At 38.5% G+C, this 59,560-nt stretch overlaps 2 protein-coding genes across 2 annotated transcripts; both read left to right on the forward strand.

Annotated features, from left to right (window-relative positions):
- The first annotated feature begins 49 nt into the window (after positions 1–49).
- LOC309491676 (pleckstrin homology domain-containing family G member 4B-like) lies at positions 50–36,545 on the forward strand. Its single transcript, XM_082190722.1, has 22 exons — positions 50–282; positions 456–682; positions 2,072–2,221; positions 2,291–2,405; positions 2,654–2,747; positions 2,846–2,932; positions 3,554–3,670; positions 4,367–4,465; positions 4,621–4,772; positions 4,926–5,064; positions 7,149–7,268; positions 7,425–7,616; positions 11,142–11,639; positions 12,770–13,134; positions 16,457–16,706; positions 19,372–19,461; positions 20,253–20,456; positions 27,062–27,241; positions 30,806–30,986; positions 35,317–35,427; positions 36,285–36,394; positions 36,488–36,545. Exons 1-22 carry the CDS (start codon positions 188–190, stop codon positions 36,512–36,514), a joined length of 3,603 nt encoding a protein of 1,200 aa, XP_082046848.1. The 5' UTR covers positions 50–187; the 3' UTR covers positions 36,515–36,545.
- An 8,285-nt stretch (positions 36,546–44,830) lies between these two features.
- Positions 44,831–55,062, forward strand: LOC309491677 (zinc finger protein 219-like). The gene is made up of 5 exons (XM_082190723.1): positions 44,831–45,259; positions 50,184–50,274; positions 50,386–52,408; positions 52,646–52,789; positions 53,462–55,062. Exons 3-5 carry the CDS (start codon positions 50,389–50,391, stop codon positions 54,577–54,579), a joined length of 3,282 nt encoding a protein of 1,093 aa, XP_082046849.1. The 5' UTR covers positions 44,831–45,259; positions 50,184–50,274; positions 50,386–50,388; the 3' UTR covers positions 54,580–55,062.
- The last annotated feature ends 4,498 nt before the right edge of the window (positions 55,063–59,560 follow it).

Raw genomic sequence — 59,560 nt, forward strand, 5'->3', positions numbered from 1 at the left:
GGCTGTTTATGAGGAAACAGAAGGCATAAACAAGCAATCTGGACAATCTAGGACAAGTACAACATCCCTCCGAGATTCTTTCCTGAACAATGCATCGGATTTATCAGGTTGTGCGCAAAGCAGAACCAGACATTCAGACAATACCAGTGATGAGAAAACAGATAAAATTCTGCCACCATCAGGTACTATGAGTACCATGGGAGAAAAGCGTGCTGGAAAGTCAGATAACTTTGTTTGTCCCAGAGGAAAAGAAGTAAAAACGGGTGGATTCAGAGCACCCAGGTATGGTCATGTAGACATTTATAGTCCCAAATATGAAATTCCAGTAATGCTTCAAATATTTGTGTTTGCACCATTTTGCTGTGCTCAGCACTACCTGTACAAGCGATACCATACCACTATAACCATACAGAATCTGTTGAATCACTAAAACACATACATTTGCTTTCCTACAGGAGGAAAAGGAAAGCCAAAGGAGGCAAAGGGAAGGCCAAATCCAATGGCCGTGTCCAACATAAAGGCAAGGGTGACCAAGTCATCTCAAAGACCCAGAGCAAAACCATTCACCCAATCAGCCATTCTAGCCAATCAGAGGATGCTCCTCAGCTATCCAAAGATTGCAAAGTCTGTGTACCAGCCACTGATGCAGAAACAGATGCAAAGTCAAAGGCCAAAGATAGAGGTATGTTCTGATCAGCACAGGTAATGCTTATCAGTGGCCTCACACTGAGCAAGTAAATCATTGCTTACTCCAGTGATTTCCAGACTGGGGGGCACAACCCCTAGGGGTTATTAAAATGGGGCTTGGCAAGGCTAAGGGAAAGTGTACAGTCAGCATATTGTTATGCAAAAGAAACCTCTTCAGGGTGATACAAGACCCCACTGCATAATTATCCAACTTATTATGGAGCTACTTGCCACATAAGTAAATAATTAAACACAAAATATTAATTTGACAGTTTAAACAGTGTTATCGTTGTATAACGTACAGTAACAGACCACTAGATGGCACGATTGAAGAATCAGAATTGAGTATTGCAGGGAGCCATGTAAAAATATGATAAATGATGCTTGGTTATAATTATGCACTAAGCATGGACAAGTTTGTGAAAGGACTGCTAGCGTCAGATAAATGTAAATCAGATGATGAATTTACTTCATATTCACAAATACCAAACAATGTGTCTAGAACCCATTATAATCAGTGATGCTGTCTACTGGATGCGACTGACACGACACAACAAATCCCAGACAGTGAACTGATGTCCCGTTCTATTTCTGACGTAATCCATCGCTCCTACACAAAAGACAAATGGAACTATGAGAAAATATGATGGGGCATATCTCGCCCTCGGATTCACTAGTACAATGGTGGGTAATGAAGAGATACCACTGTGTTGCGTGCCTCAAAATATTATCTTCTGACAATATGAAGTTGTACAAGTTAAGACACCACTTAGAGACTACACATCACGGACACAAAGAGAAACCCGTTGATGTTGAGAAGCTGTAGTACTGTTTTAATTATGTTTTAAATAAATCCTTTAGAATTTTGCAATCAAGGTTATGTCTGAGAGTGTCTTTATGTGGGTGCATCTATATTCATCAAATAATCCTGAAAAAAGTTTCCTCAAAAACATGAAGCAGCACAACTGTTTTCAACATTGATAATAATCAGAAATGTTTCTAAAAGCAGATAATCAGCATATTAGAATGATTTCTGAAGGATCATGTGACACCGAAGACTGGAGTAATGATGCTGAAAGTCCAGCTTTGCCACCACATGAATAAATTATATGTGAAAACATATTATATATATATATATATATATATATATATATATACATTATAATATTTCACAATATTAAGTTTAATGTATTTTTAATATATAAAAGCAGCCTTGGTGAGCATAAGAGACTTTCAAAAACAACACATTTTACATCATGAACACAAAGGGGGTGGTGGGGGCTTGAAAATGTTTTTCTCTACAAAAAGGGGGCGTGGCAGAAAAAGTTTGGGAACCACTGGCTTACTCCATACTCAATCTGTTTAAATTCAACATGTATTGCAGAAAGCCAGTCTGGCACATCCTTTCCTGACCATTCCCAAAAAGAGATGGGATTATCTGAATCTGCTGCTCACTTGGAGTCCAAATCTCCCCCTCCTCATCTTAGAGACTTAGATTTCAATCTTCTGCAGTCAGGAAAGCTAAAATTAACAGGTAAATGTTCTTGCTTAGTGGTTACAAAATATTTGCTTTTCCCTTAACATTAAGTGATTTCTTATGTAGGTACTATGGATCGACTGGGACGAGCATTGGTTTTCACAGAAAGTCACCTCCCAGAGGATGGCTGGAACACAGATGAAATTATCAAAGTGTTGTCCTGCTATTACACCATCACCAGGTCTGTTATTTAACCCATTTGACAGAGACCATCACAACTGTCATGACACCTACACACATATTACATGCATTGGTTTCTTTTGAAAAACATTCATATTGAGTGAGCTAAAGTTAGAGTTAGAGTTGGCCAGGGTTTTGGTAAATCCCCAGTGCTTCACTGAATTTTAGACTGGAGGGCACTATCTCATGACCTTTTACTGTGCTTGGCTAATGTGCGTACTATGCTGTGCTTTTTTTTTTAAATAACAGACCTATGGCCAAAGAGAAGGGTCTTACCGTGATAGTGGACAGCAGAAAGTCTGCCCCGTCTGAACTCTGTCTCTCTGCACTGAAGCTCTTCAAGGTGAGTCAGTGCACTGACTGTTTGTGATCCAGCTGGCACTTTATATTGATCCTAAATCTGTTTTTTTCTGAGTGTTTGTGTCGGCTTGTGTTTAACAGGAACAGACAGCAACAGGCCTTGACTCGATTCTTATCCTAACAGAGGAACAAGAAGAATTGACCCAACTGGGTCTGGATGGAATAGAGGTTCATGTTTATACACTGAGTTAAATTTGTATCAATCAATTTGGGCTAACACAAAATAGGGAATGGTAGGGAAGGATATTTCTAATCACTTTTTGTGATCAACAACTATGTGACAAACATAAGACAGATTGAGGAGCAAGTATGAGCAGCTATTGGTAGCTAAAACCCCCTACAAGGAAGAAAATGAAGAAGGGCTAGTTATAAAAAAGTAATTTGTGATGTGGAACTGATATTAACAGTCTCTCTTAGTTACTGTTGCAAATTCTGCTTAACTTTCCTATTAGTGCTTGTTTGGATTGTATCTGGATTATCAGTGCATTTTTATCTGGCAAAAATATCTATTTGCTAAAATGCTGTGTCATGGAAGGCTACATCCAAAATGTGAAATCCATCAGCACCTCAAACATAAGATTATATTATATTTGTGTCACAGAGACCATCTCAGACATAGAAAGCAAAGATTTTGTAGTTACAACAGTTGGCAGCACTTTTCTTTTCTTCTTTCAGCTCCTCCACATCCCCAGGGAGTTTGTTCAGTTCCTGTGGGAAAAATTTATGTTCAGTCTAGCGCTCAAGCATTTGACTAGATAATAAAACTCATTATCTATTTTACTCTCTCAGGTGCATTCAGTACGAGGTACGGGCATCCTTCAGCAGTTTGTGGACAAGCAGCAGTTGCCCAGAGAAATGGGTGGAGACTTTAACCACTCACATGATGACTGGCTCACTTTCAGACTGGTAAGAAATTACTTGGCAAGTCAGTTACCTGACAAACTTTGACAAATCCAGTGTTAGTTCTTCTCAAAAGTGCTTACTGTATCAACCTGGTGTCTTGTAAATACTACTTTGTTTCTAATGTTTATAAATACTAGTACGGACTGCTACACATGACTGATGGAAATTGCATAGAACGCCTTATAACCCTTTCAAGACCATCAGATCTGAAGTCATAGTTTATATAATGAATGTGATATACTTCATTTAAAAAAATACTACTGCACTACTAACCATAATCCTGCGGCAAGATTCACCACCGGAAAAGTTACATGGAAATAGGAATCACATAAATCTTTTAGCGACTTTTTCAAGCTAGGAGAAACTAGCTAGGTAACATTAGAGTTTAGAGTTTGTGGTCCAACACACAAAGAAATGAATGGTAAAAATTATCCCAGAGCAAATATGCAGAAAAAATAGAGACCGTAACTAATGCAATTTTATGTAACCAGTCCATTACATTTTTTTTTTTTTTTTAAATGGATATCTTTGTGTGTGTGTGTAAACTTAGCACTTCGGATAAATATATTTTGAATCTTTAAGTTAAGTTATACTCTTAAAAAGCACCAATAAACGTAAATCTAAATGTTTTAATAATTACCACAAGTCTGACCCAGCATCTGCAGTAGATTAACATGCTCTTCCTAATGCTCTACACAGAGTTTGGAGCAGTTGACTGAGTGCTGTGAGTGCGCCCTCACCCTGCTGGGAGACGCACTGCAGTCTATGGACACAGAACCACTACCTGACAGTATTAAGGTTAAGCAGCATTTGATGGCAATATTATTTGCTGTCTACTTAAAGTGTATTTCAATACTTAATTGTTTGTGTAATATTTGTTATGCAGCAATTATGCAGACACGGACAGATTAGTTATTAGACTGTTTCTAATAACTAATTCTATTCACCTTTAGAATGTTCCCTGCAGCGCCGACAAACACAAACAGTTAATGACAAGTATTCTCACTGACCAGCGGCTGACAGAGCTGCAGCAGAGGGGTGGGGCTTGGCTGGCAGGTCTGGCCAATTGGACGTCAGGGTTGGCACATAAATCACCAGACTGCAAGTATGTATAGAATAGAGAAAGAATAAATAATAATACTGTAAAATTAGTTCACATTTAACTTAGTTTCACTTAAATTTAATCTGTAGTGGACATTTAAAGTTGTTTGTTTAAAACCTGGGATGTTGCTGACGTAAGTCTGCTCTTTGCTTTTAGGGCTGCTTTTGCAGTGACCTCTAACCTATATGACAGTGTGGATGATGCGCTTCACCGGCTGGTGCGTGTGTCCAATCAGAGGGGCCGTGACCTCGAAGCACTGGGGAGACTGGCTACACTTGTGGATAAACTGGACAAGGTACTGTATGTGTGAGGAAAAAGAGAAGATTTGTCAACTGAATATTAATCGGGTAGTAGTTAGGAATTATTTTAGATAGACCACCAGATAGAAAGACATATATTACACCTGTTTCTATTTTTCAAGTAATCCCGAAGACCTTTAATAGCTTGTTAAAATGATGAAGTGAGATCCAGGCAGATGAGCAATGATTTTGTCAGAGATCAAATTTGAATAAGGAATAACATATTTTATTAATTAAAATTAAAGTGATTTAAGTCAATATTAAACTTTTAATAGCTAATAAGTTTCAAGATAAGATAGAAAAATGTATCTAAGCATTAATATCCAAAGTATTGTCTCTAACAGATGAAGTTTGTGAAGATCAGAGAAAAGAAAAGCCCAAAATAAGTAAGATATTTGCAGAATGCAAGGAGAGGAAGAAGAAGGAAAAGAAGAAGCCCAGAGTCTTCTGAAACTAAACATTTTGTATGCTATGACTACATAACAGGAAGGGAAAGTACCTACTGAAGTTCTTTCTTTGTACTTATCTTGCAACCATTTAATGATGCAGGTCTTATTAGGTCCAGCATGGTCCTTGTAAGGCACAGGGAATAATGTAATAAGCAATTGTGGTTTTAACACCTTTAAGACCTTTAAGGGAATATTGCAGATCTTGCATTATCTCATGTCTGCAGAGATGGAAACAGACATATTTTGATACCAAGGTACATCACATAATCAATTTTGATGGAAAACATACCCCGGTCAACAGGATGAACCCCTCAATCTTACAGCACAGAAGAGACACAAAAGACTTACATTTGAGAATAATCAAACATCAGAGTACATGGTAGAATATATGTAAATGGTTACAGACATCAATAACATGTAAAAGAATAATCATATAACATAAGGAATATAATGATTAATGATGATTAGATGAATACATTGCTACCAATGGTTAGAATTCATGAAGAAAAGATAATTAATAAAACTTTTTTTATTTTTTATTAATAAATTCAAATATAAAAGATTTTGCATACACAATAAACTGTGTTTGAGTATTGTAACTCAACTCTCAAGGCCCAGAGTTGAATTATTATGCAGTGTAGACATTTGCTGATTATAATGGGAATGTTCGAGAGAGTCCAGAACAATGAACTAACGCTGATCTGTGGAAACAAACAGTCACGTGAAACTGTGGAAACTTGCAGCTTTGTTGATTATAATGGGAGCTTTCCAGTTTTGACACATCGTGTCACTCACTAGCTTTGAATAACTGTTTTGTTTTTTTAAGCTTTTAGTAGAACCAAGCTGACCATTTAGGTAGTGTGTTTTGAATGACTAATGCAATACCTTGTATAACAGCAGTGAAGTCATTCAGAAACGGCTTGTTTTGGATGTGTTCATAAAGAAAATTATAAGATTATAAGAAAAGAATAAATTATAGGAAGGAAAAGTTGACATGAAAATGAAAAGCACCATAAAAGTTTCATGCACTATATTTTTTATGCACAGTCTGAACATGGCGGTTGTTGTTTTTTTCACTGAAAACATCCTCTCACCCTCTTGAATGAGCTTTTATTTATACATTCAGTTATCATTTTTGCTTTAAAGTTTTTGTAATTTATATTTTTTTCATTTAGATACAATTCATTTTTTAGATGTATTAATTTTAGTACTTCTACTTCAACTTTTTTATTTCAGTTAGTTGCCAAGGCAATGCAAGTTTGCAGTTTTTCATGCAATATTTATATTAATTTTAATATTAATATGAATATTTCAGTTAACATTTAAAAAATTTTTTTTTATAGTTAACAATAACAACACTGCAACCAGTAAATTTCTCATTTTGTGTTTAATGGAACAGTGAAAGTAATGCAACAAGAGGGTATGAGGACATTAGGATAAATGATGACAAATAATTGTGAACTATTCCTTTCTTAATGGAAAAAACAACAATTACAAGTTTTCTCATAATTGTGCAGTCCTAATACATGTATTTCATTACAAATGATATTGACTCCTTGTTTCTTTCTCTCTCTCTCTCTCTCTCTCTCTGTGTGTGTGTGTGTGTGTGTGTGTGTGTGTGTTTCCTCCAGTGTGAGAGAGACATAGAGCACATACAGGAGCAGCTAGAGGACTATAAACACCCTCCTCTGTCTCTCAGCAGACTGTCACTCAAACAGCACAAGTTTAAGAGCTTCAGAGACACTGCTATGGTCAGTGTGTTTGACAACTACAACTGAAATAGACTTTCATATATGATCTGAGATGCTTCTCATTTTCACACATTTGTTATTTGATCTAGCCATAATCCGCTCATGTGCAGCTTAAAAAAAACGATCAGCTAGGTTTGCATTTGTGTGTGTTTATAGGAGCTTCACAGTGAGACTCTGGTGTTGCTGGCAGAGGTGGAGAGCTGGTCTGAGCTGGATTGGTCTGGTCTCAGAACCGTGCTGGACAAACTCCGTCCAATAAGGGAAAGAGTGCGAGACATGTCTCACCTTCTGTCAGACTGCTGGACACAGCTGGACAACACACAACGACTGCTGTCTACACTTACTGAGGTAAAGCACAAACTAATACACACACACAGGGATCTCATATTAATCTAAACAGGAAACAATATTAAACTATTAACTGTTGTAAACTTGGAGTTAATCCTTTTCCGCGTTATTATTTGATTCACGGAACCGGACACCAGTTATCTTGCTTTATTCGTCAGCATAGGAGAGAAACTTGAGAAGATGTTGTATTTGTGCCAGGTCTATGTGTTCCCGATGTTTCTCTGCCGTAGTACAGTAAGATTGAGCTTATATACACCACTGAGCAACCTTCAACTTCCTTGTAAGGTAGAAAAACACGTTGCTTATGTTTAAAAATGGAACTTATACCTCATGCTTACACACGGTACAATCCACTTTCCATATTAAAAAACTATCTCTCAGTGTATAATAGGGCTGTCAATCTTCCTCTATAATAATATTCGAATTCCATTCCTTATTTTATTTAATATTTGAATAATATTCGAATATTAAATGCTCAAATTCATCCTATTATTAATATTTACGACATTACACAGGATCGCCAATGCCAATGCGTAATGTTGATCGGTCTCATATCTTCACTGATAAACCGTGTCAGTTTGTCTGTTATCGCCTTTTGGCGGACAGCTGGTAAGCCCCGTGATGAAGAGAGAGGCAGAAAAGAAGTAATTCTTGCCTGTTTTAGCAGCGGTTCCTCAGACAGATCGCCTAGCTTGTCAGGGTGTAACGTTGTCATAAAAAATAACATATATTTTTCTCTCCGTTTTGGCCTTCCGTCCACACTGAGACGGCGTTTTTATTAATGAAAACGAAGCTTTTTTGAAAACGCACTCCAAAGTGGATACATTTGAAAACGCCGTTTTCACATTGTAATGTGGACTGTGAATCAAATTGTCAGGAGTGGCTCCCCTCCTTGTGTCCGTTTCCGTGGAGACATTGCTCTCCGCGATTTTTGTCGACAGTATTGTTATGATGCGTGGATAACGTGCACAATTGTGTTACGATTCAAAAACTTTATTGTTCATCAGACGAAACAAAAGCATTTTAATTTTCACATGCGTAAGCCAAGGCGGCGAGAAAGGCAAGATTGCATAATAAAAAAAAAAATATATATACATAAAAAAGCAATATTCGAATAGGAACTTCAGCATTTGAATAGTATTGATTTTTATAATATTCGAATTATATTCGAATTTCGGAATTCGTTCCAACAGCCCTAGTGTATACATTTGTGGTACATTTGCATCAGTTGAAAAAACATTCCTTTCCTTGTAAAGAACATGCCAATTGTACACATTTAATGTATCATCATCGTCATTGGAACATCTCTGCTCAGTGAACGTTGCATTGCACACATACCTCTTAGCAATATATTTAACTCTCCCAGCTCCCCTCCTTGTGTCTAAAATATGATCCTCAAACACGTGTCCATGCAATCTATAGTCTTAACTCATGCATTTTAAACTTCATAAGATAATACAACTGATTATGAATACTAATAAAGAATAATAATACAGATACATAATATTAAATAATGAAATTATATTAAAATATGAATTTTTAGTCTTCACTGTTTGCCAATGGGGTAAGGGAAATAAACTCACTGTTGGCAATGAAAATAAATAAATAAATGATTGCATGTTCCAGCTCTTCTTATATGCAATTCATCTACTCAACTTTAATCTTTAACCAAAATGTCATAACTGGCTCTTTTTTGCTATGCAATTCCACATAATTAGTTTCTTTAATTGCAGTTGAACCAATTAATTAAGTAATTTAGACGCTTGCAATTTCTGCTTCATGCTAACTTAAATTCAAGTCTTATAACAGTTATCTCACAGTAAATTATGTTAGTTAATCAGTAAAAATACTGATTAAAGGTGTGCGGTCACATTTATCATTGCTCTATGAATTTACGTGGGCAAAATCCAGGTATTTCAATTGGAATCTGCGCAATCAGCGTTTCGAGTGAGGGTGAAACATTATTCACAATGGACCTTTTTTGGCCGCAAAATATCACCTAAATTTCGTTAGTGTGACTGCACCTTAAAGGGACACTTCACCCGTGGGAACATTGATCTTCATTGAAAGTGGGTCATATATGTAGTTGAAATGTTTAGAAATTTTCTAAATTGGTGCCTTTTTGACCGAGTTATTACAGAAAGTAACTTTAAGGCTCATTTGTATGGTAAACCACAACTCCCACAATGCAACACATTTGCACAGCTCCACAAGCCACTCCCACTAATCCAGAACACCGCCTATGCGAAACCCGCCTATCAGAGAAAGCACTAGGCTAGCTAACGTTACCGCTTGAGTTTGAAATTCATTGGCGATCTCATTTTTGAAATATTCCTTGTTACTATTTATTTGGAAATGGTGAACTATTGCATGGTACCGGGATGTTCAGCCAAATCAAGGAAAGGGCAAAAAGTAAGTTTTCATGCCCTACCGAGAGATGTGGAGCGATGCAAACAGTGTACATTTCACGAAATGAATAATAAATAAAATTGAAACACTTACTTTACAGTTAGACGTCCATTTGTCCCTGCAGGCTTCGGCTGGCGTTTCCAGTTTATCTTCGGAATTCTGAAATATGTCTCCAGGACGCCTCTGTCCATATGCGGGGCGAAACTAGGATGGTTCACAACGCAAACATCCGTGTCCTTGTCTGCCTCAGACATTTCTTCGAGGAGAAATTGGCATCTTTGAAATTCTTGGCAGCAGACGGACTCTAGCTCTGTGTCCGTAGGCGCACAACGAGAGCACAGGCACCACCAGTCCGCAGCAGCTCGAGCACGCCCGGGCTCCTCGGACGCGACAGGCAGGTCTCCGGCCTCGGCTGCAGCCGCCGCCTCCTGTTCCTCCATCAGCCTCAGCTGCTCTGCGCTATATTGCGGCTCGTATAGATAGCCACGAACATCTGTTTCGAGCAACAGACTTTGAAAATCCTCTTCTTCCATATCATGAGTTGTTCCTCCAGCCATTCTCGTAAATCTGACTCCATAAGCGCTTGTTAGCTTAGCTACATAGCTTCCAAAAAAGATGGCGGATTTTCTTTTTCGTTTCTGTAAGTTTAGTCCCACCCACTGATCTATAATAGGCCTGTAGGGTGAGTGGGTCCCACCCCCTGGAATAATAATAAGCTAGTGTTTGTAGTCTATACACTTTTCAATGAATTTTGACTTCCTGCTTATTGTGACGCAAAATGACGATTTTTACGTCATAATAAGCAGGAAGTAAAACACTAAAATCCTTATTTCTCCCATCTCAGGCAAAAATAAAGGAAAAATCCATGATCATTATAATATATGACTGGGTTTCTAACAATACAAAGCTAAATGCTAATGGGTGAAGTGTCCCTTTAAGGAAATTATTGTTGTTTTTTGCAGTGTAGAAGCATTTACTTAGGTGCTCTCAATTGTTTGGATCCCACTGTATACCATTACTGCAATATATAATACATTTTTGGTTTCCTACATTCCGTTCCTACATACACACACTTTTGCCAGTAATCATGACTACATCTCCATTCCTCCCCTGCAGGCATCTCAGTGGTGTGATGTGGTGTCGTCCTCCTCTCCTTCCTCTTCCTCGTCCTCTCCTCTCTCCTCTCTTCCTCCTATCCCTCCATCACGTTTCCAGGACGCTCGTGCTCTTGCACTGGAATTGGGTGGAGGGGCTTTGTTGGACCTCTGGTCTCAGACTCTGGAGCGCTATCAAAAAACACTGGCTCAGTTTAAGAGCCGAATCCTGCAGGCGGAAAGAGGTTCGTCTTCAGCCCAGGGTCAGGAACAGGACTCCGGGGGACGAGGGAGGACTCCTGCCCCCAGCACCTCCAGCTTGGGGGATTTAGAGGGCGAAATCGAGCCGGACTGGTGCCCTGGAGGAGAGGGGGGCATTCAGTCCTGGGGTTCACTGGCGTCTCTCTTCCGCCCACAAAACTGCTCAACACTCAAGATTGGAGAGGAGAAGAAGAAAGATGGGGTGAATCCAGGAGGGGGAAAGTTTCTGCAAAATCTGCTGCACCCAGCCAAAAAAAATGTTAGTGTTTTAGAATGACAGAGTTGCAGTCATGTTCAACATCCAAAATAAACGTTTTTGCTACTCTTGTCAATGAAAGGTGAACTGAGAAAACCATCAAGAAAAACACCAAGCAACACCCTAACAGCTATCTAGAAACTCCCTAGCAACTACATAGCAACACCCTGGGAACCATCCATAATGCTCTAACAACCTCCAGCAACACTATATCAACCACCAGGACCCCTAACAACTGCATACCAACACCCTAGCAACTGGATACCAATGCCCTGGGATTCACCCAGAACACCCTAGCAACCATCAGAAATACCCTAGCCACTGCATAGAAACTCTCTGCAAACTGCACAGCAACGCTTTAGCAGCCGTATATAAACACCCTAGCAACTATCAAGCAGCTCCATAGTAACCACCAAGAATACACTAGAAACTGCCTAGCAACACCCTAGAAACTGCAAAGCAATGGCCTAGTACCTATTTAGCAACTCTGTGAAACCATCCAGAGCACCCTAACACCCACCTAGCAGCACCCTAGAAACCATCCAGAACACCCGAGCAATTGGGAACACCTTGCATAGGAACACCTTAACAATCACATACCAGTGGACTGGGAAAACACTCTAGAAACTGCTCAGAAACACAATAGAAGCTGCATAGCAATGTCCTAGCAACCTGATAGCAACACCCTAGGAATCAAGAACACCTTTACAAAAAAATAGCAACGACCTAGCCAGTACCCAAAACAAACTGCATACCAATACCTTGTTAGCAATAACTTTCCCTTGGAAACTCCCACAGCACCCTAGCAACCATCTAGAAACTGCTTAGCAACACCCTATAAACTGCATAGCTACTCCCTTGCAACTACATAACTAAACCTGGGAACCATCCAGAAAACCATAACAACCATATAGCACCACCCTAGCAACCACATAGAAACATTCTGGGAACCATTTAGAACACAGTAAAAATCATATACCAATACTCTTGCAAACACCTAGAACACCCTAACAACTTCATAGCAATACCCAAGCAACTGTACACCAATGCTCTGGGATTTTTTTGTGTGTTTTTTTTAGGTAAATTAGATTTGATGTTAAAACAAATAATTACATGCAATTGTCCTGCTGTAGCCCACAGATGGACCACTCCCTCCAAAACCCCCTCGCAAGCGCCATCCCAGTTTTGACCTTCAGGCTCTGCTGGCCCCGCGCCGTTCAGCCGCCATGTCTAAACCTGCTGAGTCCACATCGGGTCAGTCTTCTCCGCTATCCTGGCTGGGCCGTCGGGTTCTGACAGATCCCATCCTTACGGCGGGAGTGACAGCAGCGGTTCCAGGATGGAGGGATCCTACTGGAGGTGGAGGAGTGCTCATAAGAGGAGTGGAGGTCAGCAGTAAAGAAGTGGCGGATCATACTGGCTTCACACGCCAACATGTGCTTCTCAGCCGCACTGAAAGAGAGACAGGGGTGGAGAGAGCAGGAGCAACCGCACAAAGGTGTGTTCGTGGCAGGTTTCTCTTCAGAAATGTTTTCCCAAGCAACCACATAACAATGCCCTTGGATCTACACAGAGCAATCTAGCAGCTATTTAAAATTCCCAAGCAATCTCCCCTAGGAACCATCTAGAATTACCCTGGGGACCTCCCAGAGCACCCTAGCAGCCATCAAGTTCACCCTGCAAACTGCATAGTAATGCACTAGAAAATGCATGCCAGCACTCTAGTAACTCCCTAGCAACCACTAAGAACACTCTAGAACCTGCCTAGCTTCACACTGGCAACTGTATAGCAAGGCATTAGCAACCCCAAAAACAGTTGTGGTCCGAATTAATGGCACCCCTGGGTAAATATGATCAAAAATGGCTGTAAAAAATACTCTTTTGATCTTTCATTTAAAAAAATCGCAAAAATATAACCTTTCATTGAAGTAAAATAATTGAAAGTCAAGTCAAGTCAAGTTTATTTGTATAGCGCTTTTCACAATACAGATTGTATCAAAGCAGCTTCACAGTATTAAATTAAAATAATACAACAAAGTTTGTTTCAAGAGGAATTTATTGATTGATAAAATTAAATTAAATATCCCCAAAATATCCCCAACTGAGCAAGCCAAAGGCAACAGTGGGGGGTAAATCACATTATAAAATAAATCGTTTTCTCCAAAAGACGCTGGCCATAATTATTGGCTCCCTGTTATTAAATACTTTTTGCAACCTCCTTTTGCCAAGATAACAGATCTGAGTTTTCTTCTATAATGCCTGATGAGTTTGGAGAATAACTGACAAGAGATCAGAGACCATTCCTCCATACAGAATCTCTCCAGATCCTTCAGATTCCCAGATCCATGTTGGTGCTTCTTCTCTTCAGTTCACCCCACTCATTTTCTATAGGGTTCAGTTTAGGGGACGGTCATGGCAGAAGCTTCTTTTTGTGCTCAGTTACCCATTTTTGTGTTGATTTTGATCTTTGTTTTGGACCGTTGTCCTGATGGAAGATCCAACCATGGCCCATTATAAGATTTCTAGCAGAGGCAGTCAGGTTTTGATTTTTGATCTGTTGGTATTTGCTAGAATCCATGATACCATGTATCTGAACAAGATGTCCAGGACCTCCAGCAAAAAAATAGGCCCACAACATATAAGATCCAGCAGTATATTTAACCTTAGGCATGGGGTACTTTTTATCCCTGTTAGCACCAAACACATCTGGTGGGTTTGCTGCCAAAACGCCCTTTTTTTGTTTCATCTGACCTAAGAATCCGGTCCCTTTTGACGTGCCAGTCATGTCTGGCAACTGAATATGCTGGAGTTTATTTTTGGAGGAGCGAGGAGGATTTTTCTTGAAACCCTCCCAAACAACATGTGGTGATGTAGGGGTTGTTTGATACAATTTTAGGCTTTCTGACCCCCAAGACTCTCTGCAATTCTCCATCTGTGATCCTTGGAGTGTCTTTGGCCGTGCAAACTTTCCTCCTCACCGTGCATTAACACAATATAGACACACGTCCTCTTCCTGGCAGATTCGTAACTTCTTTAGTTGATTGGAACTTCTTAATTATTGCCCTGATGGTCAAAATGGGGATTTTCAATTCTTTAGCTATTTTCTTACAGCCACTTTCTATTTTGTGATGCTCAACAATCTTTTGCTGCACATCAGAACTATATTCTTTGGTTTTACTCATTGTGATGGATGTTTAAGGGAATTTGGCCTTTGTGTTTCCTCATATTTAAACTCCTGTGAAACAAGAAGTCATAGCTAGACAATTTAATTTTCCTAGTCACCCTGGTGTGCTAAATAAAGGTAAATATTAATGGGACTATACTTCAGAGATATTTTACTCGTAAAAAATTCTAGGGGTGGCAATAATTGTGGCCAACCTGTTTTGGAGAAAAACATTTATTTCATAATGTGATTTCCTCCCCACTTTCAATTCTTTTACTTCAATGAAAGGTTAGATTTGAATGAAAAATCAAAAGGATAAACAATGCAGATTTATTTTTTACAGCCATTTTTGATCATATTTACCAGGGGTGCCATTCATTCTGACCACCACTTTATGAGTTTCTCTTCAAAATTCACCTGACCAAACTACTTTGTCAGAATTTTCCTTAAGGAGCTAAATAACATCTTAATAATAATAATATTAATCTCAAATAGATAAAGAAACTGCAAATTTGTATTATTATTATTATTATTATAATAAATAACATATTAATTCCAAGGCTGTCAGTTTAATGCCGTCACTTTGTGTTATTATTTCATGTTATTGCCCCTAAGGCCACAGACCTCACCAGACATCATGGTAACGTCCTAAATAATGTACCCTCCTATTGCGTTTGATTTTTCAGGCTGTTTAAACTAGTTATTTCTTTTTGAATTTTTGGGACTTTGTCATTTAGGGTCATGAATGTGCATGCAAAGTCTTGACACATAGATGTGTTTTGGAAAGGCTATATAATATACATTTTGGTTACATGGAGTCAAAATAACCCCCAATAAACCAAAAAAAACTTTATTGTAACTCGTCAAACACTAAAATATGAAATACATGAGGACTTATGAATTTTAAGACTCAAAGTTTACTTGAAATTGTGACTTGTCTTCTGAATCATCCTTAGAAAATTTGCTGTTTCTTTATCTATTCAAGTTTCACAAAAAAAAAAAAAAAAAAAAAAAAAAAAAAAAAAGGAAAGGATACTTTTAGTGTGAGAAACCCATTTTACCCTCACAAAGGTTTGAGAACCAGGCATAAAAAGGCAGAGGCAAATTACACCAAGTACAATATAGAAATAGATGGAAATTATAAAGTTTCTGCATTTAATTTTTTCATCTCTGACAAGCTGCAATCAAGGTTTTTCTTTTTTACATTGATCTTTAGTGTAAATGTTAAGATATGAATATGAGTAGGGGTGGATTTGTATGCATAGATTGTATATGTACATATGGGAATATTATTGTTTTATATTTTTATGTATATTATGTTGTGTTGGTGTCCTTGTGTGTGGTGTATAGTGAAGCCAAAGACAAATTTCCACTTGTGGACAATAAAGAAACTAAACTAAACTAAACTAAAACTAAACATTTAATAGTGTAAATATTTGGCAAATTGCATGGAAACTAATTGTCAATTTGACTGCAACACAAAGGGAGTACCCATATTTTTAAAACAACAGGGGGATAAGATCAATGACAAATAAGGCATTCCAAGATCAGTTTTCATACTAGATTTTCAAGAAGAAATCTCTTTTAAACCATATTTGTGAGTAAGCTATTCTTTTAATGACATCTTTTCCTCACTTTTTATCTCTCTCTATCACAGCAAGCTCTATTTACAGTGGTGTCGGCTGGTCAGCACAGAGAGACAGTATGTCGCTGTTCTTAAAGGTGTGGAGGAAAACTACTTGCCTCTTCTAGAGTCTTCAGATGTCCCATCTACACTGAGAGGAAAGACAGAGTCAATCTTCAGTAACTGGAAGAGCCTCTCTGCCTTCCATTCGCAGTTACTCCTCCCAGCCATGGAGGGCGCTCTCTCCCAGACACTACAGCAGACCGATTGTTTTAGTAAATATGTGAGTAACAACTTATATTAGTGTGCACAGCGTCTGTATCCAAAATCGCATACTTTCCTTCTATACTGTATAGTTGGGGGAAAACAAAATAGTATGACAAGAGTAGTATGTACTAAATTAGTAAGTAGTATCAGAGAATGTCTAATATAAAGAGAATTGGCACTCTCTGCTTACTTCCGGATTCTGGACTGGTTGCAGTAACACGTCTCTATCCATGCGGGGGCGCTCGCGGGCGAGTGCAGAATGAATGGAGGTCTATGGCGAAATACCCCTCAAAACCCACTTTTCTCAGGATATAATTTTTTTTCTAGTAATTTAAATGTTGTATTCGAAAGGGGGGGCTAAGATGATACACTTAGCTGAAAATTGCATTTTTAAGTTCACTTATCTGCTCTAAAAAAGCGTTAAAAAATGTGATGACGTCACATATTTTCACACTGCCAGAGGGTCATTAGCAGAATGCTAGCTTGTTCCGGCCAACAACGGCCCAACCTGTAAGAAATCGAAAGGACATAAGTACTGGTTCATTCAACTTTCGACCTATAACCTATGTTGAACTTGCAAAACCTACAATAAAATCTGAGATTTCTCAACAGCAATCGGGTGAAAGAGACACATTTAGCCGTCTAGCCCCATTGACTCCCATTCAATCTGCACTCGCCCGCGATCACCCCCAGTGGAATTCTAATGGTACTGCAACCAAAATCAATACAATGGGGCTAAATAGGGAGTGCCAAAGCTCTCCGTAGACGGGCTCTGGTAGTATTAAATTACCCGGATGACTTACTACTTGCGGCAGGATTCTGAATTGTGCATACGATAGACACTTTACTATCCCATGAGGCCACGGGAGAGGATTTGTAATTGACAGAAAAGCGACGGAACTGCTGGTAGGTCACATATGATAGTGACAACAAGGTGAATGTAGTATGTCCGGATTACATACTACATCATACTACACACATTCATACTATATAGAACATATAGAAAGTTTTTTCCCAAATCAGTTAAGCGCAAACCCCACCCACAGCTGATTCTAAAGATTCCATTGGTCATGTTAATCAGTGTAAACTGTGTACTAATCACTAAACCACTATCCCTAGCCTACACCCTCACCTTAATCTTAATATAGCATTGGTAGCACATCCTGATACATAGCATTACATTATTTTAAGACTTGCATAATTTGGCAAAACAATAAAGTAATACAAAGACGACATGGAACAATGAACTGAGGAAACTGAGGAACTAAAGGCCCACTGCAGTGCCTTGGAACGCGCAGCTTTTTATGATGCGTTGACGTAATTTGAAGTTGACGTAAAATGAAGCTAAGGCGGGACATATTGAATGGCTCCTCCCCCTTTACAAATAGCCAATAGCATTTAGTTTACCTCACTGACTGCAAGTCGTACTTGACAGCACCATGGAAGCGAATCCTAGCGCTGATGAAAAGTTGGATTCAATAATAGAGGTGTGAATAAATTCTAGCCATTTCATTCTTAACCAACGTACAGTTGGAAAACGGAATAATACTTGAGCGTTTTTAGCAACCGGACACACATCTCCAACCCATATGGCTCCGTGACGTGTCAACGGTCGCTTTGGTCAGATGGTATTTATAGCATAGGGGGCGGGAGTCGGGACGCATTATATTCGGTGATGAGAAGCTGAAGTCCGCAATGATGTCATAAAAATCCGTGATCCATTTTAGCGGAAGTGAGAGACTGTACGTTTTGAATGCTTATATCTCCTAAATGGAATTTTGTCATTGTTTTGGAGCACACTAGCTTATTCATAAAAACTAAAAGCTAAAAAACTTACATTTTGATTTCAGGGGGCCTTTAAATACAGATGGAGTGTTAATGAACTGAACAGAAACAGGTGCGCAATTAATTCGGAACTATGGAAGGGAACACAGGCAGGCAAACAGGAAAACCAAAACACCATGACAATAAAACAGAACTACACAGGACATTACAAATAGGCAATGGGGTCCACATTTTTAAGTAAAAAACAACAACATAAAGGTAGTGTAAAAATAATACAATTAACCCCAGTGGTTTAATCCAAGTGTTCTGAGGCAAGATGGTCAGTTTTTCACAGTATTTATTTCCTTCACATGTCTGATTTTTCATCTCATCACTGACACTTTTTGTTTTATTAGTAACTAAATACACTATCTTTAGTTAACCTTATTAGTCACATTTGTTGTTGTAAATGACACAACTGAGGAACAGTCGTTATTTGTGCAATAATTGATATCATTTGTACATAAATGAATGCTAATGATGTATGATTATTATGAAATACTGGATTTTCATATTTTAAAATTATAACGGCTTAAAATATTAAGAAGGCTAAAGAAAATCAACCTGTACATAAAAAGGCATTTAAAAGGTAGCAAAAATAAATGAAGGAATGGGAAGTTATTTGAAAAACTAAAAAGCGAAGGGGGAAAAGCAAGTTTTAATGTGGCCTCCATATAACAAGAAGTTTAATTTAAAAAAGAAAAACAGACCCTGGGCAATAAAAGTTGAAGAAACACCCCAATACAAGGTTAACTGTCCTCTGAGATAGTCACAAGAATGTTATGAATAATGAAATGTTGGTATGTATTCATATGAAGACTTAGACTCTCATGCTGGACACTCTTTCTGCTCCACAGAAGGATCAGTTCTTTCTATATTCCCACTACATCCGTATGAGACCTGAGCCGGATGCTCTGCTCATCAGTCAGGCTGCTGACTTCTTCAGGGTGAGAAACCAACAACGATATAACATACTTTAATTGATTAATATGCCAAGACATGCAGCAGAGGTTTAGTTATGTCCAAATGGCACGTTCCACCAATATTATATAAAATAGGGCCTGAATGTTTTCTACAATACCTTCTTTTTGTGCTATGTTTTTTTTCCTACAAAAACATGATATTTGTGCCTCTAGTGCTTTAAAAAAGTAATGGGATGCCAGTTTATGCCCTGCCCTTGTGAAACAGAAGTACACTTTATCATACGTACTTATCTCTTCATCAAAAAGAGTACTTATGGGAAAACTTACTTTAAAAGAATATATACTTTAGTGTGAACAATGTAATGTTTTCAGGCACTTAAATGCATGTTAATTGCAATTATAATTCAATTTATATTAAATGCAGTTAGCTGAACTTTAGAGTGCTTTTTGACCCACTTAAGTAGGACTTAAGCACATGTAATTTCATAATTACTTCTATTATATTTTGAAATATTGTTAAAGCATACTGCTTAATGTACTGGGTGACTAGTCGAACATCATAAGTCTGACCTATCCATACTTGGCTCAACATACTGTAGAATAGTTCATGTTGCACTACTGTCTTTGCCCACAGAGTGGCAAAAGTGTTTTTGATGTCTGTGACATAAAAATAAAACATTGTTAAATTAATCAACCGGATCTCTCTCTCTCTCTCTCTCTCTCTCTCTCTCTCTCTCTCTCTCTCTCTCTCTCTCTCTCTCTCTCTCTCTCTCTCTCTCTCTCTCTCTCTCCTCTCTCTCTCTCTCTCTCTCCAGTCAAAGCTGTCTTCCTCTCTTGTTCCTGCTCCTCCATTTCCTCAGTGTCTCTCCACTCCCATTCAGAGACTGGAGCAGTACTGCCAGACACTGGAGGAACTGGGCGGTCTAAATCCCACTTCAGACTCCGCCCTCTCCATCCTAAAACACGCCCAGCGGCACGGAGCAGATCTGCGAGCCAGTGATCTCATCACGGGGTGTCTAGTAAGAGAATAAAACATTCATTCATGTCTGAGTCCACAGTATGTCTTTGTGAAGTCACAGTGAGCATTTCCACTGCAGTGCTGCCTCCTGGTGGTCAAAAGAGAGCAGCTTGATGCAGTTTAAAGCACAACAGATCACATCAACATAATATTATAACTTATACATGCTAACATATTAACATTTTAAAGTGCCCCTATTATGCTATTTTAAAGGTTCCTAATTTTGTTTTGGAGGTCTCCTACAACAGGTTTACATGCATCAAAGATCAAGAAACACTTACATTTTCTCATAATATACATTGCACATCACCACATTTTTCAGTGATTCTCAAACGACTCGTCGGATGAATCAGTCCCTCTAAAGTCTCTCCCCCTTTCTGAGAGCCTACTCTGCTCTGATTGGCCAGATGGCCCAGTCTGTTACGATTGGTTTACCAAGTCCTCAGCGATTGTACACACTGTAAAGACAGTAACGATGACATCGATTTTCACCCCGAACCTCCATTATGAGATGTTTCAGCTGTAATTCCTCACCATCAGCATCAGCATTAACAAGTGAATGTCCATCAACAAACTGATGTGTATATTTCTAATTTATTGCGGTGTACATGCTGGAACTTTATTAAAGGACAAGTTCGGTATTTTCGGTATTCGGTACACTTTAAAGCAGATCGTTTCTGATGAAATAGAACGGTTAAGATTAAAATTTGGACACATGCTACTGTCCCGAGAATTTTAGGTTTCTTTCGCTTTCCCCCCCACCTCCAGAATGGCTGCATATGTGCACTGGAACAATCCTTCCTAAAACGCATTAAACTTTTGTTTACAAATACGTGAAACTCACCGAGTGGTCAGGGGTGTTCACTAATATGCTCACACAAAAATCGCTGCAAAAGATGCTTTCCAAGATGCTATTTTTCCAAACTCCTTACACCCGTACATTCTTCCGTTGAGAGCTTGAATAATAGACACTCCAGCCCAGTTTCCGGCTGCGGAGTAATACCGTACCTCACAGCACATCCAATACAAGTCAATGGAGTTGTACAAAAACTACGATAAAACCTGTTGGAAAGCATCTTTTGCAGCGATTTTTGTGTGAGCATATCAGTGAATACCCCTTACCACTCGGTGAGTTTCACATCTTTGTAAACGAAAGTTTCATGCATTTTAGGAAGGATTGTTCCAGTGCACATATGCAGCCATTCTGGAGGTGGGGGTGGGGGGAAGCGAAAGAAACCTAAAATTCTCGGGACAGGAGCATGTGTCCAAAATTTTATCTTAACCGTTCTATTTCATCAGAAACGATCTGTAAACAGGGCTTTAAGTGTAAAATACCGAACTTGTCCTTTAACTATTAACCCTCTGAGGTCTGAGCTGTTTTCTGGCCCTGGAGGTGTTCTGACATGCTCTGACATTTGTGCTTATTTCTGTTACTTGTGACATTGTCATGGCTAAAGTCTTATTACACTGTATTTAGCACAAACTCTGCTACAATAATATATCAGCAGCATGTATGTAAAAGTTTGTAGTTTTGAGATAATGACATTTATGCGTGGTTTGTGATAATACCAAAAAAAATTGTCACTGAAATAAGGCCATGAAACCCATACTGATTATTTTTCACAAGACTTTTGAAAATTGTATCACGTAGCCTAGAATATTTGCTCCAAAACTATGTGAAAATCACCCTGACTGCTCATTCAGATAAGACAATATATTGATTTAAAATTCCTAAGACGTGTTTTGTGTGAGAAAGCCATATGCGAAGAGGCGTGATCATCTCATGAATATGTAAGCTTTTAACACCTGAGAAAGACAAAGATACTCCCCTAACTGCCCTATTAGGAGCGATCAGGCCCTGTCATTCAGAGCAACCTTGCACAAAGAATGAGGAGATTTAAAAAAAGAATGGCTTTTAGATTGTTTGGATTTATTTACAACACAACATAATCCAAAAATACACAACAAATGACAAAAGAGCACATTGAAAACAACGATCCAAAGACAGAGACCTTTGTGCCATTCCTAAAAACATTGTACATACCTTTCATTTCCAAGGTGTTTGATTTTCACTTCACCATGTTCATGTACAGAGACTCAGAGCAGGACTCAGTGGCATCTGGTCCCTGAAAGAAAAGAAAAAAAGTGAACATACTGGTATCAAGAGAAACTAGGCCTGCACGATTTTGGGAATACATTTTAGATTTTTCTGGTTAAAATTGCTTTTTAAAATTCACAGAATACACACACACACACACAAATGTTTCCAACAATATATAATATAATGAACACCATGTTTGTTGTGCCTTGTAGGCATACGCTATGTGCAGTACTGTATAAAATAATTATAACAATAACAATAACCTATAGCAGCCTATAAATCTTCCAAAAGATTTCAGTAACAATGCTATAGAAAAATATATTGATTATCATATGTTACTTCAAATGTTTCCATTCGTTATGATGATATGAAATGAGATAATAGTAAAAACATAAAGCCTAATGTTTGGTGCATTTTTCCTTTCAAACGCGATCGCCCCAAAATATGATACATTCAAACCCACAGCGCGCTCCAAAATATGATACATTCAAACCCACAGTGCGCTCCAAAATATGATACATTCAAATGCACAGCGCGCTCCAAAATATGATACATTCAAACCCACAGCGCGCTCCAAAATATGATACATTCAAACGCCATCGCGCTCCAAAATATTAAACATTATGGTTATACATATCTATGTTTGAGCAGATATCCACAAACAGTATTTAACAGTAAACACGGGTCTAAATAGTATAATATTCACCATATATCTAGCAACAGTTCAACTGCAATGTGAAGTTTATGCAACAATACCATAAACTAATAAGTAAGAATTTCTTACCTTACATCTTTCTTGTCTTCAAATCGCGTTCTTCTTCTTCTGGGGGTAAATCCAATGTAAGCTCACAGCGCGTCTTCCAAACTCGACGAAAAGCAGAGACTTGTGAAGTGTTTTGGTGTTTTGTGTTTGAGGTAACGAGGGCGTTCGCGTCCCATGTGGACGATTTGCATGTGAATCACTTTTGCGCGAGTGGGCGTGGTCGAATTAAAAGTAATTAGCAAGCGTTTGAGATACTGGACATCCTGTTGGTTTTATACAAATTACATAAACAGAGAATATTTGTTTTCAGTTTGAATCCGATCATTTAAAAGTACACACTTAAATGTTTATAAAGGTATATGGCTCATAAATGTGTGACAAGTATTTGCTGAGTTTTGTTTCAGTTTATAGACGTGCTCAAGAAAAAAAAGTTCACCGCGACGGAGAGGCGCGTACATGAGTACATGACAGCACACCCTGTTTATTTTCTTTATTTTACAAAAGCACAATGTTTTGATTTGATTGTAAGTGGACACATACAAAAGTAGAAATATCACAGATTCTTTTTTTATATTTCTTTTTTCTGTATAACCATAAATGACGGAGTAATTTAAGTTTATTGTACTACAATGTGAAGAAAATCCAGCAAAACGCGGGGGCGCGTTTGCCGACCTCAGAGGGTTAATAACTGTTAGCCGAACACTAACGGTAATGACTGATGTAACATTAAAGTTTGCAAAGAAAATCTTGCTCCATCCTTTATCTTTACTCAAAGTAGTAAGAACGAAAGACATGCATTAATAGACACAGTTTTAGGTAAAAGTGGCCCACAGCTGCTTAGCAGAACTATTTCAGTAAGACAGTAATAACGTGAGTTCCCTTATCAGTCGGTCACTCTCAACGTACGCCGTGACCGACGGATAAGAATCTCGCTAGAGAGGCCAATCTACTTCAAGTGAAACTAAACGAGCCAACGCACATTGGCATGCAATCATTTGCATCAGCTGCTCAGCCATGCAGCACGGTATATAATGAGTAGAAGGTGCGATTGTACTTTAGTCTTTTGCTTCGTAGCCAAGCACTTCGATGCTTTCTACAACTCTTCAGAAGAAGATTTTGAAACCTGAGCGAGCTTTCTTTTGCGGACCTCTCCATACTGGCGCGAGTGACACAGCACAACAGCGCGAGTGGTCTTTTTTTCTCTCTCTCTCTCTTTCTTTCCTTTTTGTTTTTGTTGTTCTGAGCAAACAAAATCTGTTCTAACAGCTGGTAAGGTGCGCATGAGAGCGCTCAAAGACCGTTTTCACGGCTGGTAAGACCGGCGAGGAAAGAGACAGCGCACAGACAAGTGCTCATTCCTTTCTGTGTTTGCAGTGGTCATTAAAAATCCCAGGATGTCTTTCGAAAGAGTAGGGGTGTAACCCCGGCATCCTGGCCAAATTTGCCCAGTGGCCTCTGTCCATCATGGCCTCCTAATCATCCTCATATACTGATTGGGTTCATCACTGTCTCCTCTCCACCAGTAAGCTGGTGTGTGGTGGGCGTTCTGGCGCAATATGGCTGCCGTCGCATCATCCAAGTGGATGCTGCACATTGGTGGTGGTTGAGGAGATTCCCCCTTCTATGTAAAGCGCTTTGAGTGCCGAGAAAAGCGCTATATAAATGTAATGAATTATTATTATTATTATTATTAGTGCTCCCCGCGATGAACAGATTTTTATCTTAACCGTTGTATTTCATCAGATACGATCTGTAAACAGGGCTTTAAGTGTAAAATACCGAACTTGTCCTTTAAGGTCGCATGCTTGGCCATAATCAATGTAGCGTGTGCACAACACGCATAGGCTACACTTTGCTTATCTCATCTACACACAGACACAGCAGTTCTCATTTTTAGAAAACCATACATTATTACAAGGAACAATATTAACACACCAGGTAAATCATTGTTGTGTCCATGAAGATGTGAAAAAATAGGCATAAATCTAGCTTACACATTTACCCAAATTATTATACACCTGTTTAATCGAAGCTAATTTGGGTGGGTTTCTCCCATCCCCATACAATGTCACTTCTCGTTTTTTTATGGCCCTGACGAGAACGTCGGTCTCCTCGGCTGTGAACCGCTCCTGGTGTGCGCCTGGCAAATCCGCCATTATAATAGCAAGCCGCCATGGAACAAGCGCGCCTGCTCTTAAAGGGAATGTGAGATGTCGCTCTGATTGGTTTATTTCACGTTACGCCCAAACCACACCTATGAATAATGAAGCTACTTCAGACCAACCCATTTTAGATTTGCGTCGGGCGCAAGAGTAATTTATCCCGCCGGTATAATAGCAACAGCACCCAAGATCCGCCCTCAAAGTTACTTGCGTTTCAGATCGTTAAAATAGGGCCCATTATAGTATCAATTTTATATTACTTTTAGGCCTAAAATATACTTTTAAAGATTTTATTCAACCCATAGCCCTGCTGAGGGCTATGGGTTGAGTAATGCCAGAGTTATGCTTCAGGTTTTAAACAATGAATAAAAATCACATTCATTTTTAACACACTGAATTTGTTGTCTTGTGCATACTATAAATCCATTGCATTAATATAATATCTGTGTAAAACTGTTCAAAATAGAACTGTAAAGAAGATTGAAAACTGATTTGCACATGACACCTCTTGTATTAGACTACAGAAAATTATAGTTATAAATAAATTATAATTATAAATACATTCATATTTAAGACATCTTTGTTGTATTGAAATTGATTGTCTTGTGCATACTACAAATCTATTGCACTAATATAACAATATTCTTTGTAAAAACATTCAACAACTTATCATTCATTAAGAAATCACTGAATGGTCACTCTCAAAAGGCTGACACAATGGGCAGCTACTCTTCATGACTGTCACAGTCAACATCGTTCGTCTGTGACTGAGAGAGTGCATTATCATAGAAGGCACATCGGCACTCACACAAATTTCAGAGAGCAAGTTCAGCACATCCTTCCTTTTTGCTTCTTTCACTGTGCTTTCATTGGGAAGTTGACTTGGCTTGAAGTTTGCCCACTTTTTTCCTCTCTTGCGTCATGTGAGAACAAGCATCAGCCGATATTTTTCCTCCTCTCGAGTGCCTCATCTTCTTAATCTCCTCACGTAAATGATTCGATTTCGATGCCTTATGTTTCTTATCCACCACAGAAACCACCACAGGTTCATCAATGCCGTAAAAATTATATATATTTTTTTTGTGTGTTGATCGAAAAGTACAAAGTAGATAAGAAAAAAAAAAGAAGAGAAGGGAGACTGACGTTTGTCGCGATTTGGAAAGAAAGGGAGAAAACATGACAGAATAACACGGCGGATATCGCATTTTATGTAAAATTAAAAATGTACTTTTCAATACCAACCAGATACAATACTGATTTTTGCAGGAACTCATTTTTTTTTTTTTTTTTTAATGACGTTTATCGCGTTTTGGAACCAAACTCTCCATATATAACTTCAATATTGATGCATCCTCCATAGCATTCATATCATATCAAATCGCACAACAACAAGAAGATGATGCTCTGCTGTGCTTATAAATCATACCAAGTGATATTTTTTGAAAATGTAAAAATGAAGCAAGTTTTCTGTGATGTTTATGGTTAGGGGATAGAATATACAGTTTGTACAGAATAAAAATCATTACATCTATGGAATGTCCCCATAAAACATGAAAACCCAACGCGTGTGTGTGTTTCAGATACCCGTGGCGGAGCGTGGAGAGCTGGTGCGTCAGGGTGAGCTGTGTGTGTGCGGTGGAGGCAGACGGAAAAAGACGGGAATCAGAAACGTCTTCCTCTATCAGAACTACGTCATCTTCACCAAACACAAAACACCCAATCCGGGATGCAGTGTGTACAGTTTCAAACACAGCATTAAGGTACACACACACAGGCTGTGGGGGGGATACTAATGTACTGCACAGGATAGTGCCTGCAATTTTCTAAAAAATGACAACAGTATGAGACGATAAATTTCACACAACCTCATTGTACTTAAAGAGAGTACACTTTCATTACTATATTTCTTAACCCACTTTGTAAAATGCAATTTGTAATAATGTACTTTCACAGTAAAACTTTAAATTTGACATTTTAAATCAAGTTTTTATAATATTTTATTTTGCTTTAAAGAAGTACACTTAATCTGATATGTTGACTAACATGCTACGGCATATGTATAAGTATTGATTATATTTTTAACTGTAGTGTGTTCTTTGATATTACATTTAAAATTATATTTTAAATATACTAAATTGCAACTTCATTATTACAAATGTGTAATTACTAATATGTTAGAATTAGGGGTGTAACGGTTCACAAAATTCACGGTTCGGTTCGATACGATACACTTGTGTCACGGTTCGGTACGGTTCGGTTCGGTACGTTTTCCATAGGCAACAGCAAAAATAAATTGAGAAATTTTGAGAAATTTCCTTGAATAATTTTTTTTATTATTATTATTTTATTTAATGAAACTAACATCATAAAGTATGATTTTTTTATAAAAAAAATTTTGTGCTTTTTTTACTGAGCAATAATGGAGCTATACTTGACTCTTCTTATGAGCATATAAAACAAAACAGCTCCTTGGACAAAATGAAATTTAATATTGTTGTAGTAGGCTAGTTATAAACAAAGGTTCATTTTAGTTCAGATTAATATTTGAGGGCAGCAATTGTATTCATAATGTCAAAATAAAACAGTGTTAGTGTTACTACAGCAAATCCATTCCACGGTGAATGTTGCTGATCTGTGGACACTGGATAGTTCATTCATGGCACGATGTTTCTTCCTGGTTTCCACGTCAGCGCTGTTTGATCCGTTAATAACAGAGAAATGTGCATGTTTCTCACTAGATCTCGCAGCGATGTTATTACTTCAGTGGCGAATTCAAAAAGCATTTGAAATTCAAATGCTTTCTTTACTGGTCTGGATATCTTAGCGCTGTGTGGTGTTGCTTGATCAGGCTCGCGCATAGGGCTCACGAGTCCCGCTTCACAGGTCAAAACTGATAAACGGTCCACACGAACACAATAAGAGTAGCTCAGTTTCGTTCCTTACATTGCATTTGCCAGTTGATGTTGTGGTCGCACCAGCCTCTATGAGCGCGCTTGCCACCCGCGACGCGCCTTCATTTGAAATAACGAAATTTTGTTCGGTACGTAACCGTTCGGTACGTAATGCGTACCGAAAACCGAACCGAAAGCCTCGTACCGAACGGTTCGATATGAATACGCGTATCGTTACACCCCTAGTTAGAATACATGGCATTCAAGTTTCAATAGAAATTACATTAAAATGCATTTTAGTTCAACATAAATGCTTGTCAGTGCATTCAGCAGTAAACCATTTTTATAATTATGAAATTACACAGAAAGATGTACTTAAGTCCTACTTAACGGGGCTTGGCTCCTCAACGGGGCTTAAGTCCTACTTAAGTGGGTCAAAAGGCAATCTAGAGTTCAGCTAATTGCATTTAACATGCAATTAAGTCTCCGAAAACATTACATTAATTTAACACTTAAAGGGTTAGTTCACCCAAAAATGAAAATTAGCCCATGATTTACTCACCCTGAAGCTGTCCTTGGTGTATATGACATTCTTCTTTCCGACGAATACAATCAGAGTTATATTAAAAAATGTCCTGGTTCTTCCAAGCTTTACAATAGGAGTGAATGGCTGGAGAAAATTTGAAGCCCAAGTGCATCCATCCATGATAAATATACTCCACACGGCTCCGGTGGGTTAATAAAGGCCATCTTAAGCGAAGCCATAGGTTTTTGTTAGAAAAATACCCATATTTATCATTTAAAATGTAAAATAACTAGCTTCCGGCAGACGACCGTACGCACACTACGCAAGTCGACTTGCGCCAAAAGAGCATCCCGTGGCGCATGTATGACGTAGGATGTAGGAGTATCGTAAGCTTAGACGCCTCTCGCGGTTTAAACAAATAGGGCTGTGCAACAAACCGAAGCTCCTCTTCTATTATATAGAAATCCTATGAAATTTCTCTTCAAAATAGCTAATTCACGACCAGTGTTTTGTTTTGCTCTTTCCTCTGAGCTTCCGCGTTCGTCATTGCGCTTCGCGTTGTGTCAGGGGTTAGTCTTCCACCGTAAAACGATGCGTACGGCCGTCTGTTGGAAGCTAGTGATTATAGTTTGTAAAGTTTTAAATATGGGTATTTTACACAAACGATTGACTTCACTTCAGAAGGCCTTTATTAACCTCCTGGAGCCATATGGATTACTTTTATAATGGATGGATGAACTTTTTTGGTCTTCAAATTTATTATAAAGCTTGGATGAGACAGGACATTTTTTTATATAACTCCTAGTGATGGGTCAGTCATGAACGATTCGTTCATTTTGAACGAATCTTTATTATGACTCGGGACTACCGAGTTGTCTCAGAGAGTGATTCGTTCATTTTGTCTTGACCGCGCCTGCGCAACATCCTATGGATTCTGTACTGGAAACAGAAATGATTAGTTCATCTTTTGAGTCTTCAGGTTCGGGTCCAAGTCTTTCGTTCTTCCCATCAGTCCCATAGGCTATGCTGTCAGTACCGGAAAGAGAAATGATTAGTTCACCTCTTGAGTCTTCAGGTCTGATTCTTCTGAGTCTTTCGTTCTTTTGTCATGTGATGAACGAATGACTCGAACCCGAAGACTCAAAAGATAAATTAATCAATTCTGTATCCGGTATCGACTGCATAGCTCAGCCTATATGGGGCTGTCACGTGATGAACGAATGACTCGAACCCGAAGTCGATAGACTCGAAACGTCAACTAATCAATTCTGTATCCGGTACTACAGACTGCATAGCTCAGTTTATGAGGATGTCACAGAATGAACGGACGTTCTTAGATCGGGAGGTGAGGTAAACTAACAGACTGCATAGCCTGAAGACCAAGATAAATAGTTTTTGTTTCTCATAATTTGGCCTTTTCCTTGCATTGCAATTTCTTTCTTATTCTAAATGTGATTAACATTTGATGTGTTTGGGGAATTTGGCTAACATATAACATTTTAAATACATTCTGCTGAAATGAACGAAATGACTCGGAAAAAAATGCCTCATTTTGATGAACGAGATTCAAAGATCCGAGTCAGTAAAATTATCCGAACTTCCCACTACTAAAAACTCCGATTGTATTCGTCTGAAAGAAGAATGTCATACACCTTGGATGGCTTCATGGTGAGTAAATCATGGGCTAATTTTCATTTTTGGGTGAACTATCCCTTTAAGGATATTCTTTTAAAGTATATTAGCATATTGGCATCTTTTTTAGTGTGTACAAATATTCCTAATGTTGGTAGTCTGATCAGTAAAACTCACTTCTTATATACTTATATTAATGACCTGATATTTCTTCAGGTCATTGCACATACACACACATTTGATCTTAGAACGTCACACTAACTGTGTTTCCTCAGACGGGTGAGATGGGCCTCACTCAGAGCGTCGGGGATGACGGACTGAGATTTGAAGTGTGGGTGAGACAGGTGTCACGCACCAGGGACTGTCTCACTCTCCAGGCTGCCAGCGCACAGGAAAGAGGAACCTGGACCCACGATATCGCACAGCTGCTCTGGACTCATGCCATCCATAACACAGGTCAGGAACTAACCTTTGACCTCTCACCTTTACATCACCAGTCTCCTCTCATCTCTGATGTCTTTTACGTATTACTCTGTTCCTTTTCCTGTTGATAATTTTCTTTTGATGCAGTATTGAATAAAATATGACTATATTTATGGTTGACATTTCACAACATTCCCCTTATGAAAAAGAGTACACTTTAGCATACATTTAAAAAGATTACTTATTACAGAAATAATATACTTTCAAAGAATATACTTAAGTGTCAACTGAATGTAATGTTTTGAGACATGCAATTAAATTAAATGTTTTATATATAGTTATATAGTTAAAATTTATATTAAATACAATTAGCTTAACTTTAGAGTGTTGTTTGACCCACTTAAGTAGGACTTAAGTACATCTTTATATTTCAATTCATAATTATGATATTTAAATATGGTTAAATACTGTCTAATGTACTGACAAGCACTTATGGTAAACTAAAATATACTTTAATGTCATTTGTATTGAAACTTGTATGGCAAGTATTTTAATATTTAATCATGTATCTTAATCATGCATTTGTAATGATGAAGTTGTAATTTTGTACATTTAAAATATAAACTTTAAATGTAATATTGAATATTATAATCAGTACTTGTCTGTAGTCTGTTAGTCAACACATCAAAAAAGTGAACTTCTTTAAAATAATTCTTTAATAAATTGTATTAAATCATAATGATTTAAAATGTTCGAAATTAACTTTAGTTTGGAATAATTACAAAGTGCACTTTTTAAAAGTGCTGTTCATCATATAAAGTGATCGTGTCTCTTCAGAAAATTTGGACTAAACCACTCAATTCATATGGATTAGTTTTACGATCTCTTTATTAACTTTTTGAAGCGTCAAAGTGGTAGTTGCCTAGCTATCAGTGGAAGGACAAATCTCTCAGATTTCATTAAAAATATCTTCCATTTGTGTTCTGAAGATGTACGAAAGTCTTATGAGTTTGGAACAACATTAGGGTGAGTATATGATGACAGATTTATTTATTTTTTTTGGGTGAACTAACCCTTTAACGAACATTAACAAAGCATAATTAGTTATTATACGGCTCTGTGGAATACTTGATTCTGATTGGTCAATCGCACCATCCTGTGGTGTGTTATTCCCCGATAACAGCTGATTAAAAACTGATAACAAGTTAGTTATCAGTTTTGTTTTGCATTTGGTGAGCTAATAAAATATTTAAACTCAAATAAATATTTTGTGTACAGTTATTTAATTATGTCATCAGGTATGGCGGACTCGCTCTTTTGTTTCATACAAACGCTGCTGCTGCCATTTTGCAACGATTGTTTTGTAAACTGTAATGGATTATAAGATAACAAAAAGGCAAGATTTTAAAACAGTTTCATCTCACATCAGTATTTGAGTTATATAGTTTGAACTTGCCGATTGTTAGCAACTGCTTTCTTCGAGGAAGCTTTGCGTTTAAAGACCTAATAAAATATTTCAACTCAAGTCAATGTTCAGTGTCTAATTATTTACTTATGTGGCAAGTAGCCATTTAGTAGTAGTAGTAGTAGCCTTTATTGTCACTTAGTCACAAGTCCAACAGTTTGTTATCACAGAATAAACCCCTTCAGTGTGATGCAATGATCACCTGATCATCCTGTCAGGGTTTATTCTGCTATAACAACCAGCTGGATGTGCATTAACTAACGTTAACTTAATAGGACCTTATTGTAAAGTGTAACCTATTGTTCTTTATAGTTCTTTTGCACTGTAATCTGTTTGAAACATTTGTTTACTTTAAAAACAATTTGTGTATTGTGTATTTGTGTAAAAAAAAAATTTTTTATTTAAATGTTCAGAGTTCTTTTTGTTAAACCTGTTAGGAGGACAACACTGTTTTGAACTTGAATGAATTTGAACTTAATTCAATACCTTGATAATAGCTTCAGCAATTATCGTTAAATAAAAATTGTATACGTCATTTAAGCCCGTCTAAATCGGTCCAATGGCGGTTTCCTATAGAACAGATGAAGGTCTACTGTCTTTCCGTGTGGCAAAGTAATTTAGTTCCTATTAAACTTTTATCTGACTCCATTTTATCACGACAATTTAGGTTAGAATGCCAATTGGTTATTTGTCATTTCTATAATAGTTTAGCAGCACATTTGATTATTCTTTTCAACTCTTTACTTATATTTTACCCGTTCATATTAGGAATCTATGTCGCTTTGAGGTCCTCGCGCCTTTCTGTTTAATGTGGGTCTCACGATCACAAACTCGTCAGTTTTCGGTCACTAAACAGAGGTAATTGGCTATATACCTGAGATGGTCACATTCACGCTTACACAATCAAAGATACTTTTGTACAGCCCCCGTGGTTTTTGTATACACTTGAATTTAAAATAACTTCAGGCAGAGGTATGGCCACTACCACAAATATAAGTCGACCAACATTACTTCTCTTATAATAGCTTTGGATTGGCCATGCCGTGGTTTCCCACGTACACTTATCTTAAGTAACATTAAATTAAAACAGAGGTAAGACACACCCAAATTTAGGTTGATCAAGCAGCATTTTGCTGTCCTAAACGGAAATTAACTTCTTGTCTTTACAAGACCACATACACTTGAATTAGTGCCAAATATTAGTCGTGACTAATCTGACACAGATTTTGCGGTAACATACGAATCCGTTTAATCTTCTTTAAAAATAATTTCAGAGTAAGTCAGAATAAAATTAAATGTTTACAATTTTATTATGTCAGGTAAATGTATCATGCCAATTTCATAATCAGTTCAAAGATAGTAAATACAAAACATCAAATGCTGTGGAATAAAGAGAAAAGATGTGAACCTGACATTATAAAATACATGATGCTGAGTGTCTTGCCCACACTCCGCATCACGGGCTAATTTGAGCTACAAATCGCCCTGAGCCTCTCGCTGCATTTCTTTAAGTACTCAGACCGAGACAGAAACTTATTTAACATGGAAACATATGCTAACAATGGGAATTTGCATTCAGAGTTTACACCTTTTGGGAGCAGGATGCCATTTGCCTGGAAGACACACCCTCCTCTGTGTGCAAGTCATCTCTAAACTCTTAAAAACTTCATTACCTTTTGGTTTACTTTTTGGGGAATGAGACCTTTGTATCAGTTACACTGAGACATTTCAAATGATACCAAACATGTATAATACTGTATAATTATTCACATTAAACCATATAGGTTTTTGGGTGAATATCTGGTGATCTCAGCGTGAGAGAGAGACAACATGGCGAAGGTGATTGACTCGGGGATGCTAGTTTCTCAAGAGAGAGTCAGATGTTAATTTCGAGAAAGGTCCTTTGTCTTCTCGGGGAGTGGTCGTTCCTCAACCAGACTGCCCATAATTTTCTAATTCCTTAATTCTTACAGTTTACTTGCCTACTCAGAGATGACGATTGCGACAAAATTAAATCACCACACTAGCCTGGTGTTTGTCAAAAAACAAAGTTATTAAAAAGTTATTTATAAAAGTTATTCTGCCAAAATATTTTCTCTGCGGTGGTGAGAGAAAAACACTGACATTTGCGATTCAGACTGGACCACTACCTCCTGTGAATTCTAAAATTACCAAACGTCACCATGTAAAATGTCAGAATAGGTCTTATGATGCTTGCAGGTGATGTCTTAGTAGGCAGCGTACTAGGATTTTGAACAGTTTTTGATTTATTTTTACTTTAGATTTTACCATCAAAAATCCATTAGTTAAATACCACAAAGTTCTGCTTAATTAACTAAGTGCCCATTTTCCCTAATTAATGAGCTCTTAAAAAGGAATACTTTGCAGTTATTGACCTAGTTATTTATGTATAATTAAGACAACATTAAAAGACAGTTTAATTAGATGTCTTCTGTCCATGTAGGTTTTTTTTTTTTTTTTTTTTTTGCAGGATCTTGTCTAGGGGCAGTTTTTGGAAAACACCAATTTGTGATTAATGATTAATTAATTATGGGAATTGGAGCCATGTCAGTCATTAAGGCATTTTTTTTTTTTGCATTTGCACTTTTGTCTTTTCTTTATGCAAATGAGACTTAAATTATACTTTACTCCACATTGTATTCTGTTTTGTTCATTAACCATCATGTTTAATGGTGTTTTCTATACTTTGGACTCTTAAAAAATGGACTTGTATACTGAAGTCACACAGACATATTTTATTGTAAAGAATGCCTCATCCATTTTCATGCACATATTTGACAAAAAGGTGTGTGTGTGTGTGTGTGTGTGTGTGTGTGTGTGTGTGTGTGTGTGTGTGTGTGTGTGTGTGTGTGTGTGTGTGTGTGTGTGTGTGTGTAGAGTTGTGTCTGAAGGAGTCTCTGTGTATGGGAGTTTCCAGTAAGCTGCTACTGGATGTGACAGGAGCTCAAGTTTCAGAACTGGACTCCAGCTTCAGCCTGAACGACAGAGGTACAAACACACACACACAAATCTAAATGCATAGACTTGCATTACATGCATACAGCTAGTCATACATACAATAACCTAACCCTAAAAGAAACCTTTCTGCATTTTTACAATAAAAACAAAACAATTGAAGACTTCCCCAAAATAAGGTTTTGTCAGGATCAGCTACAAATTTGTCCCCAAAATATGGTTAGGTAGGCCCAAACACACGCACACATTTATCGGCTGCATCCAAAATCACATACGTCCCTACAATATAGTAGATGAAAAACAGTATGTGACAAAAGAAGAAATGTGCATACTGAATTGTGCATACAATGAACATTTTACAATCCCATGAGGCCACGGGAGAGGATTTGTGAATGACAGTGGAGCGACGTAACTCATGCTGGTAGGTCACATGATAATGACAACATGGTGAATGTACATACCAACATACGAACATTCATACTACACACATTCATAATATATAGAACATGCTTTTTAGCGGTCGTGAAGTAATTACTTATTCAAAATAAGTACCTACTCAAGAGAGTATGCGATTTTGGACGTGGCCATCCTCATGTTCCTTCACTGCATGCAATACTCCTTGTTTTCCAACAGATGTCACTTTATCTCTCATCACATTAAAACAGTATTTTTAAAACTACGCTTAAAACTTGGCTTAAGACAAATAAATGATGTGATCACTGATCTGGACTTTTTACATGGAATACATATGTGATGTAAGTTGTTTTTGTACCACTAATATAAATGGTTCTAAAAAGGCTAACAATTTTGGTAAACACAATTATGAACTCAGAGCCACCCTAGACTATTTTTGAACAAGTTTTTATTATTTTTCTCATTCTCTCTTTCAGTTCAGAGCAGTTGTTCAGATTCATCTTCTGTGGGCAGCATGAAAGGGGGCGACTCACCCGCCTCTGCAAGAGATTCAAAGAGAAACAGCGAGCAAACAGGACACACTCAGGTGAGTCACACATTCACATACACATACACATACACACACGTGCAGTGAGTAAAGATGATGATGATGATGATGATATGTAATTGTGTTTTATAGAGCACTTCACCCTCCACCTCTGTGTGAATCAACTCACAATGGAAGTCTTAAAATTCATGTAAGTATTTTAAATGTGTTATTTTGTGTGTGTTTTTTCTTCTTCTAAATATGTTTTGTACACATTATATGTTATGTATTTATTCAGAATATGTGGATACAAATGTGGGGGGAAATGCTTTTTAGAAGCAGAGTGTGCAGTTGCAGAATTTACCAGCAGGGGCTCATTCAACAAAACATTAATATACTATTAAATGCACATTTAACCCTACAATTACTGTATCATATTTGATATGTAAATATTCTAAAGCCTCTAAATGATGAGCATGATCAACTTGGCTGAAAACTACATCTACTACATACCATCTGCTGTCTGATTTAAAAAAAATAAATAAATTTCAGCAACTAAAAGGCCTTTTAGTATAATTGTTAAAATGCCCACCTTCAGGTCAAGGTTCACGTGTCTTTTTACTGTGAAATTTTTATAAAGTAAATGTAAGAATAACTTATATACTGTTAGTAATATTTCCAAATGAACTCTTACTGCCTGAAGCAACTTTGGTTTACTTGATTATCCATACATATATATATATATATTTTTAATCATGTTCAAATGTATGATATGATCCATCAGGCTTTTGAGGAACATTTATTTGTTCATCAGTGCATTACATTGCATTATATGTTGTAAAACTGCAGAGCTTTGATTATAAAACGAATCATTTTAATAACATCTTACTAAGATATATTAGTGGAAGATATTAAGTGACAACTAATATTTATATGCATTTTTATGCAAGTAGTCTCATTGATTTAGATTACAAGCAAAAAAATCAATATCTGCAACAAACTGCATTTATTTGCTGAGTTTGAGCCTTTCAATAAAATTGAGGTGTTTTTGTTTTTCATATGGAATATGATCTCCATATTCTCAGTATATCATACTATATGAGCCGATGTATCAGTTATGATACACACATACAGTATGTATGCATAATAGCATATTTTTTGTCTGCTCCCCAGACAAAATGGGTGCTGTTTCTTTCATCAACACATATATTTACAACTGGGACAACTGGGCACAAACTGGATCATGAGACGCACACAGCCATGTGAACACAGTATTACAGAAGACTGGAGGTCATGTGTCAGCAGCCGTCTCGCTTCTTATCATTTCAGTTACTCTTTTTAATTGACTTTCAGTCTCAGGCCCATCACACACATTAGCAACTAAAAAAGATGACATTCAAGTCAACATGAAATCAAATTGTACATTCTTAATACACTTTACTGGTGTGCACGATTCATCTGTATACATTAATATCAAAAGAAAAAGTGTTTATCTTCATAATCTTTTATCTAAATGTAATAACTTTCCATTCTGACTGAAAATAATATAAAGATAGGGCAATAATTGAGAAACATGGAAATGTTCTGGAAAGTGAACTTGACCTGTCATGTTGACTTTAAGGTGGATATCTGTGTTTAAGTGCACTTGAATGATGAAAAGATTGAAATGTACGACAAAACGATGCGAGATTTAGCTGTGTTATTCACCAAATTCTACAGAAGTCACATGGAGCTTCATACATCATTGTAAAAGTTTTGTTTTGTAATCTGTGATGTAAATGTGCATCAAATCTGAACCAAACACACGTATTTTGCAAGATTTTCCAAACGTCAACTCTCGAAATATTGCTGTCGAAAGATTCTGCTAATACAGCAAGTTGCACTTTGTGATATCAAACCAAAATAGACTGTTGGCTGAGGACACATCTGGTATTTCGGCCCATCTCCATCTCAGAGTATTGAAGAAAGAGGGAACGTTTTATTCTCCGTTCTCTGAGTTTAGTTAAGTACCAGCTGTCTTTTATTGCCATGGCCAATCCAAGAGCCAAATCCAGACCTGCATTTCAAAAGAGAGCTGCTATGGATGATGTGTTTTGCTTTATGAGTTATGTAATTATTTAACTCCGCCCTCAGCTTTTCCATTAGTAAGATTCTGCACAGTCTTAAGCAGTATTAGATGCTGGAACGCTAATCTACTCAAAGGTTCAACCGCGTAAAAACTGACTCTGACTCGAGCAACTGTAATCCACTTTTGAATTTATGAAGTCTGACTCTGGAAAATTATCCTTTATAAGCTCTATTTGTACTTCAAGTCATCTGTCTTGTTGCATATTTTAGATGGTGGAAACTGTTAGCTTCTGAGCATTTATTTTACTGATAAAACAACAGCTAGAGTTTTTGTTTGCCTTATGCTAAAGAGTTTTTATTTCAAGTTGTTTATTGAGCTTGATGTGCCGATACACCTGTATGAAAGCAAATTCCCAAATAGGTTATTTTTAAATGAAAAAGTTCAATCGACTGCATTTGTGGCATAATGTTCGATTACCACAAAAATATATTTTGACTCAAGAATCAAACTTCTGGTTTGGCTCTTACTAGTGAATGGGGCCAATATTTAAAAGCACAAGTTGTAATTTTATTGAAGTACCTAAATTAATGTTTCTATTAAAACATGTATTATTTGAGATGTAAATTTGTTTAAATCATAACTTTTTACAGGTATTTTAGGGCTACTAACATTGCAACAAAATTGTAACATTTTATGTAACTTTTGCTGCTTTCACGCCATGTCATAATTACCGTAGTTGCGATATGACAACATGTAAAGTACTATTCTGAACACGCATATTGTTTATCATTTGACTATAATATTGAAACCACGATTATTTTAACATTTACATTTACAAATTGGCCCCATTTACTTCCATTGTACTGTAAGTCCCTTGTGAGAAAGAAGGGAAATATATATATATATATATATTTTTTTTTTTTTTACTACTGTACTTTGAAGTACATTTTTAACCATTGGCCTGGTTTCACAGACAGGGTTTAGATTAAGCCAGGATTAGGCCTTAGTTAAATTAGGACATTTAAGTAGCTTTTATAAATAAATAAAATCATTACTGATGTGGATCTTGAGACAAAACAATGGCACTGACATATTTTAAGATATATCAGTGCAAGTTGTTTTCAGTTAAGACTGCTCAAACATGCATTTTAGTCTTTCATTATAGTAACACTTAAGTATATTCTTTTAAAAATATGCTAGAGTACTTTTTCCACAAGGTAGTCCAAGAGAAGTTGAAATACCAACATTATGCCACAAATGCTGTCAATTAAGCTTAACTTGAATATAAATGTAATAGTAGCTGAAAGATTAAATGGAGAAGAAATTATTATTATCCTTAATTAATTATTATCCTCCAAAAAAAAAAAAAAAAAAAAATGTTCAGAAGACATCTCAATATCGTCTCAGATTGTGCCGAGACAAAAGTCTGCAGTCAAAGAACTGAAGGAATTTTAGGAGAATCATCTTAGACAATGTTGATTCTGAAATAAAAACAAAACTGAGAATTTTGGAAGAGCAACCTCTGAGCAATAACAATTTGCAATGCTAGTAAAAATAAATGATTTGATAATTTAGGCAGTTCAGAGTAGGAATCCAATTTCTGAGAAAGACAGATTGCTTGGAGAAGAGTGAAGGACTGAAATGCGACCGATCCCAAACCTGTGCAACTGTGGGAGGAATGTACTGTATCCACAGCACTAAACCCACATTCAGGCCAAAAATACTCTCCGCAGCGGGGCGTGTGTGCGATCCAACTCTCCCAAAACCATAAATACCTTGGCGTGATTCATAGTTTTGATTGTAAACAGGAACGTGTGCCAGAGAAACAATCTGTCTTTATAAGCCTCTCATGAACTCATCATGTATTAATGTTTACATTTTTGAATGCTTTAAATTGCATGCTCCTTTTTGACTTTGTAACTGTTCAATTGTCTTTGTGGGATTATTAAATGAACACAACCAAATTGTTCCCTTTTTTTCCCCCCGCAGCCATTTTAGAGCCTGATGACATTTGGTGCATATGAGAGCATTATGCGGGATACGCACTTGACAACATTACTGACACGCTGAAAATGGCAGCCACTCAGTGACCAGCAGAAGGGATCACATTTTTGAAAGGGGAAAAAAAGAGATGAAAAGAGCGCGCAGAGAGAGAGAGGCCAAAGACAGTAGATGGTATGATGGGAAATGAAGGAGGGACAGACGAAGAGGCACAGAGAGGGGAGAGATGGAGAACAAGAGCGAAAGAATGAGGCAGATGAGTGAGTGAGCGGGGGGCGCAGCAGACGCAGCGAGTGTGAGAAAGGTATGGCTGAGGGCAGAGAAGTTTTTGTCTTGATAGAAATGTGAAGAGAGCGAGAGAATGGGTTTAAATGGGGAGGGGGGGTGGAAAAGAAGAAAGTGAGAGAGAAAGAGAGAGAGAGAGAGGGGGGACGAGGCAGAGAGACTCGGGCGAACAAAGAGAACGTGGAGAGAATGAGTTGGGTGAAACATCAAAGGGATTTTTCGGCCGTGTTACCGGGACAACAGACATTTGCATGCGATTAGCTTTTTACATCATATTAAGGAGGGATGGGGCGAGTGAGGGGAAGCACACATCATAAAGAGAGAGAGAGAGAGAGAGAGCAATGCCGGTCACTCACACTGACTTATGTGCTGACAAGCAGCCATTTGTCTTGAAGATCACGCATGTGGCGAGGATGATTTTACAACACGTTATACGAGGTAGATGTGCTATCTGAAAACATGCCTTCATTGCAATTAACAGCAATAATAGGCTCATTTGTCAAGGAGCAGTGGGAAATGATCATGACCCTAAAAGAGCTGTTGTGATCACAGACGCAGGTTCGAATCTGGCCCGCGCCATGCTCCTTTCTTCACTTTTCTGCACTGCCAGATAATTTACATTTTTATACCTTTAAAGCAAATAACAATTTTACATTTTAGGAGTAGCCTACATATAAGAACTTGGGGCTGGTAAGAGTTTTTTATGTGTTCAAAAGAACGCTTGTTTCTGCCACAGAATAAAAAAAACAATTAAAAAGGGTAATTGCAACTTTTTATCTCACAATTCTGAAAAAATTGAAAAAAAGAAAAGAAAAACAATATACCTCAGAATTGCAAGATATTAATTTCCAATTCTAAGATGAAACTCAGAATTGTGAGATATGAACTTGCAGTTGTGAGGAGGAAAAAAAGTCAGTATTGTGAGATAAAAAGTCACAGTTACCTTCTTTTTTATTTAATGGAAGAAAAAAAAAACTGATTGTGAGATGTAAACTCAGAAAAAAAGTCAGAATTGCTAAATGTAAAAGTTTAAAAAGTCAGAATTGCTAAATGTAAAAGTTTAAAAAGTCAGAATTGTGAAATGTAAAAGTGTAAACTAAAAAAGTCAGAATTGTTAGATAAAAAGGCATTTTTTTTATTATTATTCTGTGGCGGCAAAAAGCTTACGCTCAGCAAAGCTGCATTTATTTTATAATAAAATACAATAATATTGTGAAATATTAAAATAACTGTTTTCCATATGTATATATATATATATATATTTGAGATACAATATGAGAGTTTACAATTAAGAGTTATTTTGGTTACATTACTATAAGAAATAGTAAGTCATAATTGAGAAAAGGTTAAAATCATGGCACAGTTGAAATTATGAAATAAAGTTATAATTGTGACAGTCAAAATTATGAGATAAAAGTTATAATTGACAAATAATATGACATAATATAATGTAATAATATATAATTTGACATAAGGTCACAAGTTATGACACTGTCATAGTAATGAGATAAAAATCTAAATTATAAAAAATTATAAATGAGATAATGTCCATAATTATGACATAAAAGGTTGGAATTATGAAATAAAAAGTCAAAGTTATGAGACTGTCATAATAATGAGAATAATGACATAAGAAGTGACAATTATGACAGTCAAAATTATGAGATAAAAATCTGACTCTTTTGTCATCTCATTAATTATTTTATTATTTTACTTATTTATCTTCAATTGAAATTTGTATCATAATTATGAACTTTTTATGTCATAATTATGATTTTATATGAGCATTTATTTCCTTATGTGGTGGAAATGGGCTTCCATAGAAACACGTTTTTTTTGCCATAAGATGCCAGGGTAATTGGGTTAAATATATTGTTATAAATGTTCATTACATTTATGGCATTTTGTGGGAACAATCATAGTCTGTGAAAAGGGTCCATTCTCGTTATTTATTTTGAATGTTTTACTTTATATGCTACACTAGTCTTAATCTTTACTTTTTTCAGATACTGATATGCGATCAACTGCAAGTAATTCAAATGTTATGAAATTGATTAAATTTGTATCGATTTACACTTTTTTTTTTCTTTTTTTTTACACATATTATCAGCAGAACAATTTAAGTTAAAAATTTAAACTGAATTGAAAAAAATGCATTTTTCTAATTTGTTCCCTTTTTGCATTAATGACAACTGACATGAACTCCTAGAGTTTGTGCAAATCCTGATGATCATGTTCTTCAGGCTGAGTTGACGTTCCCAAGAGCATCTTGAGCTTCACATACCAGCAGAACCTTAAATACTTGTATTCACTTTCACAGTGTTGCCCTTTTTTAAACATCCTATTTCCCCCCCAAGTTCAGACTTTTGGATATATAGTGTATATACCATATATGTAGTATTTTGGCCTACAGTGATTAAATAATTTTTTTATTATTTTTTTTTTTTACTCCACAGTCCAGTAGATCTTGTGTCCAAAGACACTTGGAGATTTTGGGCTTCTATAATGGTTACATATACATTCATGAGAGCAGCAGACATGCACCTGCCAACCTCCCCCCGTCTGTCTCTCTGTTTCTCTCTGGCCTGTAATGCCTCACTGCCCTCAGTACTGCTGCTGCATTGTGCTGCCAGGCGTCGTCATGGCCGTCGCCACGGTGCTATTGTCATGGCGATATTACAGTATCAATACCCTGACACTGCGACAAAGAGACAGCAGCCAATGCCACATCACTCCACCCCTTTAACCCCTCTACTCTCATTCTCTCTCTCTCCCTCTCTCTCTATCCTCACCCAATCGATCCCTCTATCTCTGACTAAATATGTACGTATTGATTCTCCATCGGTCCCCTGCTCTCTTCTTCCATCCCTCTTTCTTTCTTCCTTTCTTTCCTTCTCTCTAAAATCTATCAGATTTCATCTCCCCCTCAGACCACCTCATGTGTCTCTCTTTTCCTCTTCATCTGTCATTTCATTGCCCTTCTTTCACTCCTTCCTGTTCTCCATGGCATCCCCCCCCACCTCCCACCTCTGCATGTTTTTTTCTTCCTTTCTATTTTTTTTTTTGTCTCCGTCTCACTCACTCTCTGCATATTAATTGGTGCATATGAGCTGCGGCGTACAAGACAATCAAAGCGTTGGGGGCGGGTGATGATGTGACTGTATCAGACACAATATACAATACACAAATACACACATTCACTCGCTTACTGACGAGACACAGATACACTCGCATGTGCTGACAGTCGGAGGTGTTCGTGAGTTAATACAAAGTCCCCTTTCCAAAACCATCCTCACCATACAAACCCCACAAAACAAGGCCTCCGATCCAGACAAAAACACCTGCAGGCATCCAATAGCAGAAATGATACTGAATCTCACATACAAAGGTTTTCTTTCTTCTGAGGCCTAAAATAGGCCTAAAACTAAAATAACAGTAGGCTAGACATTTATTTATTTGTTTGTTTATCGTAGGTCAAAATAATAAACAGACATTGACATATATATATATACATAGAGAGAGAGAGAGAGATGTATTATTAATATTATTGATGTTGTTATTTGTTGTTTAACAGAAAATGCTCCGAATGCACTAGTAACCTATTTATTTATGTAGGCTATTTATTTATTGCAAAGGAAAAATGGGGGTGAATCTGATATACAAAGGTTTTAAAGGCCTTGAAAATAAGAGTTGGTGGTTATTTATTTGTTTGCTTATAGCATGTCAATAGAGGATAAATTGATGTAAATCAGCACACACACACACATATTATATATGTATAGGCTGTGTGTGTGTGTGTGTGTGTGTGTGTGTGTGTGTGTGTGTGTGTGTGTGTGTGTGTGTGTGTGTGTGTGTGTGTGTGTGTGTGTGTGTGTGTGTGTGTGTGTGTGTGTGTGTGTGTGTGTGTGTGTGTGTGTGTGTGTGTGTGTGTGTGTGTGTGTGTGTGTGTGTGTGTGTAGGCATTGCATTGTTTTTTGTTAACAGTCAGTTGAAGTGGAATAGTAGATGGTGACCCGCGCGCGCGCACCTGCGCAGCTCCCACGTGGAGCTTGAGTTTATCTTCCAGCGCGCGACACAATCACAACTGTCTGGCAACACAACTACAGTAGCACTTTCTGATGGACAACAATTTTGGGACGAAACGGTCATACTCTTCATGCTTCTAAAATACGTTTGCGCGTAAATCTGAGCACTACAAGCAGACGCGAGAAACTTGTACGTGATTTGTAAGCGCGCAGTGTGTCAGTCTATCCCACAAATCTATAGATCGTTTTAAAATGGTGCCTGCGAGATTATAATTACATTTGCAACCTACAGCCTCCGCCTCTCTCTCATTCACTCACTCACGACTGCACAATAAATGGATCTTTGAGAAGAGAGAGAGGGAGAGAGACGTGTGAGGAAAGAGGGAGGAGGAGAAGATAGAAAGGGCAGAAGGGAGGGGGGTATCGGCGTATGCTTGTATACAACTACCCCCGATTTCCATTTTTTTCCCTAACTCGTAATGTATTTAATTCAAGTGAAACGTAATCATGACGTGTGTTGTCATTAATCTCCTCGCCGCCTCTCCCGTAAGTACATTCAGCCTTACTTTCATCACAATATATCTGATTCATTTCAAATAATTGACCTAATCTGCTCTTTTTGAACGGTTTTACTGATACACATTGGTCGCGGGTATGAATGTGTTTGTTTGTATACAGTTTTAGACGTAGAGAGAGCGAATGTTGTCGCCTTCACAAACAACAAATATCCGACGACGACTTTTTTTGGGGGGCTGATCCGGGTAATGAAAATCCATTGATACGGAATAGTCGTCGCGTTTACATCTCGGGTTTCTTCCACATATACAGCAGCACATAATTGATTGGCGTCTCGTGTGCCTCTGTTAGGACACATGTGTTCTCGCACATACACACTTCCTCACTTTTGTCTCGTGCCGTGTATGTTACCGGTGTGTGTGTGTATGTGAGCGCGCGCGCGCGCGCGTGCGTGTCCTGAAAGAGATGCGAGACCCGGCCATGAAAATACAACTTTCGTTTTAAGGCCCTTGAATATTTTCAAAGCCTTTCTCAAGTGAGGGAAAAGTGCCCTAAACTAAGATGTAGGCTATATGTTTAACTTTTCTCATTGGGAAAAGCAGCTCTCCGCTACTGCAAAATGTAGCAACTCCTTAAGTTTTGTAGGCTACTTTATGAGAAGCTTTAGTTAGTTCCTTCTGCTCCAGTTTCCACGTAAAAAAGTCGCGTAGGATTCATGACTCGATCCATATCGGCCGGACGCTCTGAGGGAGAAACTGTTTTTGTAGCCTACATATAGCAATAGTTAGTGCTTTCTAACTTTGAGACCTTTTACGTGCATGTTAATACAATAACTCGTTGGAGAATTGCACGCTCTGCATGTCCTAACGTTACCTCACAGATGCGCGCTCGTAATCGCTATTTAAACTGTAGCGCAAAACCTGCAGCTGCAGCCAAAGGTGCTAGTTTTACTAACGGCCCTAAAAACGTAAAGTTTCACATGTCCCTCGATCGTGTTTTGTCACGATAGCGGCGAGATTGTCAGCGGATTTCAAGATGAAACCCCATGATGGCACTTTTCAGCTGCACCCTGATCGCTTGTCCTTTCCCCTCCCTTTATCTTTTGTTGAAAGAAAATCAGGAAGAAAATGGAGTGCACAACATCACGTCCTAAAAAGCTACATTTCTGCCTCAGTTTGGGAAAACGATGCTGTTGCTTCTGTAAATCGCGATTTTACGCTCAGGATTAATCATGCGCGAATGTCAGTGTTCGCGAGAGGACGTGTCGTGTGCGCATTTGTTTGTGAGCATTTATTTATTTCATTAATGTGGCTTTTTAATTGAGATGGCCGCGAGAGAGGAGGAAGGCGACTGAAAATGGATGCGCGTTACTGACGCACATCACGCAAGTACATTCCTCTCCACGGACGGGTCATCTGATGTCCTGCAAATACATCCCGCAAAGAAACTTTAAATAGCTTAATGAAAAGATGAACATTTCAAAGGCACCATTCTTTTACATTATTTCATTCTGTCACAGATGTGGGGCACTGGCATAAAGGCTATTAAAATCTCTGCCCCTGTACGTGCTCGCATGAGGGGTGACGGAATGAGACCAGCCCCCCTGAACTGACGTGACAGTTTGACGGATAAGAGGGTAGAGCAGCACAGCAATGTGGCTGAACTGGGGCTGGTGGAAGAGAAGGGCCCTGTAAACAACTTTTACAACCAGATCTGCTCCAGCTCATCTTGATGACCTGCACAAACAGCAGACCTGGACGAGCTGTTGCAGTAACTTTGATAATTGATAATTAATCAACAGATTTTTTGGCTTGGCAAATGGCATCTCAATGCGCAAACTTGATATAATTGGTGATAACATCCATACTTTGAACTTGGAACATGGATTTATGGATTTACTAAAGCGGTCATTTTAAAGAAGAAAAACATCCAGTTCTAAAGAGCTAATATTACCTGATTTGTCCATTTAAAAAGTGCTTTCACTTAACAAAACGTAATTAGGTTGATTTAGTCATATTACAATGTCAGAAAAAAAAAAGCAAAATCGTACCTTTAGAGGTAGACCTACATCAGCTTGTCACTGGGCCAGTAAGGACTACTTAGTACCTTATCAACCGCTAAAAGGTGCATTTTATATATAGTAATATACTACAAATTCAGAAGGGCTCATTCCGTCAAATAGACCAGCGTTGTCTGCCCTATTTGAGTTCCTCTCTGTGCTCAAATGCCTGAAGGTAGACTTTATACCTCAGCACACTGCCTTTTTGCACTTGTTGCACACAGCGGACACCTTACAGCTCATTTCATTGGTGGAGGTTAGAGGTTGGCTGTTCATTCTAAAACAAAAGCAAGCTGTTTACTGATTGAGAATTATTCATTCTTTAGATCACCCAAGGGATGATTACACCTGAATCAAAGCTTATTCTGCTGATATAAGTGTACTGACCGATTTGCACCTGTTATTATCATCCGTCTCAGGTTATCCGATAGATTGCCATTGATTACGTGACATCACATATTAATACATCAGGCTCTTATTTATTGTATACAAAATACAATTTTTTTTTAAAAGAAGTTGGCACACTGTTTCTCCCAAAAATAGGCTACATTTTAGATGTAATCCAAAAAAAAGAAAAAAAAAAGAATGTGGCAATATATTGTAGATTCATTTAGCAGATGCATTTCTCTAAACTGTGTTCTTGCCTGTGCTGATGGCAGACATGTTCTTGTCATTCTGGGAATCTATTACAAATAGTTTGGGGTTTTCTAATGTTTTAATCACTGCTGTGCAGGTGCATTAGTGTTTACACTTCAAATGTATTGTCGTCACATATATTTTTAACTAGTTCATTAACAACCCAGCAAGCAATAGCCGTCATTTTACTGTCTAGGTTAACTATAGACCCAATGTAGTCCGGCTATGAGTAACCCACTTCTAGCCAAAATAACCTTGAATTTGGTTACATGTCATTTTCGCCAAAATAATTTGCGAGATGTATGATGTGCCATTATGTAAGCAAAGTAAACCGTAATTACAAGGTGTTTGGTTTAATTTCTTCACTCATTTAATTTATTTGTTATCTAATTGATGACTAGTCTATTCTTGGGCTATGGTTTAGACGTCTATTCAATTTTCACTAAACTTGAGCTTGAAATTGAACTTGACCAGATGAACTGTAGAGTTTGGTGTAGCCTTCAGATTTTACAGTAGGGAAGAATTAACTGATGATTTGTTTTCTGAAGCACCTCACTGTAAACTAATTTCAAGGCTGATATCCATGTCTCGTGCTCAGCGAAGGGTATAATGGTCAAAATTGTGATGTTTTTAACTTACTTATCCTCTCTTCAGCATCTTTGAACAGAACCTTCAAGCTCTCTGCAAGGCTTTTAAAGAGAAACAAAATATAATGAAACAAGGAGAACAGGTGAAGGTTGTGGATGACTTAGTGGAATGTTGGAAGTTGAAGGGAAAGAGAATTTTGCATATGCTGAAGTCACTTAAAGAAAATCGCTGTGCGGAGTGGCCGCAGTGAGCGAGATAAAGTTCAGCCCAAGGTTAGAAACAGGAAATTCATTTTGTCTGTAGGGATTTGTTGTATGACTGCAATAACCCAAAACCCTATACACACTGACCTTAGAAATCCCACTCAGAGATACAAGAAAAGTAAAATGCAGTTCATGCCTCAAAGTTTGCACACACACACACACACACACACACACACACACACACACACACACACACACACACACACACGTTCATCACATACCGAGCAATCAGTTTTCACTCTTAGTCTCTCACAATTTCTCTCTCTCTTTCTCTCTCTCTGGTCACATATCAAATAACAGGCTGCGATAAAGCCATTCATATTATATTTTCAAGGCCACAAGTCTAAAGTCTTTCAGAAGTATGAATGATCTCCTCTTAGCCTTTAGATGCATTACATGGCTACACTGTTGGAGGCCCAGTGTGTCCTCACACCAAAGGCAGGAGACGTTATTCCAGGTGCTCAAGGCTACGGAATACGAACCACAGCGAGACAAATAGGTTTTATCAAAGTGCCTCAAGTGCTTGTTCAGGCATTCTAAAAGGTTTTTCAGAGTGTGTTATGTAAACGTGTTATCATTCTTGGAAATGCGACCATATTGTATTGGTACTTATACATTTGTATTGGTACTTATGTAGCAAACGTTCAGTAAACCAATTAGCGATGCTGGAAGAATCAGTTGACCTCAATCAAATCTTACAGATACATTTTTTTTGAATTTTTTCGACATCAGTCATTTTTTAACAGGATACATTTGCTACTTCCAGTGCTAACTTTCAACATTTCTAATTAACAAAAGTCTAATAAAAAAACATGCATTAAAACTATTTTAATTGCAGCTACATTACATGCAGTTATTTCACATGACTATGGTCTATTTCTCTTCTAATTTTTGTTTATAAGATATTGATTCCATTACATACAAAGCAAGTAGTTATATAGCCTATATTTAACTACATGTGCCCCAGGAAGGAACAAAATGTGTGTGCATTTGTGTGTGCTTGTATAGGGAGTGTAGCATGTGGCCGTTCAGACAAAGGTGTTTAGCATGCATGAATCATCTAGTGACTAGGTGCCATATTGAGTGTGTGTATGTGTGTGTGTGTGTGTGTGTGTGTGTGTGTGTGTGTGTGTGTGTGTGTGTGTGTGTGTGTGTGTGTGTGTGTGTGTGTGTGTGTGTGTGTGTGTATATGAGTAGCATAGGGACTGTATTTTAAGGTGTGTGTATGTATTTTTTGTTTTGATTTAAGCAGCTACTATAAGTGTATGTGCAGGAAGGGTGTGTGGGGAAGTCCAAACATCTCGCGCCCATCCTGTTTGGGACAGTCCATGTCCCGCTCTGCCCTTAGACCCGTACACAGGAACAAATGTGTATAAACTCATTTTTTATTCTGTGTTGAACTTGACAGGGGACTGTTGGAGGTGGTCAGGCAAATTGCCCCCATCGGAAAACGCCCTCTTTAATTCAAGGAAGTGAAGCATGGCATAGACACATTTACGGTAAGTCATCTATCTATCTATCTACCTGTCTGTCTGTCTGTCTGTCTGTCTGTCTATCTGTCTGTCTGTCTCTGTCTGTCTAATCGCTATTGTCCATCCTTTCTCACTCAGAGTATGGATTCCCCACCAGAGTGTATGCTGGCACTTTCCTGTGAGGCCCCACTGTCTCCACCCTCCATGCCATCCCTGGATCACAGTCCCCAATTCCTATCCCAGAGTCCTCTATCTACACCTTCTAGCCCTCAAACTGAACTCTATGTCCCAGTCTCACCCTGTCCCCTTCCTGAAGCCTGCTTCCAAGATGAGGAGGAGGATGAGGAGTTATCAACACCCCCATCACCCACCCCAGCTGTGGCACTATTTCCTGGTGAATTGGAACTCGACAGTCCCTCATTAGAGAGCAGTCCACCAGCCACACCATTAGCACCTTTCCCTGGTTTTGGAGCTCTGGAGCAGGCAATCTCCTCTGGTCAAAGTACCACCTACAATGATGAGTTGGATCTTCAGCTTTTCAACAATGAGGGCATGGCTGTTCCTGGAGGGACCAGCTCTGGGCCTGGCCTAAGGTTCCCCTGCCATGTGTGTGGAAAGAGGTTCCGCTTCCAGAGTATTTTGTCTCTGCACGCTCGAGCACACAGTTTGGACAGGGAGCGTCGGGCTTCAGCTCCCTACCAAAACACACATGTCAAACTGCTGCAGAATCACGTGAGCGACAGTGCAATCCAGAATTCATTATCTGGGTCATCACAAAAAAGTATGAATGAAGACATGGTTCCAGAGGAACCTCTTCAAACTGCTAACAGCCCTCAGTTCCTTTTTGAAGGAACCACAGCCCTGACTCCACCTTTAACAGAGGAAGCACCCATCTCAACCTCCCTCTCTCCACTTGGCCAGGCCCACTTGGAAGACAATGCCCCCTCCACAGCTGCTCCTGCCTTCCGGTGTCATGCTTGTAAGGGTAAGTTCCGAACAGCTTCAGAGCTGGCACGTCATGTGCGGATCCTCCACAACCCCTACAAATGTACAATGTGTCCCTTCTCAGCCAGCCAAGAGGAAAGACTGGCTGCCCATCTGCAGGAGACCCACCCACCTGAAGATCCTCCCACTGAAATGGTTTTCCCTTCTCACCCTATAACTGCACCAATAGAAACTCCACCCCCACAAATGTCTGTTGTTCCAGCTTTCCGATGTGAGACATGCGGACAGCGTTTTACACAGTCCTGGTTTTTGAAGGGGCACATGCGGAAGCACAAGGACTCATTGGATCATAAGTGCCAGGTCTGCGGCCGTGGCTTCAAGGAACCCTGGTTTCTCAAGAACCATATGAAGGTGCATCTTAACAAGCTAGGCCTCAAGGCTGGATTGAGCAATCTGGGTCCAGCTGGAACTGATCAATCCAAAGGTCCTGCAAGCACACAAGTGCTGGGGGCTCTGTATTCTAACTTGCTCCTTGCTCGAAGTATGGCCAGTGGTGGTGCTTCAGGAAATCGCACAGAGAGGTCAGATGCCAGTGCAGGCTCAAGCAAATCCTCTATATTGGGCTATCTGGGATTACCCAAAGACAACAGCAATGGAAGTTGCATGGAGCGCCTTCAGGCAGTGGCACAGGTTGCAGAAATGGGTAACGGAGGAGGAGGGCGGGGAAGTGAGTCAGCAGACGGAACAGACCAGGCAGCCATGTGGCAGCTGGTTGCTCGCAGTCTGGTGGCAGCACAGCACAACCAACAGCAGCAGAGATCCCATTCACACCATCAGTTTCCTTCCTCACGAGGCACAGTCGCCGGGGAAGCCAAGCAGATGAGGGCCTACCTGGGTGGGTTGGATTCTAGAGAGGAACTGGAGGGATCTAGTTCACCGTGGGAGTGTCCAGATTGCGGCAAGATGTTCAGAAGCCTTCAGCAGGTGGTTGCTCACGCCCGTGTCCATGTCCAGAAACCACAGAAAGGCCAAAGTGCCAGAGGGGGCATGTCCAGGGAAGAGGACATTATAAACAGAGTCAGTGGAGCTCAAGCAACAGGCGGAGTAGAAGGAGGGCAAAGAGCAAGTGACAATGAAGTTAGGCAGGAGAGAAAGCAACTCCCATCAGGAGTCGTGTCAGCTGGGAGCTTCCATTCTGTCATATCACATCTCTCTGGTAAGGATCAGCCAGCATAATCAAAAACAGCTGACTTTATCATGACAATATTTCTTATCGGTTACAATCCTTCATAGGCTATGATTTAACTTTAATTAATAAAAAATACTTCACTGCTATCAGTTTTTTTTTATTTCCTGCGTGTGTTTTAGGCAGGATCATTTTCAGAAACAGTTTAGACTCAGATTATATTTCGAAACAGTTTGATTTATTCATTATACATGATCTTATCTCAAGGTCAGAATGGTGTGAGGGGATCTTCCTCTTCCACTTCATCTCCAAGGGAGCGTGTTCGGGGAACAGGGATGAAGGATTGTCCCTACTGTGGTAAAGCCTTCCGGTCTTCCCATCACCTTAAAGTGCACCTTCGTGTACACACAGGTAAGGCCATCATGTTTACTAGATCTGTGACTCCCAGGGGAATACCCCAGGGGCTTACTTAAGCGTGTTCCAGGGGGCTTTGACTTATATTTGGTTAAACCTTTAAAACAAAAGTGATGACATAAAATATTAGATTAACTATGAATCTACAGTAATATTATTTATATAGTGATCCATCTATATAACAATGATAATCAAAAGCTACATAATCACAATTAATCTTGGTTTTTAGATTGGTATATTGTAAGGATGACACTTGGAGCTTGTAACACTTGACATTTGTAACTTTCCTGATTTAGTTTGATTGAAACCATTTGCTGTCTATCGGGTTCTTCACAAAATGTAATATGCCAAAAAAAAAAAAAAATGAAAGAAAGAAAAAAAGAAAATTTAAAAAGAAGCAAAATGCAGTGTTCACATGGTTGATGAGAGATGAAATGTCCTAATTTAACTAATGCACTGGGGAATTCACCTGATGTTACATATGGTGATAAGCACTGCCATCTATCTGTCACTGTGTGTAACTGAATATAGTTGTTTCACACTGGCAATTTATTACCTAACTGCTATGGCCTCCCTAATCAAGCATTGTTATTCTTATCCAAATTTCTTTTCTTAAAACAACATTTTAGTTTTCAGTCTACTTAACGAGTAATTTACTCCTTGTTTTAGGTGAGAGACCATACAAATGCCCCCATTGTGATTATGCTGGCACCCAGTCTGGCTCTCTCAAATACCACCTTCAACGTCATCATCGTGAGCAAAGGAACGCTATGGCAACCTCCCCAAACTCCCCATCACCTAGCCTTCCCTCTCTGACTGGATCTCCTCGTGAAGGGGCAAAAAAGCGCAGACTCCCCTCCACATCCCAGTCTTCTTTTGGGAGGGAGCCTTCATTAAGGCACAGTCAGTCATGGGGTGAAGGCCCATCAGAGCAGAAGGAGGGCTCTTCTGCATCCATTCATCAAAGAGAGGGAGACCTGGAGAGTCACTATCGCAGTCTGTCAGGGATGATGGGTACACTCTTCCCCGGTGGTCTAGAAACAAATTGGATTGGGGAGGTACCACCTCCGAAAATGCCAAAAGTGTCTCGACGGAAACCCCTTACTACAAGCCGCATGATGTCAATAAATGGATATCAGGGCAGCACAACATCCCAGGAAGGAGGCTTCGAACCACTGGACCTCTCCCGTCGCCCTTTACAAGATGAAGGGGGAGTGAGTAGTGCTGGAGGTGAACCATCAGGTGGCTCTAAAGGAGGGAATGATATCCTTAATCAATGTGTGTTCTGTCCCTTCCGAACCTCTTCTGTTGAGCTGATGGCCATGCACCTTCAGGTTAATCACACCAGCAAGTCTCGTCGCAAGAGAGGCGTCCCTTTTAGTTCCACCAATCATTCTACAAGACTAACTTTGGCCAGGCCAGACCGTGATCCCCTGGCTCTGTGGAAGTTCCTTGGTGTAGAGGATGGAGTAGCATCTCCTGAGGACTGGGTCTCATCCAAGTCAAGAGCTGAGAATGGAGTCAGCCCAGACAACAAGGAAAAAGAGGACAGCTTTGACCTTGCCCCTGGACCTGCGGGAAGATTTGGTGCCACAGAGAAGAAACGTAAAATGAGAGAGGACCTGGATGAGGCAGACGAGGAGGTTGATGAGGAGGAGAATGAGCTGGAAGCAAATGGCAGCTTTGTAAATGTACCCGAGAATCAGAGCAGAAGGGCTCAGTCTGTTTCATCAGACCTCACAGCTGAGTATCTGCCCAAGGAGGAGGAAAGTGTCTTGGGGAAATAACATCTAAAGAGAGCCCTGGAGAAAAGATAGGGGCAGGGGAGAAATATTTGGGAAATAGTTGTCTAGGGTCCCTCGCATCCTTCAAACCAAGGGCAGACCAGTCACTATGCTAACATTCTAGACATTATGTAATCTGTTAACAGATAACCCGCAAAAGTATTTTAATCAAGCATTCCCCTTATTATACCCTCTTAGCCTCCCTTGGTTAGTGATCAATTACCTCTACACACACAAAGACTCTCAATCACACAGAGATATCCAGTATTGTATGCTAGTCTAAGCCTGCCTGACTCGGGGCCTTCTTGAACACTGTTCTCTTGTTCCTGTCTTCTTGTCAGTGAACGCAATTGCCAAGTTGCATTTCATTTACAATTTCCTTGCTCCTGTGAATCTTGCTCTCATCTCAACAAGGACTTGGAATGTCAATCTGTGGAGCTGAAAAAGCAAAAAAAAAAAAAAAAAAAAGAAACACTTCTTAATCACTCAATATACACAGTATTAATGCTGAGAGAGATGCTAACCGAATACTGAACGGACATGCTACTTCCACATTAACTTAATCTGACAGCATGTCTTCAGTAAACCAAAGGAGTGAGCACACTTCTTACCATGCACCTGCCAGACTCTGAACAGAATGCTGTGATAACTGAATGGTACTTGTGAATCACCTCTAACAGAACAGGACAGAGTAAAGATTATATTACCAGATATTCACACTGCCAGTCTGCTCTGACAGGTCTTCTTCAGATATTATATGAAACAGAGATTCTGCCTCTTCTATATGCTATTTCTCTCAGTGCCTGTTCATGTAAAAGGTTTTTAGCAGATTCAGCAACACAGGAATATAGTTACATTGAATATATACAGTATATATGCGTAGTTGTGCTAGAGCATAGAGTTCTGTGGCAGTTTGTGTGACTATGTCTGCTGTGAATGAAACTATGAAAGAACCCAGAGCACCCCATGTGGGAACAGCTGGCCGTTTGACAAGGGCCCTATGGAAGTGTTTACATTACAGATACCACCAGGATTTCTGGGTGAAATCCAGACCACCGTTACTATGGAAATGTTAAATTTCAGGGTTTGAAATGGAAATCAATCTAGTAAATGGAGACTCAGCAATATATCCTTCATATTCCTGTAATGTCTCTGATTCAAACCATCCAGCAAAGGGTGGAAAGTGGGTCTCTACTAAAACATTCAGTATGCCATTTTTTTTTTTTTTTTACTGTGAGTAGACTTTTTTTTTTTATTCAAAAATGAAAAGAAAGAGAAAAAAAAAAAACACTAACAAATTCAGACATCCCAGTAGAACATATGTAGCTTTTGTAAAGATAAAGAGATCAAAAAGAGGAAAAAAATGATGTTGTTTTCTTTTTAAGAAGTGTTAATGGAAACGGATATGGAGAATAGTAATAAGTATTATAATAATTATGAAAGACTGCTTCAGAATGTCTTTAGAGCACTGTGCAAAGTTTTTTTTCCCCAAACTCGCTTTAGTTTTGCCTTTAAATGCAGATCAAACTTTTGTTCTTTTTTCATAATGCTGCAGATTCAATTCATATCCCCTTAAACAATGCGTTTATATATTCACCAATCAACAAATCAATCATTCGAAAACACAATCATTGTAAAAGCTTGCCTGATGATCTTGAAACTTCAGCAATTGAAAATATATTTATAAGTTGATGGTGAGATAATGTCCAAGACATGTCCAAGTATCAGCATTGTCAGTCTGACTGATCTGCTTGCCAAATTTGATTTAATGTAATTGTGTTGCATTTTTGATGTGGAATTAGCACATCATACAAATGATGCTCTACTTTCCTCATCCAACTCTGTGAAATCAGGTCATCTCTCATTGTTATCATTAGACACTAAGTAGGAGGTACCTTTGTCCAGTGATTGACAGAGGCTGGCCTTAAAACGTCATTATCGTGTCCTTGTTTTGTGTGTAGAGTATCTTATGCGTTCGGTAGCCCCTGATGTGGTTTTCCTTTGAGATAACAGTCAAGCCACTGTGCCTTCTGTCCTGAGCACTTCCTCAAGTATTTTGTAAGCTCACCAAAAGCACTTAGCCCCTACTGTTTCACTTTGTATTCTTTGGTAAACTGTGTTCTGTACTTCTACATATCTGATCCTCTGTTTTGTTGAGATGTCAGATGTGGGGGTCATTTCCATTTCAATGAGTGTCATTCTGTCATTCATGCGTGCTGTTGCATCTCCTGCTTTCCTCCTTTCCCATTAACGTATGCACCACTGAAAGCTTATGTACTATCTAGCTCCGAGGCCTTTCAAGAAGTTACATTTTAGTTTCTATGGTGTTACTTTGATGCCGATGAGAAGAAATCAAGCTCTTCATAATTATTATTATTATCATTGTTCTTTTGTTTTATGGAAGAAAAAACTAAGGAAACAAACAAAAAACATGAACAAAATGTGTCTCTTGAATGTTGTACAGATAAAAATAGAGATGTTGTGTTTCTAACAAGAGATCAAACCGTCAAACCTGCTCTCCATCGCTCCCTACGCAGCCAGCGATGATGTGGCTCTTTTAGGATGGCCTAACTGTGTATAGGGATCAGGGCAATAGTTTTGTTTTGTGTGTTTATGTGTGTGTGACCATGTGCATTAATGTCTTAAAAAATAATATTTTGTGAGATATACTGACACTGTGAAATAAGCATAAAAGTATTCCCAAACAGTGATGTGCTGCTCAAAAATTCACTAAATTCAACATGCACTTTTGTTTGTTGTTCCACCAGAAGTGTGTGAATTCATAAATATCATCCAGTGAAATAGGAGAAGTGGAGAGAAGGTCTGGGTTTGATCCTTTTTTTAGTAGCCGACTGCTGTTGGTGGCAGAGGAAGCTGATCTAACATAGTAGTGACTAATATGAAATTGTGGATTGAGAAAAAAAAAACAGTAGAGAAGAATCAATAAAATACAAAAAAAAAAAAAAATGTTTTCCTTGCCATATTATGTGTTTCCCATTACAATTCCTGCTTTTTTTAATCATTTTGGTGCATTTTAATAAAGCATGTACTTGGGGATAAATGGTCACCACATTGATATAAAACTAAAATTAAACCCTCATACCTTAAAGGGGTGGTTCAGGATTTTCGACATCAGACCTCATTTTCAAGTGAGCCTGGTTGTTATTCATCAGTGGAGACAGTTTTCAAAAAAATTCATCCAGTCCTTACTTTTGGATAGTTCGCCGGTGCTAGGCTAGCGCGAGTCAACGGTGCACGTTAGCCTGCCATTAAAAACAGTTTTACCCACTCCACAGTACACCAAAAGCAAATAAATTATAACGCCAGACTATCGATGTAAATGTCTGTTGAGAGAATAATGTTAGAAATCAAACTACCCTTTCATCACATTGCATTAGTTATAATTTGTTCCCTGTATTTATAAGCAGTCTATAGCAGCGGCGGAGTTATATTTGGTTACCTAGGAAACCGAGAGAGCCGGTCCACATAACAATCACGCAAGTGTATTTACCTGCCGATGATGATGAGACTTTTGCCTGAGATGCAAGAGTACTTTGATTTCTAACATTATTCTCTCAACAGACATTTGCATCGATAGTCTGGCGTTATCATTTATTTGCTTTTGGTGTACTGTGGAGTGGGTAAAACTGTTTTTAATGGCAGGCTAATGGCACCGTTGACTCGCGCTAGCCTAGCACCGGCGAACTATTCAAAAGTAAGGACTGGATGATTTTTTTTTAAAACTGTCTCCACTGATGAATAACAACCAGGCTCACTTGAAAATGAGGTCCGATGTCGAAAATCCTGAACCACCCCTTTAACTTTACATGCAGAGTCACATTAAGGTTGACTTTGTGAGTAGCATAACTTACCGCACAAATTGCACCCTTCACCACTGACTTTGTTTAAAATCATTTAGGTACTTGGGTAGAAATAATACTGTACTGAACAGTGAACTGAATTAAATTCTCATTGACTGTATACATTACCTAAATTAAATCCAAAGTAAGTGGAAGAATGTAATCTGATTTTTTATTTTTTAAGTCCTGTAATGATTGAGAGGACCAAAAAAGGGTGGGGAGATGGGGAGAGGGGTGAATCGTCTGGCCAAGGAGGGCACCTCAGCTGATGAGGGCAGTGGCTCTAGGCAGCGGGCCACCCCCTGTACACATCCCTCATCATTGGCATCAGAGCCAGAACAAATACATATTGCTCTTCCAATGTTTTTATCATTAAGATGGCATACGCACAACTGCCAAAGATAGTCACAGTGCTTACCAGTATGACAAGGTTTTTATGGTTTAACAAGATCTTCTGCATAATTAATTCGCTAACAGAAGTGTTACTCCCATAATGTACTCTACACAAACACAGATTCCATCCTCGCAGCTCGGACTACCTTGGATAAAGTACCTTAAATTATAAAAAAAATTCTCCACTCTCTCCTCTAAGGACCTGCAGAAATGATGGAAATACTGATAGAAATCCTCTTTAGTAAGTTTACCAAACTCTTGAGGTGTATGTCATTCAGAGACTTGTGACTTGACAACAAGTACTAAATGCAGTACTGATATACAGTACTAGCCGTTCAAGTACAAAATAACCGCTGTTGTCATCTCAAACACATTAATTGTCCAAGAAAATAAAATTACATTGACAATTTTGCATTTGGAACTGTTTCTCTTTTAGGGTCAATCTTTGCCTTCCTTTTTGGCATGGGATCAAGATGTTCTTTCAGGCTATTGTCTACTGTTCTACTGGCTGAAGCAATAGGACAGAATGTATTATCTGCACTGGTCTCTTTTGAGCTGCTACACACAGCAGGTTTTAGTATTAACAGTAGCTGTTGGAATGAAGTTGGAGACTGATTGACTTCCTGGATTTCTGGTAATGATCTTTAACACTGAGACCTGCTCAGCCTCTCACCATTATAGGAGCAGTAAACCTGAGCAAGGAGTTTTTCACTTTACGAGAAAGTGAAAAT

The sequence above is a fragment of the Leuciscus leuciscus genome, assembly GCF_965113295.1.
Source record: "Leuciscus leuciscus genome assembly, contig: HAP1_SCAFFOLD_425, whole genome shotgun sequence".
Taxonomy (NCBI): domain Eukaryota; kingdom Metazoa; phylum Chordata; class Actinopteri; order Cypriniformes; family Leuciscidae; genus Leuciscus; species Leuciscus leuciscus.

Bases quoted from the DNA above. Each gene is read 5' to 3' on its own strand.
- LOC309491676 (XM_082190722.1), top strand. From the start codon at position 188: ATGAGTACCATGGGAGAAAAGCGTGCTGGAAAGTCAGATAACTTTGTT. The intron at 7,617-11,141 runs GTAAAGCACAAA...CCTCCCCTGCAG, and splicing joins TGCTGTCTACACTTACTGAG to GCATCTCAGTGGTGTGATGT. The intron at 27,242-30,805 runs GTACACACACAC...GTGTTTCCTCAG, and splicing joins GTTTCAAACACAGCATTAAG to ACGGGTGAGATGGGCCTCAC.
- LOC309491677 (XM_082190723.1), top strand. From the start codon at position 50,389: ATGGATTCCCCACCAGAGTGTATGCTGGCACTTTCCTGTGAGGCCCCA. The intron at 52,409-52,645 runs GTAAGGATCAGC...TCTTATCTCAAG, and splicing joins TGTCATATCACATCTCTCTG to GTCAGAATGGTGTGAGGGGA. The intron at 52,790-53,461 runs GTAAGGCCATCA...TCCTTGTTTTAG, and splicing joins GCACCTTCGTGTACACACAG to GTGAGAGACCATACAAATGC.